Below are 72089 nucleotides of genomic sequence, written 5' to 3'. Positions count from 1 at the left end.
CTGTCCCTTTGGGGTGCTGAGCAGCCAGAAATTCAAACAGCTTGTTGTAAGGGGCTTAACAATGCAGAACAGCTGATTTCAGATTCAACCATTGAAAACATACATCCATGTTGTTGGATGTTGGAATAATGCTAAATCACTTTAATCTAAACCACATTTGAATGCAACTCCCACAGTTTAAAGGGCACTGAATTAATCTTGTGAGTAACAAAGTTGCCTTGTAAAATGCATTCATGCAATGTTGTAAGAAACTTAGAAGAAACACGACTGTGAAGAGGGCAGCTCTTTGAACTTGTAAACTTTCACTGTTTAGAAATATATGGCTGTTTGAACATGAGACTAAACGCAGCAGAATCTGAACAAACTGTTCCTCTGCTTTCTCATGTTTTAATGTGCTCATCAGTGGATATTTATGTATGAAGCCTGCAGTAAGCGCAGTCGTCATTTCTCAGCTGTCTCCAATTGGCAGATCGATGAAAAATTTGGTGTGCTCCCACTCAATTGAAAAAAGTAACTAACAGGCTGCGAGGTCGTTTTCTCTCAACGTTAATCCATCATTATCACCTGAAGTGCATTACTTTGAAGACTGAAGAAGGTCTATATTTCAATTTAAATGATGCCTAACAGGTATAAGCTTGACATTTTCAGTTCCCACTAAGTTTTAAACAGCTGACAACATTTTATTTTGTTGAGAATATATCTTTTCCTCCTTAAGGATTTCTATACAAAGACCTTGCAGTAGGCATGCCTTTATGCTAGCCAGAGACAAGTCTAGTTAGTTATTCTGAAATGCTTTCATTTTGTAGGGCTTTGAATTATAGTTGTGTAAGAAAGTTTTTTCTTTTTTTTTCCTCTTCATTTATTTTTTTTCTTTTGCTGTTATTTCCTTTTCCTGCTTGCAGCCAAAATCTTTGCAATCTTGAAAAATAAACATCACCTAAGATACCTGCATTGTTTGGGAAGGAAATGTGGGGATCTGATTTTTCAGCAGCCCAATGAATCTGTTGTTTAGCAGTGGTAGAGGAAGGCATTAGCCCTTTTTGGATGAAATGGCAGAAGTGATTTCTAAGGACATTCTTTTGGAATATAGTCCAGGTTATTCAAATCTGCTGTGGACGAATTCCTACTCTTTGTGATCATAAAGACTACCCATTGACTGAAGGACAGGGACACCCTATGCCCAGGAGGAGTTTGGAGAGAGATTGGACTTTCAGCCCTTCCTTGCCTTTCCCCCATCCGTATGCAGAAATGCATGCCATGCACAATACAGTCGCCAAAGGCTGAGAATGTCAGGATCACTCAGGCTGTGAGAAGCTGCAGATGTTTCAAATCAAAATGTTACCTTAATACGAGTAATGAGGTGTTTGAGAGAATATTTTGGTCTGTGCCATTTGAAAGGGAAAAATTATCTTTTCTGTACTTTGGGCATTCTGTTCATTTGAACGCTTGAGTACCTTCAGCTCAAACCCTTTCCCATAAGTTATCCAGAAAAGAAAGGTGGTGATTTTTCTCTACAGCAATGATGGTGTAATTTACTACCTTAAAAATGTCCAAACATGTGGTAAAGTATTCTGAATGAATGCTGAGTAGTCTGTTTCCAGTGCTAGTAGATTGGGGTGCAGGCACTTTTCGGGATATGTATGCCACAGTGCCAGGCAGCAGGTGCAGAACTGCCTGTGGTAGGAGAAATCTAGGGGAAAAGTACACCCAGATGTACTTTATTTCACTGTGGGCATGGAAAAAGCATGCCTTGCAGCCACCAAATGGATTCCGGTCTGACTTTGTCACGTAGGGAAAATGGTAGCTCCTATTCAGAGAAAGGAAAGAACTGCAGCTGTTGGGACCTGCTGCCTAAAAGGTCATGGGAGAATACAGAAAACATTTTTACACAGCATCCTACTCTTTCTGGAAGAGTCCTTGGAGCCTGGGACACAACATTGACTGTAATTCACTCTGCTTAACTTGGAGGACTGGTTTTTTTTTGCTAGGTTAAACCACTCCACCTCTTCACACTACCATTCCTTCAAGAGGCTACCTCATACCTCATGCCAGGCAGTCTTGCATAGTTAATTATTAAGTATACATTAATTCAAAAGAGTGCTTTTAAATCATTTCCTTTTGTTTATTTTATGGGGAAAAAAAAAAAAAAAAAAAAAAAAAAAAAAAAGAACACCAACCCAACCCATATCTGCCCACCTCCACCCCAGTTAGAATGGTTGTTTTATTGTGATATTTTGCATAAGACTGTTGCTTTATGGGAAATTACATGGCTCATTAGCTTCTGGAATAACTGGTATCTACTGGTGTAACCAAACCACAGGCTATAAATAAAAGGAATTTTAAGGTAGAAAATCTTCTTTGAGCGTATCTCCAGAAGCATCCTATTTCTGAATGCATCATGCCAGCTCAGCAAAATCCAGTTTATGAGTTTTGCTTGAAATGTTTACCCATCTGAATCACTTATTCCTATGGGTATTAAAATATCAAATGTTTTTAAGCAATCTGTATTAATATAATATGAACACACTGACCTCCTAAATGTTATTCTCAACTGAGACTAATGAAGACACAACATAAATAGAAGGGCTGAAAGGAGATGCTCAACTGGGCAAGAACAGCAGTTTTTTTAATCCGGAACTTTGTGCAACTTTTTTCGATGTTACAAATGTGTATTTTTCTGTCTTTCATGAGTCATAAAACATCACTAATTCCATTCTATTTTATCTGCCTACCTAGTTTTATATTGCATTCCTCACTGTAATAGCTGAGCCTTATTATCTTAAGGAATTGTATTCATTCACTTATATAATCATTAAGAAATAGGTGTACTATAAAAATAAAATTCAGTAAGGTGAATTGAATTGTTAGCTATATATTGAAAGGTCTGAGCCTAATGGGGTATTGCAAATTCATTTTCACTGCCTCGGTTAGTGGTGCTTATCAGCTGAAGAGCCAATGGTAAGTACTGATACCAATAAGTAAATAAGACATTTTAAATGTAAGTGTATGTGTGTATGTATATGTGGAGCAAGACAGATAAGTAGACATAAATGTTTAAATACATAAATACGTATAAATTTAGGTGATGTCTTTTGAAGAAAAATATTTGAGAGGAGATTGTGGGCTCCTCAGAGGGTGCTATGGAATGCCTAGTGAAAGGGGTCAAGCTTAGGTTTGAAAACCAGTATTTTATCTACAAGGAAAATGATGGATTAGTTGTATGTGTGTGTATGCATGAAGACACGTGCATGTACATCTTTAGATCAAAATATATCTTAATTTCCTTGCACTGAAAGTGGAAGATACTGCTAGACAGATAACACTGGCCAGACTTGCATGAATGCCCCATGTGTCTGCTGAGTGAAAATCTGCCCAGTCTCTGAGAGTGCAAACCAGGTGCTCTAATTTCTGCCTCCCTCAGCCTCCTCGCTGCTGCTCAGAGTTTCTCTTTTGTGGTGTTAGAGCTGAGACCCTCTGAGGGAGCATCCATAAATATATCATTTCTATTCTTCCCACATGTGTTAAAATTCACACTCTGAACCCTCGTGCATTGTCCATATCTGTCCATCACTCATAGCCAAACGAAACAAACGACTATGAATAATGGTAATGTAAAAAGCAGCAGGCAAATGTAATCTGCAGAAATGCTGGGTGGGGAGCAGCATCTCTGACTGTACTTGGCTTGTATTTATATGGGCTGCTATTAATAATAAACATAGTCTGTGCTCCTTTGCCATATGATAACCATCATGGTCAGCATAGAGCTTCAAGATTTGGATCTGTCAGTGAAACCACTGAAACAATGCATACATGGCCAGATCCGAACCATCTGAACTGTTAGAAACACAACTGTTCTGTAAAGTCCACTGCAGAGCCAGGTGCTGCTACCCCAAGAGCAGCATTTACCAGCCCTCCAGAGGAAAAAAGGTCATACTGGGCCAGGGTGGTTTTCAGTACTCAGCTTTCCTTTGGTAATGTTGTTAGACATGCAGAATATTTAAACAGGGTTTATAGCAACTGGTGAATCAACTGCTGCGAAATGATGTGTACAAGGGACCTAAGGAAAGACTAAAAATATAATCCCTAATCTAAAGCATCTGGCATGTTTTCTGGACAGTAGTTTGGTATTACCCAGATGTACTCTCACAGAGCTGTCTATGCAAATCAAAAACATCCATCATACTGAAAGGAGTTTAATTATAAAAATTTTGCTTTTCTAGTGAAACTGGACTATAGTTTTAGTTGTTGTTTTTTTTTTCTGATTTCACACCACTTAGCTTCTCCTTTTAAATTACATTCTGTAGCCCAGAATGTATGTGCCCATCACTGTAAAGCTGTTGGAACCATGACAAAACAAAGCCGATTCCTAAAAATGGAGAAAATCTTGGAAACATTTATGTTTCTACTGGAATGTACTAATCAATGCAATATATTTAATTTGTGAAATTATGAAAACAGAGAGTATTAAAGAGCAGGGTATGGTGGTGAGCGTGCTCAGATTCTGAGGACACTTGAGCACTACCACAATCCTGGCTGGCAAGGCAGTGTGAATGAACTGTTTCAGCAAACTTTGCTACCTCTGGCAAAGCCACTTACTAATCTTCTCGAGGCAAGCGCATAGATTTCACAGCCCATGTACAAAACTCCACCAACCCAGAAGCAGCCAATATCAACACGATCTTTACACACGATGATTTCTTGCTTATGCTAAACCATTCCACTGGTTGGGGTCTCAGACAGATTTAGTTGTGCTGCTAAGATGTGCACTATCAAACTCCAGCCCTGCAGTTTATACATATACTAGAAAATATGTATTTTTATTAGATCAGCCAGGAAAAGCATGCAGGTTTTCAAATTCAGATTTGTTTTATAGTTTTGTTGTTGTTGAGGCTTTTTTGAAATTCTTTGTTAGTGTGACTTCTTAGGAATGTACCTCATTTCGGGTGGCCCTTATTGTTGGTCTGCCAGGCGCTTGCTATTTGGGGATATACTTTCCTCTAGAGAAAACAGAAAGCAGCTGTAATTAGTAGATCTGGCTTTATACGCTGTCTGCACTATCATTAAAGAGCTACTAGTAGAGATGAGTGGTTGTTGCTTGCTTAGCACCATTTGTAGAAGCAGCTGCTATTTCATTTCTCTGACCTTGAGGAGCTGAGCCGAATTTTTTGCTAGTAAGAGTTTAATTACTTCATTTTTTTTTTAATTCCTATATTTTATGGTGATGAATTGCCTTAACTATTGCTAGTGCCTGTAGAAAAGTATAATGCTACATAAGCTAGCAGATGGTTCTGAAGTTTTCTGGGGTAAGTCTGAGTCTGTTGAAGGATCCTGATGTGCAATTTAAGAAACATCAGACTGAAGTGTTAAGCAGTCAAGTCAAGTTTCTCTGCAAGTTGACTTGCATTTCTCTCAATGGCCTTTCAGTTCAATATCTGATGTTTCTTACAACACAAAGGTAACCTGGTGTATCTAAGGTGATCCAGGAAACCAAAGAGTCTCATAGATGTGTACAGCTTTCACTTTTGTGTACCCTGGGGAATGTATTTACTGGGTGATGGTGTAGAAAGTGCTCAATAGAGAGACTGCTACTCTGTAGTGTGGGCTGTCTTCATTTTTGGTCTGGCCTAAAGATCCAAGATTACTTCATTTCCAACACTTTCTGTGGCAGTAACCATCCTCCCTATGAGATTTCGTATTTGCTGAAATCGTCTTCTTTTATCTTTCCCCTGTTGTTATTTAATATTAAAGTAAGCTTATTTTAATAGTGTGCCCTACTTATCATTTTGTGAAAATGTGACTAAAGTGGGATGGATGCTGATTTCCAGTCTTGAAAGCCACCAGAGCATTCCTTTCACATGGCATAGCAATTTGTGGCAAAATCTTCTTTTTGTAAAGAAAATACAGCTTCTACTGAAGCAGGGTGGAACTGTGTAGCTAACTGGACAGCTCTGCAGGTAAATGAGTTCTTAACATTCACTCCACTTTCTCCATTCTTCTATGAATAGTTAAGTGCAGCTCCAAGTAGCTTTAAAATAATGTGAAGTGTCACTTTACTGTGAAACCCTCTTTTGACTGAGAGCCTATTTCCTTCAGGACAGTAAGGAGAAGACTTCAGTCTGCGTTCTCCACTGAGTCCTTATTTGTAACACAGCTATTTTAATTAACTTTTAATTTAATTTTCTTCCTTTGTTTATTATGGCATGACAGTTCTAAGCAAAGCTGTAACTTAATATAGTATGGGCTGGTTATTGCTGCTAAACTTCTCCTGCTCGATAATAACTGGACAGATGGTTAGTCACCATTTTATGAGCAGTTAAACCATTTAGCACATCGCCACTAGTTTTGCATTAGTGCCGACCCTGGGATTCATTACATGGTTCAGCTGTACAGAAGCCTAATGCATTATGCCCCAGCAGGGTTCACCTCTGGCTGAATTCTGCTCAATTTCTACTCTTATGGCTGCAAAAAACCAACAATCTTGCAAGAGTTACACCGCACTGCTTGTCTGTGGACCATCTTTCTGTGCTTGCTATGAATTCAATGGTAGTGAAAAGAGGACGAGAAAACGTTCATTCTTGCGATCAATCGCCCCCACACACTCACCAGCAAAGCTTCCAGCAGTTAGTGCTAATGCTAACCTCGGTGATGGTGTTTGTCATGTAAATACGCAGCCATTAGAAATATGAGAACCGTCTGGTTCCTTTCTCCTCGGAGAGCAAACAGCTATCTGCCAAGGTGGGCTGAAGTCAGATGGAGTATTTCAAGATAAAAGGTTTGTTTTCTTACTGTAGTTTCTCTGAGACACCCAAAATAACTCTGTATTTTTTTCTGGTGATGTTACTACTAAGTATAGCTGCATGAGTGTTCTTCTCTTTTCTATCAGACTGCCCTTTGTGCCTCACTGCCTCTTTCACTGTTTCTATTTCATTCCAGCCCAATTCAGTGTTTGCCTCTGAGGAAGGCACAGAAGCAGCCGATTAACCATATGGATAGTAAAGATTAATCTTAACCAGTGACCTGAATTTTTAGATGATATTTATTTCTTTAAGAATGGCTGGGATTTTGCAATTGAGAACTGTCTCTCAATAAGGGTAGGGGGGAGGATTGGGAAAGAGGCATAATTGTGAAAGACTCCTATTTTTCCAGAGACTGCTACCCCAGATAAAGAAGTCTTCTAACTAATTAGACAACTTTTCAGGACAGTTCTTTAAAGAAGATGATTATATTGGTAATAATGTAGGCAAACTTGTTCTGGTGAATCATTTTGATTGAATTTTCTGTGATTCTCTTAATTCATTGGAACAGGCTGCGCAGGAAAGTGGTGGAATTACCATCCATGGAAGCATTTAAGAGACATGGAGGTGTGGCACTTGGGGACATGGTTTAGCATGCATGGGGGTGATGGGTTGACAGCTGGACTTGATCTTAGAGATCTTTTCCAACCTCTTTTGTGTTATTTGTCCTTCCCCCAGCAGGCTGATTTCTGAGAGGTGCTTATCTGAGCATGCAGCAAGGATGCAAGATGCTGGTGATGTCCCCTGGCACCCTTCTCTTAGGGAAAATTGCAAACTACTAGTTGTAGTTGGAAAGATTAACATGGAGTAATGGCAAAGGAGACATATAGGGAAAGAAAGCACGCCTGTGTCTGAAGAGCTGGGTTCATGAGAAAAAACTTCACAAGGGAAGGATCTCCAGAAAGAGATCCTTCCCCAGTGGCAGTCAGCCCTTAAACTGGGTCTAAGAGAGGTGCAGCCAGGCTCCATTCCTTCCAGGGTACCTTCACCTGTGCTGCCAGGCCTGACCCAGTTCTTTCCCCAGGTGATCAATCAATGGTTCAGGCCATGACTCAACAGTTCCCATACACCACTCGAGGCTCAAACTTCCAAGAAATTTGCAAAAAGAGAATTTTCTGGCAAACTGAGAAACAACAGTTTGCACGATGGAAATACATTTATTGATGTTTCATTTCTTGCTGCTCAAACATACTTTGAGGCTTCATTTAGCCTGTTGGTTGTTTATATTGGCTACCGACTGTTTACATTAGGTCAGTGCACAGGATGAGCTGTTTATACCAGACCAGCAACAAATTCCGCAGCATGGAGCTGGAAAGAAAGAAAAATTCAGCTCTGGAAGTAAACAAGTAACAAACCCTGCTATGTGTGGAGTATTCCCTCTTGCCTAAGAAATGACCTGCACCATAACTTTTTAATGGTATGTTCAAAAATACACAGCATGAGGAATTAGTCAAGCACAACGTGAATGGTAAATATGGGGAACAGTAGAACAGTCCAGGCTAATGTTTGTCTCCATCTACAGGGAACTGCAGGTGTAGATGGTTCCATCTGCCCAGTGAAATGAAAAGGCTCTTATGTTTGAGTTCTCTTTTAAATGATCCTAGGAAATCAGAAATCTCTCACTATTTCTGAAAAATGCAATCTTGATGCTTATATGTTCAGATCTGTGTATTTTTCACATATGTTATCCGTGTTGTTTGTGTTTGACTTCTAAACTTCTATCTTGAAATTGATTTTTACTTTCTTTCAATTCTGGGCCACTGCTACCTGTGCTTCCCCAGCTGTGGCCCTAAAGAGGAGGGCAATGAGAGAGTACATAAGGTTGAGCAATATCCATCTGAAATAGGACTATTCCACCTACTGCTGGTCAGCCACAACCCCTTATGAGCTGGTGAAGAGAAGAGGCATCCTTGAGGTGATTTTTTTTTCAAATCAACACAGAGATGAATAAAATGCATCTGAGGCAGATGCCAACTCTGGCAGTGAAGGCTCCTCATCTATAGACTATTAATTACAGAGGAAGCCTGAATTAGTAACTTGCGTTAGATATCTGACTCCTGAATGACTGAAGCAGGAGTGGAGGAATCCCATTCCACACATCAGTGTTCAGTGAGTGTCTGTGTGCAGCATCCTGGCTGGAGCTGCAAAGAAAGCTGTTGGCAAATGAGTTTGATGAGACTGCACAACGAATTTGCAAGTCTCTCCTACTAATGAAACCCTGCATTTGGTGCCCAAACCTGTCATCACAGATGGGTTATTTGGAAACTATGGCAACGCTCCCATGCCTGACTGATCTAATTCCCCTGTTCCCCCTGTGTCTTGTTTGCCACTGCCAGATGTGCATTTCTATGCCTGTGTCATGCAGGATCAACCCAGTTATATTGTTAATGACAGATTTTATTAATGGAGCAACTGATTCAGCATAGCTTGCTATATTCATCAGGAGGTTGAAGACTACCGGGGCTGCTCTTGTTCTCAAGCTGAGAAGTGATTCAACAATCTTCCTCTAGAGGTTGATTTACAATGAATTCTGAACAAGAAATTATTGCCATGCTAGTTACTCTCTTTTTCCCTGCAGTAATATCATTGGGGCGAATTTAATATACTATCAAAGTTTTGGCTGCGTTTTAGGTTTCACATGAAACATTCTCGAACACCCCATAGTTACATCACTGGGTCACCAGCCACCTCATTTGCCAGATCTACCCAAGGTTAGCATTTCTTTCTTGCCCCTCTAATGGCCATTGCTAATGGCCTGAAAAATCACCATCTTTTGCATTTAAAATCTTCCAGTGAAATGATAAAAGAAAATTATTCATGAAATAGGCAATGTTGGACAGATTCCTGACAGTTACACAAGAAGGAACTGAAACTCTCAGAGAAACAGAAGCTCTTAAATTTTGGCAGCATTCAGTAAACTGTCTCACATTAATAAATAACTGACATAATTTTAAACTTCTTTCTCCTTTACAGATGCCTCTCACTTGGCAGCTGGCCTCTGCAGCCAAGACAGGAGTAAAAACTGCTGATGATTTCAGCTGGCCTTAGGGTCAGGAGGCTGCAGTGGGATGGCAAGATGCAGCACTGGGGGGAGCAGAGAGCAACAGCCTTTCAGAGAAGACCCCGGTGAAAAGTGAGTGAAAAGGTTCAGTCTGATCTTTAAAAGCTGAGAGAAGCTTTATTCTCAGGCATGGATGCACTCTGTGGGGATCTGCTTCCAGAACTGCTTTGCTGACTCTCATTGCTCATATTTCATTCTAAGAAAAACAAGCTGTGTGGTATGTGGCAGCTGCGTGGGTCAGATTTGGGGAGGTGAGGTGTGCATCCAGGCAAATCAATACTTGCCAGAGGGGATAAGCGGCTGTACCTTTCTTTTCCCTTTCCCCTATTTCAGCTCCCTTCATCCCATGTGCTGCAGTCTCACACATTGTGAGATGTTGTACAGCTGCTGGTGCTGCTAGTTCTTGGCGCCCACTGAATTCAGGCGAAGGAAGCATGTCCCTTGCAGCTTATAGACTTATAGCCAGTGTGCAGGGGCATAGATGCATTTAAAATGAGAAGAATAAAAATCCCACTCCTGTATTTAAGCCTCAGGTTGCAGCCTCAGCACCGTCATCATTTTTTTTTTTTTTTCTTTCTTTCTTTTTCCTTTAATGTTTGAATTTTGGTATAGTGCACAACACAGGTTGCATGATTGCTTTGCATGAAAATTCAGAGCACATCCCTGCAATGTGGCACCTACTGATACCCCCCCTAGGGAATTTCATCTGCTTCCTATAGGATTGAGCCTGCAGCTCATATCCTGGCTTTTTCATTCAGTGCATGTAGATTACTCTGAAAATAATGCCTCATCTTTATATCCATGGAAACTGCAACAGATACAAAGAGCACAGTAACTCTACTTGATAAATTCTCAGCTACAAAACACTGTTTTTCAATGTAGTCACTACTGTTAATGGATTTGTGTGGATGAGCTGATTGAGATGCTCTTCATTTTGTGGTGTGACAGCTCTGCATGGTCATCCAGAACATGGTTTGTCCATGAATATCAACGGGTGCCATTCAACCTCTACTGTCAGACCACCAACATCTGCCTCTGATGTTGTGGGCCAATGTAGTAAAATAGGAGGCATCACTTTTGGAGCAGCTCTCCTAAATTTGGAGTAACTCAGTACTTGAACCGTAGTAACTGAAACAGAAATTTGCCCTTAGCAAATGTGCTACTGTTTCATTGGGCTCTTTACTTGCTTGTTTAATGTAACAAATGCACTAGTTTTCTAACAACAACTTTAAACACCATTCATCAATAAATCCATTGCGCTGCTCAGCTTGTTTTACATGCCACTGATTAACTACCATTAAATTAGCAGTTAGTGTAATCAGATATAAACATTCCTTTGTGGCTAAGCTGTTAAACTTTTTTCCTTTTTACAATTGCATGTAACACATGTCGGCACGAGACAGGCTCTGTAATTTCACATTACTGCAGCTAAATTATGTTTGTGGGCTCCAGAAACGCTTCTGGTGCTACCAGGCTCATAAACACCTACCTGGCAGGGAAAAGCTACAACTTCTGCCCCAGAGCATTGGGAATTTAACAGAATTCAGCATAGTACAGTGGCTGAATTTATTGCACGAGTATATGCATGGGCTATGGATAAATGATTGATATGAGGAGCTCAGAAATGGTCTGTTGCCCTTCTTTGCTAATTTTCATCCTGTAAGTAAGTACAGGGATGTAAGTAAGCCAGCATCCACCTTGTTATCAGGGGACATGACAGAAAAGCAGACGTCTGGATTTTAAAAGGAGAGCAGTGTAACTCTGATTTTCAGCTCAAGGAAACAAGAGCTATTTCAGGTTGTAGTAATCAAAGTGAATTCTGATTTTACAAACAGAAAAGTTTATAGATGCTTATTTGTGCCATAGAATAACTATATTTTATGTATAGGTCTCAATTTTTAGGCATTTTAGAAAATCTTTTATAGACAAACAAAACACACAGCTGCAGTGATACTCAGAAGTCATTTTCCTATGCGCCTGTGCAGTACAGAACACGTAGAAATACTGTGAACTGAGGATTGAGATACTAAGGTGCGTGTTTTAAAATTCAGTCTGCTTCTTTAAAACATAACAAACAATGCATGTCATTTAAGGTTTGGCTTTTGTTTGCTTTTATTTATTTATTTATTTATTTATTTTTGTTTTAGTTGTACTGCTTGGAAGTAGGGCACGGATTGCTACACTTTGATAATGTGCTGTCACTTGCTTTCATGGAAACTGTAGTTTCTCCAGCTTTGTTCAAACAGCTTTCCTGGGCTGTCAGCCTTGAAGTGGGAAAGTGAGAATTCAGCTTAGCCGCATACATTGTCTTGATATTATGCTCGGTTTGATGATTTAAGAAACACATGATACAAATGACTTAGATTTCCAAAACCTAATAGTGGGCCACTCTCCAAACTTATTCTCTCTCTCCCTATGAAAAAAAGCAATTTATATGCCTGCTCTTAATGCTTTCTTCAGGGGGTGTAAACTTGTAGAAACTGGATTAGTATGTTGACTCCCTCAATTAACTTTAATCTAATATCCTGCCTATTTAAATTAGTGTAAACATTGGTGTATAGGGCTAAGGGAAAGAGTTGAACTGAAAAAGATTTATTTAAGGATTAGTGTAGTAGCTAAATTAGAATTAAATCCCGGAAGTAAACATCCCAGCAATGCGAGTTGTGGGAAACAAGAGACCACAGCAAAGATCAGCGGTTTGAAACAATACTGTGCCACCATGGTATGAGAAAGGCAGAAGGGGAGTAACAAGTAAATCAAGCATTGCTGTACAAATAAGACTAGCTTATTACTTGCCACACAGGTTGTGGGGGAAACTCCTGATTAAGCACTATGGAAATAAACTTGTATCCTTCCTGTCTTCCTTGTTGATTTGCTTGGCTGAATTATGTTGTGAATCAAAGCACACAGAGCAATTGAAATATGAAAAAAGGATACATCTGTAGAAGAGTCTCTGAAGGTACAGAAATCCTTGCTTGCTGGCATCAGATTTGTTACAACATCTAGTAGTAATTTGCAAGAACCTTTGGACGATAAAAAAAGAAAAACTGTGCAACTTCATCCTATAGCATTAGGATTCGTATTTTTTTCTGGTGATCATTTTAGTGTGAGAAAGACTTCTCTAGTTTAGTAGAGATTTTTGTCTTTGTTTTGTCCAGAAACACCACTGTGCTCCGCACAGAACGTGGCTGGGCCCCTGATTTCAGTTTACCCTGCAACGCAGCATGCAGCAGACCAAGACTTGCTCTGCTGTGCTGCTGGTACAGAGAGTTCATTGAGGGGCTCAGCTCAGTGTGAGGCTGCCCTGTTTGACATTTACCAAAGGCTTTAGAACAGCTGTGGTTTCCATCCTCTGCTCTGAGAGCTGGCCAGGTGTTCCTTCACCTGTATATTTGTCTTTTGTGAAATGAAATGGTTAAGATTTGAATACAGTTCTAAATGATGTGCCTAATGCTGAAAAGATGACTGTATCCTCTGACTCTGGAAAGCCGCCTCCAGAATTCAAATAAAAATACTAAGCCTGGCTCTAGGCGTGTGCTTAGTGATAACTCAGACAGAAACATGCCATCTACTGAATTATTACTCTGAGACCTGAATTTTTGTTGGCAACTTGTCATTGCCAACTTAATCAAATCCTACTGAATAAGTGATAAAACTCTCACAAAAATCCAGCCTAGGGTAGTACGGCCAAAGGCCGCTTTGCTTGACTAATTTATAGCTTAGTGAAGGACCTGCTCACTCAATAAATGCAGTTTTAATTGTTTTTCTTATAACCCAAGACAGTTAGCAAATATTGGATGTCTTATTTGCTATCAGTGCTTATTGACTGACAAAGAAGTGGCCAGTGCTCGCTGCAGTGCTCCCTGAGGTGAATCACAGGTTGCTGCCAGGAGCCAAGCAGCCATGAGGACCTGATGTAAGGGGAGGCCGGTGCTGGGAGCACGTGTGGGTTATCCACTCCAGCAGAACACACAGATTGCTTCTCAGCCACATATATAACCCAAGTTTTAATTGTTTTGGCAGTTTCTTTGCACTTCAAACCCCCAGAAGGCTGAAAAGATCCAGCCAGCTTATTCTGAAGGAGAATGTCTGCGTTTCAGTAATGCAAACCTCTCACGTGAGCTATCGTCTTGCAAAGGCAGGCAGCTTAGCATTTCATCTTTCTGGCTAAAGCAGCTTTTAACAAGCTCTTTCTTGGCAAAAGGTTTTGGAATTAACGATGGCTGAAACACACCATGTGTCTCAGCAGCATACTTTGCATGAACTGGCACCCTGCTTGGCAGGAGATGCAAAGAAATGTTGGCCGAGGGGTGATGTGGATGAACACTCACCCGCCTCTGCAAAGGGGCTGGTGGGGGGAGGACTGTGGCATCCCTGCTTATGCTGCCTTTGCTCCATGGGCAGGCCATGATTTGTTTGAAGAAACTGAGCTCAGTGTCTACCCTCAGGGCTGAGACCCTCCCACACCACACAGCTGGCACAATCCCTCCGGCATGTCCTCTGTTCTCCCAGCACATGACCTGAATCAAGATCAGGCTTGTGTCCATCCCCAGTCATACTGGGCCATCTGTTTTAAGTCTTTGTTGCTCTTTTTCATGGTGTGCAGTATCTTGCTTTTGGAATAGTGCCCCTGGGCCAGTCGCTGATGCCTTCCTCAAACCTAAGAGATTTGAATTTTTCTGGCAACAATTGAGGACTTAGATCTTTTATTACAGCCCTTTCATCAAATGCTAGAGAAAAGAGGTCTTGTTATAAGCGTGAACAGGGACTGATATGTATAGGAACAGCAAAATCTGCCCAAAGATCAACTCAGTGAAGTACCACATTGCATAAATAATATCTCCGCTTAATTCTACTGAATTTGAGTTGTACAGAGCTACAAGAGGCTTCTTAGTTCTAAGTAGAGCAGAAAGAATATGTACTATTGCAAAGCTAAATCCCACATACTCATCTCTGAAAATCGTATCTGGAGGGCCCTCAGTTGAGAAATGCGAGACCCATTTGGAGACCTTACTACACTCTACAACTACCTGAAAGGTTATGGCGAGGTAGAGGTCAGCCTCTTCTCCTAGGTAACAGCAATAGGATGAGAGGTAATGTCATCAAGTTGTACCAGGGGAGGTTCAGGTTGGATACTAGAAAACATTTCTCAGAAGGAGTGGTGAGACACTGGAACAGGCTGCCCAGGGTGGTGGTGAAGTCACTATCCCTGGAGGTTTTAAAGAAAAGGGTAGATATATCACTGAGTGACATTGCTTACAACAGTTCCAGGCACAGATTGGTGGTTGGACTAGATGATCCTAGTAGTCTTTCCAACCTTAATAATTCTATGATTCTATGCTGCCTCTATGGGTGTTTACCATATCAGTAGCTTACCAGTAGCTTGGCAAGAGGAAGCTTTTGCTTTACTGCAACAGAATACTTAAGATAACCTGGCATCTCTGGTATTTGTTCCTTAGTCTGTTTCCCTGTGTGGTCACAGCATCACTTGTGCTGGATGAAGGGAAATGGTTTAGGAGTGATGGGATGAGGCGACTGGAGGAGTTAGCAGTGCTGCCACTGTTGCTTAGCTTACTTATGGCAAGACTGTGAACTCAGTGAGACTTTTTGTACTGACATCAACAGATTTTTGGAGCAGATTAGAGGAAGGATCAATATGGAAAAAGCTGATTTACTTGTGGTGTCTTGCGGCACATTGCATTAATCCTGTATGTATATATATAAAGATGCATCCGAGTAGTGGTTTCCTTCCCTTGTTTAAATAAATTCAATTGCCTAGCTTCTGAATTCCCCCTCAAAGGAATCCACAATAGCTGGCCCTATTTGTTGAAAAGTCAGCAGGAATGTTTCAGCCAGCGTGGGATATTAGTGTAGGAAGCCACTGCTGGATTGGTTCTCCTTGTTATTGTTACTGGCTATAGAGTTTCACAGCCTGGGATATTAGTAAATATTTATGTTTAATTACTTTCACTTAAGAAAAACAACCACAGCCAAGAAAACTACAGAGCAATTTAATGGGTTTTAACTTACAACACTAAACCGCCTTCTTAAACATAATGAATTATATGAAGTCATCCGGTTTCAGACTCTCTCAAAGAGGTAATTTAATTCAAATAAGGTTGCATATTACTAGCATCAGAGTCTGAAAACATTTGTAATGCCAGCAACTGTTCCATTGCCCTGGGTTATTCTACAGCCTGAAAGACAATAACAAGCTAAGCTTAGAAAAGTGTGCTGTGGTTTGGTATAACTGATAGATGAAATTGCTAGGTTCATCGCCTCAGGCAAGAGGCTCTGGATGAGTGTGTTGGAGTTACTTTTACATAACACAGACTGGGTTAAAACAAAAACAGGAAAGTAAATAAGGCATTAGCTGCTCAGCAGCATTGCTTTTGAACCTTTTCTGGACAAAAACAGCTTACAAAATAACTTTGCGGGTTTCTTCCCTCTGGTTTCTAGCTACGCTACTGCCTGCCTTCCTTACACATGGTGATTAGGTTCCAGAATATGTCTTTTGATCCTTTGCTGCTGTATAAAATAAAGACACTTCTGTTCTTCAGCAGCACTGTAGAGTTCATATTCAGGGAGAAAAAAAATGGGGAAAATGGGTTAGCTGTACCACTCTTCTTTCTGACAGGTAATCTAATAGAAAGAACTAAAATAAAATACTTCTACTCTTCTCTCTGGAGATCTCCAAGTGCTGTGCTATGTGTAGGATTAGAAACATCCAGCACAATAATTTTTTTTTCCCAGGAGACAAGCTTATTCATTTGAGTTTGGCAGTTAAGAGCCAGAAGGTTTTGCCACATAGGCTGTAAAACTTTGTGAGGCTTTCAGTATCTTTTAATTTGTCCCCTAAAGTAATTGCATACTCTAAAGCTCCTTACTGGGCTTAAGGGCTTTATTTGCCTGGGACAATTGCACACCTTGTGAAAAAAAAACGTAATCCAAATCCCAAGCTTGGTTCTGCCAGCCTTCCAGATGTTGACTGCCAAACTTGCTAAGGCTGCTAAATGTTGAGCTAGGGATGTGGTCTGTGTTTATGTCTATTGACATAGTAGGTAGAAGATGTATTCTTTATGTTTCTGGGGAGTATGATCACTCACTTTTTGCAACTTCGCTCATCTTATTATGAGCATACATATTGAATGCAAAGTGAGGAAACATTACTATTCTAAAAATTGCTGCAAATGGCATAAGCTGTCCACACATAAACACAATGCAATCACACTTTAAGTGTACCCTACGACTAGTTGTAATAATAATACTTTGACAGCTTTTTAATAGGACTGTAAGTATAGACAGCATTCAATTGAACTAGGTTTGACTTCAGAGCTTATAAAGTCTCAGTGAAACAATGGTATGAGAGCATTTGACACTGTTTCCCAGTCATTTTGTACTTTGGATGCATTTTTCTACTGATTAAAGTCTTACCTGAGAATCCATTCATGCCACTTTAGCTTTGAAAGAATTCCATGCATTTCAAGTACACTGATTAAAGAGGCACATCCAACACGTGGGCCACATGTGGCCTGGCCCAGCTCACACTGTGGCTGTCCCCACCCCACGCCATCATGGCAGTGGCCCTGCCTCACCAAGCAGCAGTCACTCAGCCATGAACCTCATCTGGGCTGAAAGCAGGGGGCAGGGTTCAGTGCAGTGCTAACTTGAATTATGGCACATAAGTTCCCAGATTTTTATACGTTGGTTAAACACAGTCCTGTGAACAGCAAAAAATATGCAGCTGCGCTTTTCATTGTGATAAAGGAATCTGAGAACACGTTTCAAAATTGCCAAAAAAAATCTTTTTTTTTTTGGTTTATTTGAGACCTCATTTTCATTTGACATAAGTACTTTAGCTGTGAGTTTTCGAATGGAATGTATGGAGCTGCAATCCAAAATTTGATTATGTCTCTTTACTCAACTCCTATAAGCCCTCTCTTACCGCAGAGAAATACCCCTCACTTCACAGTCATGCCTTGTTAATACCACTGCTTTTGGGCAGTACATACATTTGTGAACAATTATTATCAAGGATGAAGTACAGGAAGAGTTAAATTTCATCAAAAATCTCTGACAAACACCTTGAGAACTCACTGGGAATTGCAACTGCTGCCTTTGGACCAATCTGGTGAGCTACTGTCACAAAAAGTCATATCTCATGAGCTTTATGGTTTTGTTGCTCTCTTTATTGTACATTTTAACTTAAAAAAACAGGAAAATAAGTTTTGTTACTTAACAACAATAAATACAATTAGTTAATAATACAATAATTAATAAATACATTAACTATATTTTCTATTCTATGGGGGCTGCTCTGAAAATATTGCCTCCTGTTTTATTCTGTTGGCTCACCGTGTCAGAGGCAGACATTGGTGGTACAACAGTATAAGTTGAACCCTCCCACCAGTATTCCCTCACATGCTACTCCTATTGACAGATGGCAGCAGAGGAGCAATCTGATATTATGACATTTGATATGGAACTGTGTATGAAGCAGAAGTGTGTCACTGAATTCCTCTATGTAAAAGAAATGGCACCCACTGACATTCATCGATGGTTGCTGAACATTTATGGAGACCAAACAGTGGATGTGAGCACTGGGAGGCAGTGGGTGGTGCACTTCAGCAGCGGTGACAGCAACAGTGGGTCACCTCTGCTGGTGCAGGTTGTTATGAGTGTGGCATAGAGGCTGTTGTTCGTTACTGGGGAAAATGCACAGCTAGCAGCAGTGACTGTATTGAGAAATAGTGTTTTGTAGCTGAAAGTTTGCTCTGTTAGTGTTATTGTGTTTTTTGCATCAGTTGAAGTTTCCATGGAAACTCAAACACCCATGGATTAAAGAGTCATCAGTGCTTCTAAGGGCAACAATATCAGCTTTTGGATCATTTAAAATATTCGGAGGTAGCTTTGCAGGACAACAAGGGGTTTCTCTCAATTACAAGCAAGTGGGATAGAGACTATCTCCTTTCAGGAGACACAGTATCTGGAGGAATGGAAGCATAAGTCTGCATACTCTGCAAACTCTGAGTACATTAATGAGGTCTAATTGCAAGCTTCCATTCACATCCAAGTCTCACTTAAAACTAATTAATTACATGGTTTAAAATTTTACTTTCATAATGCAAAAATTACCGTAGGATAACATTTTTCAACATGCTTGATTAAGGTTTGATTTCTTCTTTAAAAGAAGCTATGTGTAAAATTGCTTAGATGATCTCATGGAAAACTGATGGAATTAAAGGGGAATGTAGAGCAATGGAAAGAAATAGTCTTCATTAGAAGAGATTACATTTAAACCTTTGAAGATGAGTGATGAGTTTATTTTGTTTCACTTCAAATTTGAGTCAGTTGTTGAATGGAGCTTAGAGATTATTTCTTGCCAGGATCTATCAAAAAAACCTTGAGATCACTGAGGCATTTAAGTGAGTTGAGTGGCAAATTGTCACTGTTTGCTATATTGCATTTTTTTCAAGTCTGAAAACCAGTATTCACTTCTTTGGGTACTTAAACATCTTCTAGGAGAACTAATTTCATTTAAGCTCATGGTTAGTAATCAGTCTGGAAATGAAACCATTAATTTTAATGCAGTAAGTGCATGTGTACATTAAATTTTATTGCTTAGTCTGAATTTAAAGGGCAAAAGCAGAGCAATTTCAGGCCAGTGCCAAGTTGCAGGTGCCTGTACTTTACTGCTCACTGAGAACAGCTCAGTGTCACTGAAGTAAATTTCAGTGCTGCATGGCACTGAAGCAAAATGGAAGGGTTTCAGGAAGATTAGGATCAAGCTTTTGAACTGCACAGATTTTGAGCAGGATCCTCTCATATAAACATATAGCACCTATAAAGTACACAACAGGTTTTGCCATTGTAATTGATAATGTCACCAATTTAATCGTTCCTGAAACTTGATGGTTAAGCTTGATAATGTAAAAATCTGCTGAGCCGTATACAAATGCATTAAAGAAAGCATAATGATGAATGAATCAAAGCCAAAAAGATTTCTGTTTTTTTAAAGGCTTCCAAACATTTTACATGCTGTATGATCATACGCAGAGTAAAAGCATCACATTTCAAGTTAAAATCAGACATTAAGCTATAACTTTGAATAGACGGGCTGGAATCAAACAAAATATTTTCACATTACTTGAGTTTAGTCTCTCTTTGTGTTTTTATGTTCGTGTTCAAAAGAAAGGAAATCCTTGATACCAAGACAAGTAATCTGTGTTCTGAGCCAATAAATCCTCAGGGAATTTGAAGCAGGTAGATTGTAAGAGGCCCGTTCAGGAGTCTGAAAAGCAATGGGTGACACTGGGAGGATCTTAATGAGGTGCTCAGCTTTTTGGACGAGGTCATTTCCTATGTGTTGGCACAGTGACAAACGTGGAAGATGGAATGGTTCTTATAAGTCACAACTCAGTAATATGTGAGCTTTAACTGGAAACAGCTGAAAAGATACCTGTGGGGTGCATGTGGTGCCCTGATATATCTTAAACACTGCAAGCAAATCTCAGCATCATTAGAACAGCAGATACAAATAAGAACCTGCTAGCTAGTGAACAGCAGCTCCTTTGCAAGCCTTATCTTTCAGTTACATGGTTAATAAAGAAGTCCTGTGGCTTTGTTACCATCTGCACTGGAGAAAAACAAACAAACAAAACCACTGTGCCAATTCAAGCCATTTGTATTTCATTTTAACAAGAAAAAAAATGCACAGGTGAAAACTTCGGAGAATGGAAAGACTCAAGATGTTTCTTAGTCTTCTAGGAAACCACAGCTTTGGCAACATCTGCAGCTGTGGGCCAAGCCTAAGACACTATCTAAAATCTCCTAAGCTGCCTTGTGTTTCTCCTGATCAGTGTTTGCAGTCACAGCTAGATCATTCAATACAACTTCTTTGAACAGCCGTTCAAATGAGACCAAGTATTTACATTTCAAATGGATTGTTATTAAGGTTTCAAGCTATCAATAGGACCAACACAGGAAAATGTCACAGTTAGAGCTGAAAGTCTTCAAGAGAATGTGTGAGAAGAATGGTTAATATCAGGGGACCAGTAATACGTTCCTGGCTGGCTTTTAATTCTGCTTAGCAAACATGAATGATTTTGAGTGTTGAATGAAGAAGCAAGTTACAGAACCTGCGCCATGCACTTAGGCTACAGCTGGCTGGAATATTATATGCCTGAAGGCAACATTTCTAAGTTCAAAGGTAACCATTTGGGTTTTTGTAAAGAAAATTAGTTGTACAGTGCATTTGATTTGGTATACTGCTACACAGTCCAGTTTTTAATTGAAATGTATTAAAAATAACCTTAATTCCACCGACAGTATGCAGTTTCCTAGCGAGCTGAATGCTTACTAGTAAACATCAGTCCTCTGGGCCAGGTCTAGAAGACAGAGGTCAGAACTTCTGTGAGTTAATATTTTTCAAGGCACTCTAAAGACTTCCTATTACCTACCCAATGTAAATTGTTTACAGCCTGCTCTGAAGAGGAACTCCCCTGCAGTACTGTGGCCATGCCTGTAAACTGATAAAAAGCTTTTCCCTGGAAACCTCCCCTGCTGAACCTCTCCATAATATTTTATTGTCTTCGATCCTATGTATATGCACTGGGATCCTTTCTGGTAAAAACGCAGGCAATAAATAATGTTGCACAAGGAGAGGTCTATGTGCTGAACCATATTAGGAGTGATTGTAGTGTTTTGTAGTTCTTGCTGTAGGATTACAAGGGTAAAGGGAGCCTTCTACTGCTGCTCCAAATGCCAGTACACAATGACCTGCAAAGCTGTCACACAGAATTTGCATGTGATTTCAGACACCTCAGTATGACCTGGTTAGATTTTATTTCTTATAATCATGGGGCCTTAAATATATATATTTTTAAGTGAGTTTTAAAAAGTGAGGAAAACTTAGGCTGCACAATGAGGTATTGAGAACCATGTGTTCCATGGTACAGAAAGATACGTTACGATTCTTATCTTTGGGAGACTGTGAAAAAATAGTTCTTTGTCCTCAGACTCATTAAAAAGTTATTTAATAAAGAACTTGAAACCATTATCAATATTTACAAAAGAAATGCTTGAGAGCTGAGTTATGTGTTTTGAAATTCACAGAAGGCTCAGTGCATTGAAGCAACAATATACGTGATAGGAAGTATAGCTGACATTTTCTAAATATAAAAACCAGATGATGGAAGGTTTAATTTCTATGAATTTGAGCAGTAGCTGAGAGTCTGCTAATCTCCCAGGAATATTTTCAGCCTATCGGGGTGCTCAAAGAATAAAATGGTCAGCATTTCTGGAAAAGATAGTCTTAGATTCAAATGGGGCTCCAGACTTTGACGTAGATTTGAGGACTAAAACCTCATTTTTAGAAGTTCTTTTTCCCATATAACAGTGTGTTCTTGAAAATTATCAGGATGAGTGGAGAGTATAAAGGAATATTTTATGAATGATGGAGTGTTTTATTAAACAATTATCTTTTCTACTTTGTAAACAATGCTGCTGACTTTACTGGCTGTCAGCTATTAAGATTTAGAGAAAGATTGCCATAAAAAGCATCCTGCAAACTATAATCACATCTGACTGTGGATGCACCCATACCCACAAAATGTTGGGAGAGGAGCACCTCCACAGAGGGCCATAGCCATTCACAACCTCACTAAACACCTGTGCCCCAAATTCAGCTGCTTAGCAGTGTCTGGAACCTGAAAAGTCCTCCAAAATCCTTTTCAACCCTTAACTGAGAGATGCCTGAATCTTGCTGGCATGTCAGCCTCTGCCACCAAAGTGTCGCTGTTTCTTTTATTGGTATCAGTACTCTGCTTGGGCCAGTGTCTGACTACAAATTCTCTTATACAGCAGCTGGTAAACGAACAAACAAACAAGAAATACTTCAGTAGGAATAATTTCCATATAATAAGGACAGGGACCAATCTTAGTGGGTGTGAAGGAAGGGATCCCGTGTGTGAATACAATTGCTTTCCTGACAGAGTACTGCAGCAAGAGGAGAGGGACAGGGGATGAACTCTGGTTTAGAGATTTAGGTATGGGAATCCCCTGCATCACAAGTTTCAATCGTAGCCTTCAGGATGCACAATGAGATAGCAGTACAGAACCTCGGCCTCTGCTCAAATGTCCATTTGTCAAATGTCAAATGGCTGTCAAATGTCCCCATGTCTTGCCTATCTACAGTTTTGGGTATTCTCACAGAAAGTACCACGTAATTCCCTCTGTACTCAACACTGGTGAGGCCACATCTTGAATACTGTGTTCAGTTCAGGCCCCTCACTGGAAAAAAAGATGTTGAGGCTCTGGAGCATGTTCACAGAAGGGCAACTAAGCTGGTAAGGGAGTGAAGTGGCCTTATGAGGAGTGGCTGAAGCAGCTGGGATCATTTAGTCTAGAGAAGAGGAGGTTCAGGGGAGACCTCATCACTCTCTACAACTACCTCAGGGGAGGTTGTGGTGAGGTGGGAGTTGGCATTTCCTCCCACATAACTAGCAATAGGACAAGAGATAATGACCTCAAGTTGCACAAGGGAAAATTCAGGTTGGATGCTAGGAAAAAATTCTTCTCTGAAAGAGTTTTTAAGTGCTGGAACTGCTGCCCAGGGAGGTGGTAGAGTCACTGTCCCTGGAAGAAGAAGAAATGTTTAGATGTTGTAAGAAATGTTTAGTATTTAGGGGAAATATTGGCGGTAAGTGGATGGTGAGACTGATGATCTTGGTGTTTTTTTCCAACCTTGGTGATTCTATCATTCTGTGAGTCTATAATGACATTCCCATCTCTGACAAAAACTACTGCAGTTATCATAGAATGGCTTGAGTTGGAAGGGACCTCAAAGATAATTTTGTTCCAACCCCCTGCCACTGGCAGGGCTGCCAACCCTGCCAGCATCCTTGAAAGCTGGTTGATACCAAAAGCAAAGGAAGAAATTGTAGATGCAGGTCTTCTTTTTTGCCATGTCTTTGAAAACTGGTAACTAACAAAAGACATCTTCTCTGCACAAAATACTCAGCTTCTCTTCCTGTCTACTGCTCCATGCTAGTGAAACAACTAAGAGTCAGACAACCTCCTCCTGTACCTCTCTAGTCTGGCCCTTGCATTTTTTGTCCTGATTTGAATCCAAAATAGTTTAGGCCATCCAAAATAACTATCACTTCTGCAAAAGATTTTATGTCCTGGATAAATGCCAGTATCTTCTAAAACCACAGATACAAAAGCTCACAGATCCTAAAGCTCAAAGTTTATGGAAACAGAAGGATTAAAATCAAAACGCTGGTGGTGGTTAATTACACCCGGATTAACAAAATGACAGCTTTTGCTAATTGTCCTTGGGACTGGGAGGAAATGAATCAGCTCTGCCCTGCTGGAAGTGGCTCAGGGCAATGGTTGCTGTGGGCCTCAGAGTCTGGAGTATGAGGCTGGGTCTGAGGATCTGCTGATTTATCTGCTGGCAGGTGAAAAGAGCAGCAGCAATGGCCAATGGAAAAGCTGGGGGAGGAAGGGTTTCAAAACCCATGGTAAGGGTTGGTGCTGGAGAGTCTCTGTGATGTCAGTAGGGCCATCCAGGAAAGGTCAGCAGTAAACCAGAGCCTGAGCAGTTCCTCTCCCTGCACCAGGGCAGTAAGGCAGGCAGAGGGCAGCCACTTCCAGGGAAACACTGGGGCTTTACCTCCTGCAGAGGTCAGGTCCTGATGTGTTGGTCTTCATGAGTTCTGCAGCATACCCTGGGCCATGGGCTGTCCCAGACTCTGGCCCATTTGGATTATTCGAAAAAGTTCCCAAAGTTTTCTTTGAATAGTGCTTTTGGAGAAAATCAAAGGTGATAATGGTAAAATCCACAAATTCTAAACCAGCAATACCAAGCTGTTCAGTGACCTTCGTGGTTGCATTATTGCACAGTGTGCTCATACATATTGCACTGTGGACTGAACGTCGTTTCCCATAATAATTCAATGCAGTGAACCATGAACAAAGAGAGAGGATCTTTTCCTCCTCAGCCTTTGGCAGAATTGCTGGTCACAGGTGCTGAAGGGCTAATGAAGCTGTTCCTTCACTTCTGAGAAGGTTCTCATTTGATGTCAGTTCATAAAGCTCCACAAATGAAGCCTGCTCATACTTGGAGCCCATTCCCCTGCACTTAAGTATTAAGTTACAGTTTATTAGGCAGAATGGCTGTGCGTTGTTTTTAATTTTATATGGCTTTTCATTTTAGATTTATCCAGAGAAGCTGTGGATGCCCCATCCATGGGAGGTGCTCAAGGTCGGGTTCATGGGGCCCTGGGCAGCCTGAGCTGTTGGGGGCAGCCCTTCTCATGGCATGGGGATGGAATTGAATGGACTTTGAGGTCCCTTTCCAACCCAAATCATTCTGTGAGTAAGAAATAATAAAAAAAGAAAAGAAGAGAAAAGAAGGGAAAAGGAAAGGGAAAAGGAAAAGGAAAGGGAAAGGGAAAGGGAAAGCGAAAGCGAAAGGGAAAAAGTAAGAATGCCAGGAGTGTTCACAAGCTGTGTAGGGCTTGGACTCTTGGTTTGAACTGCAAGAGTGAGGCAAAGCATGGGATTCACTGGCAGGAACATGGTCTGAGAGGAAGCAGCCCTGGGTTGCTCCTTGGGCACTGCAGGACTGAAGCTCTTCCCACTTGCACAAGGGCTTTCTCCTTCCTCTAGGTGTGAGGCCTTCCAATTTACACTGTGAGCAGGGCCACAGTGAGCTGTATTTACACCCACCAATTGCAACAGGGTCCTGACTGTGAGTGAGGGGCATTTCCAATGTCATGTAAATCATCAGATGAAAGAGGGGATTTAAAAACAATTTATTTTGTGGCTGGCTCTCCAAAATACTTCACAAGTCATATCAACAGGATTTTTAAAAATCTTTCTTTATGAATTGCTTTCTTTTCCAGAGTAGTATCCTTGGAAATGACCCGCTGGTTAAAAACAAAGCAATAATAAATCCCTGCGAAAAACAGTGGTCTGAGTTTCCATGAATGTCATTACCTTCAAAAGCCATCACAGTCTGTGCTGTGTCAGGTTGGCACTGCGGAGAAGACAGAGTGGTTGGAAAGGAGGGCTGGCAACAGTGAAGTTACACAGAGATACCATCAGATGCTGTCCACGCAGCCGGGTGAGCACGTTTGTCTGTGTACCAGGCTGGAACAAATAGCCTACAGTGTGGATTCAGGGATTCCCCACTTTGCAAACATCACACCACTGAGGAGTAGCAAGGCACAGCCACACCGCAAAAGCAAAGTCAGTGGGAAGAAAAACCTCGTAGCAAAGAGCCCACTCTAAAGAATCACTGAATCATAGAAAATCTTGGGTTGGAAAGGACCTCAAAGATCATCCAGTCCCACTCCTAACCATGGTCAGGTCTGTGCCCTCTCCCTCCCCACCCCCGCTCCAGCTCAGGATGCCCAGGGCCTCATTCAACCTGGCTTTATCTACCTCTAGGGAAGGGGCACCACAGCTTCTCTAGGCAGTAGTGACAGAGCCTCAGGTCAGTGGTTATAGCTCAGACACATTTACACTGTATAGCATTGGGGGAGGGGACTATTTGCACACAGCTACTCGCACCCTGGCTGTGCCGGGAGGTGCCAGACTGCTCCTGGGAGCTTACATAGACCACATGTACTGGAGGGTTGCTGCCATGTTGCTCTCATCAGAGCAAACATGTAATGCTTAAAGTATCTGTGAGAGGTGACCGAGAACTTTTGGCATGTCCTCAGGGGAGAATAAGCCATGAGGATCTCACACTGGCTTTTCTAAACATTTGCTGGAGAAGCTCTCAGATATATTATTCACAAGCTGGTAGAGGGAGTTCAGCCTCTTGGCACTGCAGGCTGTGGGAGCTGGGCAGCCCATGGGAGGAGCGAGGAAGCAGCTGAGCTGTGCAAATCTTTGCCTGTGCCCTGCTTATCGACCTTCACCCTTGTACAGCTGTGGGATGGTGCCAGCATGCCAGGGGGAGCGGGAGGGCTGCTGCAGGTTCTGAGGGCACCTTTCACACTGTGCTTTTACTTCTGCGCAGGGTCCTGCTGTGTTATTAAATTCTTTTGGAGCTGTTCTGACCTAAGCTAACTGCTTTTCTATTGACATCAACTTCTGACACTTCAGTCTTCACCCCAACATTATTAATACAGGATTAAACAATGTTGGTCTGCGTCTTGATCTCTAGAGCACCTCATTATTAATCTCTTTCCCTACCGGAATTGGCCATTTCTTCCATCTCTATTTATAACCGGATTTTAATTCTGTGGTTACCAAGTTTCTTTAACAGTTTCTTGTATGGGTGTTTATCAAAAGGTTTTTGAATGTTCAAATAAATTATATCCTCTGGCTGTTCTTTCCCCACTATTTTATTAATGCTTAGAAGTGTAAAGGTCCAACCAGCAGGATTTAGTCCTAAAGTAGCTGTGTTACTTCTTGCCTTTGCTTGAGACTTGGTATTTCCCTGCAGTCTGTAAAACGTTTAGAGCAGCAGCTCTCTGAATCTTGTGGCTTGAAGCAGCACCAAATATGTTGTCGATGCTTAATTAAAAATAAGACTGAACATAATATATCTGTGACATTTTCAACTACTTCCTTGCAGTGAAGTTAAGCCAATAATGTACCACTTCCATGAGCTCGCTCTGTCTGTGTAAATATTTACAGGGTCTTTATCGCTGCGGTACCAGATTTCCCTGTGCAGGAGCAGAGTAATCCTTGCAACACCTCTGTGATATGGGCAGGCTTTCATCCCGACTGACTGATGGAGAATCGGGGCATGCTGACATCTGGCACGTAAAAATCAATGCTGTGTTTTGAGAACACAGGATGGGAGATAAAGCACCTTCCCCCACTTACAGATGCTGCATTCACAAAAAAAAAAAAAGCAAGAATCATCACAATTCATAAATGCAATCACAAACAGGCACAGTGCCTCCAGCGTCTCTTCCCAAGCTCTTTAAAGCCAGAACTTATTTTTCCTTTTGGAAAAAATGCAAAGCGCCGCAGGTAGAGCCCAAGCTTTTCCTTTTTGCAGACTGTCTGCACTTGCAAGTTTTTGCTGGCTCTGCTAGTGACCATTTATTTTGGACTCACACCACACACTTCAGGTTTCATTCTGCATTTTTGCTGTAGCCAGAACTAATACAATTGGCCGCATCTCAGCTTGCTTCAAATAGACAAAGGAGTGGGTTTCCTGAGAGAAAAGGAAGAAACAACATTAAAGAAAGGAGAGAAAGTGCTTGTTTAGGAAGTACTATAAAAATTTTGCCATGTAAGAACACTCTCTAAAGACTGCAAAACCTACACGTTCAAGGGATTGAAGTCTGGCAGGGCAGAGGATGATGGAGAACTTGGCTGTGGAGAAGCCCGCACCCAAAGGCACAGCCCTGGGTGTTCAAGGGATCTCGGGCCTCCCGGCTCAGGCTTTCCAAAAAAAAAAAAAGCTCCACTTCCATACAAACAGCCAGAACAGGTGGCCAGGAATTCAAAAGATTATGAAGTCCTTTCAAAAAGCATTAACTCTTAAGTGCCAGAGAGAAGCAGTGCAAGCACACAAATCTTCTGGAAGAACCAGTGACCCTGCAGAAGCTCTGACAGATCCCAGCTCCCACAGATGTGTTTCCAGCTGTGTTTTTTAACTGAGGACCTGAAGCTGCCCACGATTGGAATTCATGGTATCGTTAAGGTTGGTAAAGACCTCTATGATCATCAGCAACAGGGCCTGGGGGAATGGCATGTAGCTGCTTCAGGAGAAGAGCAGCTGGGGGTTAGGGAAAGGTTCTGCACCACAGGGTGGTGGGCATGGAACAGCCTGCCCAGGGCAGCGGGCATGGCCCTGAGCTGCCGGAGTTCAAAGAGTGCTTGGACAGTGCCAACAGACATAGGGTTTGAATTCTGGGTGCTCCTGTGTGCAGACAGGGGTTGGGCTCTCTGATTCCTGTGAATCTATATTCTGTGATTCTGTGATTCTACAACCTGGTCCAGTCATCATCCCACCCCCACCATGCCCACTAACCCCATCCCTCGGTGCCACATCTCCAAAGATCCTGAACACCTCCAGGGATGGTGACTCCACCACCTCCCTGGGCAGCTTGTGCCAGTGCATCACTGCTATTTTTGAGAAGAAATGTTTCCTAATATCTAACCTGAAATATGGGATTTGGGGTTTTGGGGCCTAGAGCCAAAATCTCAGGATCAGTGGATCAGTGGGGAGTCACTTGAAAGCTGGTGTGAGAACAAGGACAGCAGTGCTCTGCTTGGCAGTAGCATTGCTTCTATCGCCGGGCCGGGTTGGGGGCCCAAGTAAAGTTCACGTGGAAAGATGAGCTTCAGCCCTCGCTCCCTCTGCAGCGCTTCACGTTTCCCAGCGCCGCTGCCAACCTGAAAGCCCCGCGGGTGCGCCCAGTGCCGCGGAGTCAGGGATGCTCTCAGCGCTGCGTCCTAAGTGAGGACACGGAGGAGCGGCGGGGCAGTGGGAAGCCACGGGCCGGCTCCGTCGGGAAGCAGCGCGGCCCCGCGGGCTGTTTGCTGTCGGCCGCAGCTAGCTGTTGACTTTGCCCGGTAGCTGTGTTTACAGAAACGTGTTGGTTTTGCTGGCAGCGCGCTGTAGCGAGGCCGCAGCCCCTCTCGCCGTGCCGCCCGCCCGCCTCGCCGCCCTAATCAGCGGCAGGCCCCGGGCGCGGGGTAATTAAAACCATGGAGGGGCTCTCTGGCATTTGAAATCTGTCTCTCGACATCAAAGGGCTCCGCACAAGTCGTCCTCCAGAGGTCTGCTCCCATATCTAAATGAGCGATGTATTTCATGGTATCTGTCGGGAGGGATATAATGAAGAAAAGCGGCTAGGAGATGGGACGCGATGCGAAAAGCAGGTGGGCCGCTTTCATCTGCGGCGAAGCATCTGTTTTGCGGTCGGGGCTGTCCGCTGCCGTGCACCGCACATATGAGGCGGGCGCGGAGCTTCCGCGGACGCGCAGCCCCCAGGCCGGGCTGCACCGTGCCCCTAAACACTATTGTTCCACGACTTCATCCCGTCCACGGCTTTGCAGAGCTGGGGAGCGCTGGCTGGTACCGAACCGGCTGTAAATCCCCATCCGACCACGGAAACCCGCAAATATGGACAGGAACCATTGGGGAATGGGGAGCGCGCGGCTCCGGGGCTACAGAGCGATCCGCCGGGCGGAGCTCCCCCACGCAGCGGAGGGGAGGCTTTATTGGAGGCGGTGATTACGCGCCCCGCTCTGTTTATGGGGTGATTACGGCCCTGCGGGGCCGGAGGCTGAGCCGCCCCGAGCTCCCGGGAGAGCCGTGGCTTATTTCTTTCATTTTTATTTATGTGCGTGCCATGTGTATTGCCCCGATGGCCGTCCCTCTCCCTCCTTGGAAGCGATTTCCCGCTGCCATTGTGGTGAACTTTGCCTCGCCGGCCTCTTAGCGGCTTTCCTCCCGCTGATGGGCTCTCCTTTGTGGCAGCGGCTCGGGCTGATTGTGCTTGTTAATTAGTTGCTAACAGCGTCGTAATGTGGCCTTGATGGATAACCGTGTCATTAGCGCTCCCCCCGGCGATTCGCACCTCCGGCAGCGCGAGGACTGCGATTAACAGCTCCATCCCGAGCGTGTGATACATTCCCCGCGGTACCGCTCCCCCACGGCCACGCGCGTCCTTCGGGGCCGTGGCACATCCTGGGCAGCTCCCTCGTTCCCCCGACGGCGGCGCCCCAGCCCCGGCCCCGCCGTAGAGAGAGCACGGGGCCGCGGTTCCCGTCGGGGGGGGGGGGGGGATGGGGGGGGAAGGACACCGCCCGGCAGCTGCGCTGCGCTCCGCCCCGCTCCGCCCCGCGCCCTCCCCGCCGGGGGGCTCGGCCGAGCCTGGGAGATGTAGTCCCGCTCCCGGGCCAGGCGGCGGCCGGCGGGGCTGCTCCGGGGGACTACGTTTCCCAGGCCCCCCTGCTGCTCGGCCGGAGGGCCGGGTGTCAATCAGGGCGCGTCAGCGGAGGGAGCGACCCGGGGATCCCCCCCGCCCCCCCGCCCTCCTCCACTCCCGCTAATAATAAGTGCCGGAGAGCCGAGGAGCGGGGAGGCAAGTGTCATGCGGGTGCGCCGTAAGGGGCCGAGGTCCGGCTGAGCGCCCGGCCCCGCTCCGCCGCCGGCGCAGCCTCGGGGAAAAAGCGGGGAGAGCCGAAACGAGCCCTGCGGCCGGTTCCCGGGGAAGGGGCGAGCACGGGAGCGAGGGGGCGATGAGGCGCAGGAAGACGGCGGTAGCGGCCGCCTGCTGCCTCGCCCTGCTGCTGGGCACCCTGCTCAACGTGCTCTTCGTGCCCGGCTCAGAGCTCCCTCCACCGCCGCCCCGCGACGGGGTCCCCCCATCCCCGCCCGGCGCCCCCCTGGAGCCGCCGGAGGAGGAGGGCGGCGGCGGGCGAGCTGAGTTGGCGCGGCAGCTCCGCGAGCGCTACGAGGAGGTTCTGCGCTACCGGCAGCCGCGGGCGGCGGGGGTGCGCCGGGCGGTGCGGCCGCGGGAGCGGCGCCTGATGGACCTGGCGCCGGCGCGCACCTCGGCCGAGCAGCAGCAGCAGCCGCGGGGCCGGGCGGCGGCGGAGCGGGGCCGGGCCTCGGCCGAGCTGGGGCTGGAGCCGCCGCCGCTGGGCTGCCGCGAGCTGCGCGCCGCCGGCGGCGTGCAGTACCTGGGCTCGGGCTACACCAAGGCCGTCTACAAAGCGGTGCTTAACCGGTCTCTGGCCGTGGCGCTGAAGGCGGTGGATTTCGGAGGGCACGACGTCGCCCGCTGCGTGCGGCAGTTCGCGGCTCTGGCCGACTGCTACCGCCTGGCCGCCTACAAGATCGTCAAGGAGATGGTGCTGCTGCAGCGGCTGCGCCACGCCAACGTCCTGCAGGTAGGCGCCGGCGGCGGGGCTGTCCTCGACGTGAGCCGGGAGCGGGGTAGCAACGGGGCGCTACGGCCGGGAGGGCAGTGCCTGCGGTCCCGACGGCGGCGCGGGGCCGGCGAAGGGGCCAGGGGAGACCCTCCGGAAAGCATCGTGCGGGTGTAGACAGCTCCGAAGGCTGCGCCATAGGGCGTCGACGGGGCTCCGAATGGGTTCGTTCCGATGGCAGTGCCACTATTTCGAATAACGCGAAAGTTCCGGTAGTGTAAAAACGGAAAGCGGAGGAGACGGTGTCACGATAGGCGGCTTTTGAACTGAATCGAGGAGTTTTGTATTTCTTCTCCGTCAACAGCAGGAGTGGCAGCGTCAGGCCCCCGCGGTCGCAGCTCTGGAGTTGAAAGTTCCGCTTAACGAGCGGGCAGCTGCGATTCATCTGCAGGAAAATAAGAATTGAGCCTCCCTCCTTCCTTTCAATTTCCATTATCTTTCCTCGTGCGCGAACCGCAGAGAGCTGCCATTCCCGTAGCGATGTGCCTCGCTCCTTTGGTTTCCGATGGAACACCCCTGGTGCGGTAATTACCCGGGTGCAGCAGAGCCAACAGCGGGGTATGAGCACGTCCCGTTCCCCGGTGCCAGGGGAGGCAAGGAAGGCTTGGGTCCGGAAGCCTCTCGGCCGCTCCGCGGGCGTCGGGGGAAGAAGCGCGGCCCCGCGGCAGGACGAACCCTCGTGAGGGTGATTCAGTGCCGCCCCGTTTAAAAATAGCGCGCTGCTAAATTAGAACCATCTTTTCGGTTTCGTGACGGTTTTGTCATCGCCTTTTGCTTTGGCTGTACCCCGGCTCTGTCAGCCGGAGGAAGCGCACCGGGAGTCCCTTGGAATCCCTGAAGTACAGGGACGGCTGGGAAGTGCCGCTCTGCTCGGTGAGGCAACACCAAGGGAGGAGGCTGCAGCCTGATCCGACGGCCGCATCAGGGCACGGCGGGGCCGGGAATGGGGCTGCGATGGCAGCCGGGAGCCGTAAACGGGGGAAAGTGGGAACGGGCGACCAACGGCAAATCGACGATGTCTCTAAAGTCTGAAAAGGGGATGGGATCCTTCGGCCTCTATGCTGGAACTCTCCTTGTTTTCAGTGGAAGCCGGCCCAGGGCGGTATTTGGGCTTAGAAATCACTGTCCGAGCATTGCGGCCGAGGGAGAGGAAAGGGGTTCGAAAGCCAAACCGTCCCTCCTCCCCTCTTCTCTGGCCCTTGACAGCCGCTTCCATTTTACCCTCGGCAGCCGCACTCCCGCTACTCGCGGCCGTCGAACGCATTGTACCGTTCTGGGGCTGCCTGTTCTCCTGGCAGGAGGCGGACCGGCGCTGCCCCTCACCTTGTCGCTGCCACCTGCTCGCGGCTGGAGCGGCTCAGAGTGGTAAAGTGGCACTGGTGGGGCTGGAAATGAAGTTCGGTGTAGGTTTCGTCCTAAGGAAGGAGGTTTTCCTGTAAATCTCGGGCAGCTGACAGCTTGAAGTGTACTTTGTAAGATAACAGACTTGTTCTTTACTGTCTCAGCAGTTCCCATTCGGGCCTGTCTCTTGTCAAAATCAGCTTTTATTTATTTATTTATTTATTTAGCCTTCCTTTAAAAATACTGCTTTACTGTACGATATAGGATAGAGGGGAAAGAGCTCTCTCGGAACGCACCCTGCCCTCAGCCCCGCGTTCTGACACATCTGCCGTGCCCTCCGCCGGGGCAGGAGCCAGATGGGTCGGCTCCGGCAGATGCGGCCAATCAGCGCTATTACAGGAACGTGGAAAAGTGGAGAGAGGAGAGCGGGTCCATCCTACTGAAGGGTTGCTTTGCTGCCGCGCTCCCATCCCCTGGGCCGGGCAGGTGCAGGCAGTGCTGCGAGTGAGTCTGCAAGGTCGCTAGGAGAAGAGGGGCGGTGCGTTCGGGAGGCTTTTAGAACGAAGGGCAGAGGGGAAAGAGAAGCAAGCAGGTCGCTGATTTATTGGAACGAAGGATTTCGCGGCCCGCTAATTGCTTTGCAGCCGCTCCCCGTCTGACGCGGTGCCCGAGCTCTCCCTTTCCTTCCGAGCTGCGGTTTCTTTGCTCGCAGAGCTGCGATGCCGCTGTGCGAACGCCGTGTGATCGGAGAGGAAGGTGATTGAGTGCTCTTTAATCCCTCCCCGCCCTTGTTTAAGGAAGGAAAGAGAATCAAACCATTTGCATTTAATTTCGGACAATGGCAGGATTGTAAAGGCACAAAGGTGATGTTTGATTTGCTGTAATGATGTGATTATGGCCCCGAAGTATCACAAGGTAGGATGCTGCCCTTCGTGGCGTGAGCGTGCCCTCCTCTTTGGGGCATCTCTTTCTGCTGAAGCAGAGCAGGGAGGTTTGGCACTGCAGACGTCGGAGAAGTGCGAGCTCCCGTCCGTGCCAGCCATCTATCAGCGCTCAGAGGAGCGCTCCTTCGTGACAGAAGGAGCCGCCGCTTTTTTAAAAACAATCACAAACCCTCAACGGAAGGTGATGCTGGCTTTGTCTGCAGCCGGTGGTAGGGGAAGGAGCGCCCGGTACCCGCAGCTCGGGGAGAATTCAGCGCTCGGCTGGCTTAGCGTGTGCCGATGGGGAACTGGGGCTGCACTGCAGCGGGAATCGATTCGGTTCACAAGCGTGTGTTTGCTACTGACTGATTTTAGTGCTACTGTGATGGTATTTGTCGCTCTTAAAATACATATTTATATATATACATCGTTACTTAAAGTTGTACTAAATATAACACTTAACTGACAAGCTCCGCGGTGCAGGATTTGCTAGCTGACCTTATTTAACATACCCAATTTTAAATCGGATTTCCTTCTCTTTGCAAGTGATAATTACCGACCTTTTTACCATAATGGTTTCCCTATAGGTATGCGCAGTCAGGGGGATAGGGCACAAGGCTTACTTTTAGCATGAGAATCCAAGTGGTAAAGCTCTGAATGGGTGTTGCGTGTTCTAGGTGGAAGCAGACAGTCTTTCCAAGTGCGAAGAAGTCCAGTATACAATTAATTTCAATGCAAGCATATTTGCAAAGGAGGGACTCTGGTAGGAGGAGTCCTCCCCCGTTCTTGCATGAATTCAGCGCTGTGTTCCCAGAAGCAGGGGGAAGGGAAGCGCAGACCGTGAAGCCATGGTGGAAGCAGCCACTGGGGGAACCTCCCTTCTGTCAGCAGATGGGCAGTGGGTGAATGCCCTTTGTGGTGGCCATGGTGCAGGATGCCGACTGACAAACCTCGCTGCCACCAGGCAGGGTGCCCGGCGGTGAGCCTTCGTTTGCAGCTGACTGGGGCTTAACCATGAAAGCTTTGCACGCTGCTGATCTGAAAGGCTGATCAGTGGCTGCTGATGCCAGGTGATGGGTGACTGCATGAGTTTCTGAGTTTGGGATGGGACAACAGTTGTTGGGAGTGTACCTTGCAAAGTGAAATGCCAAATGGGCTGGGATTTTTTCTTTCTTTAAGTAGTCACGTTGAATTGCTCATGGGCAGGGTGGCTGACGATGTGATGTGGGGACAGACTGGCTCTGTCTGCTGAACTGTGGGAGCAGAGGAGCTCCAGACCTTGTGTAGCATGGAGAGGTTCTCATGCTGCTGGCCACTTCCTTTCTTTGGTGAAGGGCAGCAGCTGTGTAGTCTGCTTGGTTGCTCCACGTTACCTTTCACAGAGACGAGGCCTCCAAGTTACCTGGGTGTCGTCTTGATCCTGAGGTCGTTGATGTTAGTGAGTGTGGGATGTTGGCAACGGATGCTGATGTGGTAGAGAGGAAAGCAGGCAGTGCCACCTACTGATGGCTGAGTGGAGACAGCCTGCTGCTGCAGCATGTGTCCCTGCAGCCCTGAGGAGCTCGGGTGGAGTGGAGAAGGGCAGGGAGAGCAGACAGATGTGGTTTGGCGAGGAAAGAAGAATTACACAAAGTGCTTCTTTATTGCGAGACTGCTTCCCAAAAGGCCCAGATGTTATCCTACACTTTTAAGAGTGAAGAAAGGATCTGTTAACAAGAACGCCAGAGCTGCTGGAAGCACAGGGCTGATACAATTGCAAACCAGCTCTGTCACCATAAGGCAAGCCCTACATCTTGATGCTCCAGTTGCCAAAACCTGACTTTTCCCATTTAATTACATGGGATGTTCAGCTTGCAAATCTGTTGGCAGGGAGAGATTTCCATAAGGCAAGAGCACGTGCCTCCAAATTAGCAAAAAGTACTGCATCCTCCTTACTCTTGAAGACTACTTTCATAAAACTAATCCCGATCAGTTGTTGAATGATTTCTATGATTGGGTTTCTGGTTTATGTGCCATGTAAACCATTCCAGAAGACTCTGGTTTGAATTTCTGTCTCCTTTAATGGGAGCTGTTGACTTGCAACCTCCTCCAGATTCCTTTGGGGAGCCTGGCCCTGCTCCTTCCTGTGGTGGGGCAGGAACATGGGTGGGCACTGTTTTGTTCCCCTTTGCTGCTTGCCTGTTCCAGGGGAGCAGAAAGGAGTGAGCAAGGCCATGCTTTCCTCTGACCAACAGGGCTTGGAAACCAGTTCTGACCAGGGTGATGATATGTGAACTGTAAGGCAAATCTATGGGCTTGAAGTTTTTTCAATCCTTACCCTAAATACAGGATAGCGGGATAAGCTTAGTATTATATTAACCTTACTTTTCTACTGTAGGTGGCAAATATGAGGTGTAGGAGGTATGAATAATTTGCTTAAGGTAACGTATGGAGTCTTTCAGTGCTAAGACTTGGGACCTTTTTCAGGAACATAGGGAGCCTGTGCTTGCTGCATGGTCCTGGAGAGTGTTGGTGGACCCACACCTGAAAGTGCTGCAACCAGAGTTTGTGATGCCATCTTCTTTTATGGGCTTTTACATCAACACAGTCATCTAATACTCAGATAGGTGCCCAGTGGCCTCTAACTCCCATTGTTTGTTCTCTGTGATGGGCATACAAAATTTGAAAGAACTAGTTCTCCTGGGCACTATGATAATACTAAAGTTGTCTCTGGACTAATTCTAAAGGAGCTGTTAATTTTCATCACACTCATCTGAACCTGGGATTCCAGTAGTATACACTGAATATGAACACTCTATATCATTTTATGACACATTTGGAACAACGTATTCTGAAGCGAGTTTTTCTTTTTTTTTTTTCCCTTGGAATATGTGGCTGCTACCCCAAGCTTGTCCTAACGCTGATAAAGTACATAGTGATGTGACTCAGGTGCTGAAAAGGGAGAATTACGCAGATGGATCCAATAGATATCCCAGCAGGTCAAGCTTTTCCGATAATGCAGTGCACAAAGATTGTTTGATAGTTTTGTAATGCAAAATATTGTCGTAATAAGGGTTAAACTTCTGGGGCAGTGGAGCTGAATGCAGCCACTGTGGATGGAGGTCAGGGCAGACTCTGGTCTGGCTATTTACAAGATAATGAACTGCGCCTCCAGTGATATCAGCGCCTTCCCATTGAGGTCCTGGCTGGATGAGTGATCTATTTGTCCTCACAGAAGGCTTTACAAGAGTAGACTACTTGTGTGACTAAATATTTGCAGGGCTAGGCCTTGAGCTTGTGCAGTGCAATGCAAATTCAGAGTGCTGTAAATGTTTTTAGAAGAAGAATTTTCCACTTCAGAGTGTAAGGAAAGCAGGGTGAGTAAATGGCAGATAACGTTACTAAATCTTAAGATTATAGCCAATGTAATATATGTCAGATGAGTAGGCGTATGAAGATATGTGTACACACATACTGATAAAATACATAGAGAGGTATCTGTGGATATGCTGGTGGATGTATATGGTCAGCTGTAATATCTGTGTATTTCTAAATAATGCATTCCAGTTTTTCTATGAATATAATTCCATGTTTAGTAACAGAACCAGGTATGAGGTCCCATACCTTCCAGCTCTTCTGAGTTGAGTGCTATTAATAATACCACATTTATAAATAAAAGCCTGGGCAGAGCTGCGAATGTTGAATTACTGTGTGAATTCCCCCTGCTTGCTGTCGGTTCCAGTGCTCGGCAGCAGCAGCAGCAGGAAATTCTGCCTCAGTTTTCAGCGTGCAGCGTTGAGCCTGGTCCTGGGTGGTGCTGAGCCCTTGCAGTCTGAATGTGTTCTTCAGAGAAACTCAGAGCTCAACAAGGCTTGATTTTCCATTTTGATGAGGAAAATTAATTTACTTCTCACATACCATCTCTTTATGTTCTGTAGCAGCAGTGCTGACCTCACATTGATCTTTATATTGAACTCATCCTTTTCCCAGGAGGAGACTACAGATTGGCAGATGCTTTTGAGCTGAGCGAGGTGGCAAATACATGTTTAAATAAACATGTAGGTATAAATAATATAAGGATGAAAATAGTGTGTATTCATAATGGAGAAACACAGAAATTCATGTATTTAGTCACCTCACGGATGGAATGTGACATGCACAAAAATATGTATATACTTATGTGTACATACAATCAGCAATAAAAAAACATTTAGAACTTGAGAGATCGGTAGGTCTTAGAGTGATGTCACTCTCAGGTGGTGACAGGTGGATCCAAGCATTGGTTGCATCAAAATTATGGTGGCTTTGATAGCGGTGAGGAAGTACAAGCTTCTGAAATGTGCCTTTTTGACATGCAGCAGTCCAAACAAACAGCTTAATGAGATGCTACCAGTGTCACTGGCATTTTTTATTTTCCCTTGGCACCAAATCACTGTAAAATCTGATACTGATGCAGCCAGTTCTGACGAGGTAAATCTATGTCCATGTGCTTTGGAAAATAAAGGACATGGCAAGCATTTGCTGCTGTTGCTCTTCATGAATTTTTTTTTTTTTTTTAGATTGTCCTTCTCTCTTGTAAGTTTGGGCAAACCCTTCTTGAAAGAGAGAATGAAGTCTAATGTAATATCATTGTGTGACTGCAGGAAGGGGTTGTCCTGAAGACTCCAAGTTGGGAAGATTTCTTGTTCAGTATGGGATAGTGGGATTGATTTCCACCTTCTGTGGCTGTGGAAAAAAATATAAAAATCATGAGCATGAAGGGCTGAAAACCAGGAAGGCGTAGGGAAAGCTTCACAGCATGCTGTGGTTTTTAGTAAAACTGTATAAATAGTACAGATCTTGGAGTATGGTGGGATAGCTACTGACTAGGAGGACCAGGTCTCTGCAGGCCAGTGGCTGCTGGATTCTGTCCTGGTAGGCACCTTGGGTCCACGAGATGTAGCTCTGCCTCAGCGTTTATTTTTCTGGGGGGAAAACCCGAGGAACAAACAAAAACCCAGGAAGGATGCCTAGCTAATGTGGGAGGGCCTGTTTGCATATCCTTGCCATGCTGATGACAGCTTAATAAGCTCCTTTATTTTGTGTTTTTATTCAGCAAGCTTGTCATCTCTCGTGAAGGCTCTGACCTCTGCTTTCACTGTCCCCTTGGTTTGTCCTGGAGGGTACTTCTGTCCTGTAGCTTGTAGGGCTCTGAATAGAGTGGGCCATGGTTCCTTGGAGCAGTGCTGCTGCTGGGGGATGCCCCACCGTGGGGTTGGAGAGTGCAGAGCAGAACAGGGCTTAGTCTTTATGAGTGAGGAAACCCAAACAGAACAGGGAGAATTCAGTAAACAGGGCTGCCCTAAATGAGTTACGACACATGATGTGAGAACAGCTAAACATTTTGTAGCTGGCTTCCATTTTTTTCTAAACAGAAAGCAAGGCATCCCAGTGCCGTGACTGTTTGCTATTAGATCCTGCACAAAAATATATTGGGGTGGCATTTAACTGCAGTGACTGGGTATATCAAAAAGATGTGGGTTGTATTTCTTTCCACTCATTTAATTGGAACCATGCTGCAAAAGAGTATGAAAGCCATCATTCCCTAATATTTCCAAAGAGCAGCTCTGTGACGCTGAAGCTGATGTCCGGCCTGACAGGATTTTGCATAGAGGAGGCATTTTGGATCATCTCCTGCTTCCAGCCAAATTTACTTTCCCTGGGTTATTATTTTTTTCTTTTCATTATGTGCATCCAACTGCCTGTTTCATACCTTGCTGTCTGGGAATACAAACCTGTTTGTCTCATTGCAGGCCTTAAAATGTGTAGGCCAAATAAAAAAAAAAAAAAGGGGGTAAGAAATAAAATGTTTTGTGTAATAACTTCATGCGTATTAACAAGCCAGTTATTAAATGAAAGGGCCGAAGATTACTGTCTCTGAGTATTTTGCTTCCATTATATATTCTGTACTTGGTAAGCATCTGCGTTCTGGGTGTTGGTTATCAGGATTGGGGGGGTGAATGTAACTGTTTTAGATGCTTAATTGGCTGTTGGGACATACCTAGTTTGTAATCATCATAATTGCGCATACAAGTATGACCATATAATTACATGTGCATTTTTGCATTTAGTTTCATGACTTCACTTAGAAAAGCATAAATGCAGCCCAATAAGTCCTTTATATCTCAAAATTCTGTGCTTTTATAACTCTATATAATTATGTAATAGTGCTGCATCTGGAGAGGTTTCACTTAAGCAATAAAGAGCTCAGGTTAGATTATATATTTTTTAAGCTAGACCTACACAAACTTGCTTGGCGCTGTGTTTCGCTGGTGCGGTTGATGAATTCAGCAGTACTCGTGTAAGAAAATATTCTTCTGAGAATAAGGAACCCAGTGTGTATCAAGCTCATTTCAGCTTCTGCAGTGACTGAAGTGAGTAGATGGGCAATAGAATAGTAAAATGTACCCTGAATACTCAGATGCTCAGACAGCAAAGGCTTTTGCCAAGGTTCTAATTGATTGCCCAAATAGAATTACTGCTTAAAAGTTCCAGTTCTCTGAGAACAAATTGAAACTTAACTATGGCAACTTATGGATCGAGATAAAATAGATATAAGTAGGCACTGTAATTGATTTCATCTGCATATAAGTAGTAATACTGATCTATCAGTATTTTATGTGTGCGGATATACGTGTATCCCATTTTATAATCAAATTCATGTCTAATTGTTATCTTCCTTCTTTCAGTTCTTGGAATAGTTTCTACAAACACGAGACTGTCGAACAAAGTCTGATGTCTTGTTTGAGTTCTTTGTTGCTGTGACTCAACACTTAACTGTGACAGTGTTGTTTCCCAGTTTCTATTCCTTTTTGTTTCCCTGAGGGCATTTTTCCCCAGTGAGTAACAGTGAGCACTACAGACAAGTGCTGAGTTCTCAGTGAAGGAGCAGAAGTTTGATTCTGACACTCGCATATGTTTTTCTCTCTGTCGTCTCACACGAGGGGAGTGAAATACCCAGTAAAAATTGCAGACTTCAACTCACGATCCGTCCATGCTGAAAATTTTGGCTTTCTCTGAACATCGGTAGACAGTGCACTAAATATTTTCATTGAGTTTCATTCCTATTTTTGTTTAGAAGATTTAAGCAGATGTGTGTTTATGTGGCCATCCATGATTGCTCACTGAACATGCATTCCTAATTTCTGTAAACATCTGCACAAAAATGGTGTCAAGACACCCAAGTCCCATCCGAATGACTCTGGCTTAAGAAATTACTGCTGCCGTGGCTGCAAGGAGGAAGGTCTGCTTTTCCCATTTCATTTGTTCCAATCAACACCCATCCCAAGCTCTCAGTTGTGCATCAGTGCCAAGATCTTTTTGGCGCGCCTTAGAATAAAATCTTCTAGCTCTTTTTTTGTTTAGATTAAACTCCGTGTTTAAGCTGTTGTTTTGAAATGCAGTGCCATCTTTACACCAAAAAGAAAAACTGTTTATTTCACTTGCGTTTTTGGAACGCTTTTTTTCATTGAAATGCTGACAGCTCCTGTCGGAGCTAGCAGCCTTGTTCGGAACAAGCCATGTATTTGCTGACTTCGCCCCGCTCTTTGCTTTTCTGCTTGTGAGGGTCACAAGCTGGAGGAGCATGCTCCATACCCAGAGCTGCTCATGGCAGCAGCTGCCTGTGGCCACTCTCATTCCTCTGGCTCTTGGTTTTGCTGGTGGCCTTGCAGTGGATGAGTCTGTCTTCTGTGGATCTGTACCATGTCCCCCAGCATAAGAGAGAGCTTCATCAGACTCACTGAGCTCTGTAGAGCTAAAAAGGGGTTTGGAAAAACATCAGGTTACTCTGGGAAAGCAGAGATGAATAGAACCAGAGCACTTTCTGAAGCTCTCTCTCTCATTCTCTCTCTCTTTCTCTTTCTCTCTTTTTTTCTTTTTTTCTTTTATTCTTTTTTTCTTTTTTTCTTTCCCCTTCCCTCTCCCTCTAACCCTTCTATTGTTAAGTTTGTTTGACTGGGGGCAGAGATTACATTTAATTTTATTTCATGTTCATGCTGTTCTGGCTGGGAAGTTGCAATCAGATCCTTATCAGGCTCCTTTAACTGCCTCTCTGCCAGGGCTTGGCATGTGGCATATAAAGCCTGTCCCTGTAGCTGTGTCAGACATCCCACTCCATATAAAGCAAGCTGGCTCTTTCCCACAGCCCTTAAATATTCTTCTTGGGCAGTTATTTGTGCAAGTGGAAATTAATCACTCAGATGTCCTTGGAAAGCGAATGCAAGAAGGAGCTGGAGCATGGCCGAAATTGCCATTTAAATTCTTTTAAATTGAAGAATCTACTGGCAGATAATATTTTGAAATATTTGTCCTTCTTTAATGGTACTGCATATGAAAGTCCATCAAGTAGAGCAAGAAGCAATTTCTGGCTGGCAAACGATAAGTTCTGGTATTTCAATTGCGTTTCAAGTTGTATTTCACTGAAATGCACAGTCATTGCACAAATAATAGCTCTATGGAAATGTCATTAAAAGATTTTTTTATGTCTTTTAAGCAGTCATATTTAGGGACATTTTAAGAAAATCAAGTCGTCTTTAGCCAGATTTTGCATAGACTAAGCTAATTTTTTTAATTATTTTTTTTTTTTTAATTTTTTTTCTGATAGTGTTCTGTTTCTATGTTTATGGATATTTTAGTTTTTTTTCTTAAACATTTGTTGATGTGAAATCATGCATGGCCGCTTTACTTGCCTGGAGTGGTGTGACACCCACAGGGGCTGTGCTGGCTGCTTCAGGAGCTTCCTTTGGGGATTTCAAGGGAATGTTCCTCAAATGAGGGGATCCAAAAGCTGCTGGGGAGGGCTTCAAGGCAGCTAAATGCTTTGTAAGAAACATCTACTGTGCATCACTTCCTCTGTGAAACATAAAAGGGTGCAAAGATATGTTACACTGATACTGCTCTGTGATTTTTTTCAGCTCTATGGCTATTGTTACCAAGATAGCAATGACATCCCAGACACACTGACAGCCATCACTGAACTAGGCTCACCTTTAGAGATGATTCAGCTTTTACAGACTTCCTGGGAAGATAGATTTCGAGTAAGTAACAACTGTTTAAAAGGGACGTGCAAGAGAGCGATGAACACAAAAACAACATGATGTGTGAAACTGAAGTTATGTACAGAGTGGTATAATTTGCATTTATTCAGCACTTGCTTTGCTTGTGGTTGCATCTTGGTTTAGATGCAGAATTTAATGGTCCTTTTCTGCAGTCTATAATATGCTGTGCTGTTTTGTCTGTCAATGTTATCTAATTGTAGCTGGCTTGTATGCTTTTACATTGTATCTGCAAAAGTTTCTTACTTGTTAAAGCTCGAAGCTCAGAGTTCTTGGCATTGAGCATTCCGCTCCACAACTGGAATTTAAACAATAGAAGGATGTTACTTTTCTATCCTGATCATTATCCTAGGTTGATTTCATAATTGTTTTCTTCCACTTCCTGTTCTGCTTGTCTTTTACGAGGGGGGGGAGTGAAAGCAGTGTACACAAATCTGAAAGGCGGCTTGTCCACTGCACTGGCAATTTACCAGGAGCACGAAGGTCGCACTTAATTTGTCCAAAATGAAGCCAGACTGCAGCAATGCTTTGATCAAGACAACGCTGTCTCAGTCAGTGTACACTGGGCTGTCTAGTCGACTGAGGTTAACTCCCCAAGACATTTCAAGGCAGCAATAGTTTTCATCTAAAACACTTTGGGCTGTATGGCTCCATCTGTATGGGAGAATTAAAGTGCCCCTGACTAAGCTTGGTGACTGCGGTATGCTACAGCCTACATCTATACTGTTACAGTTGGTGCTCTCAAGGCTGGGTGGCTGTGTGCAAGATGTCTATCAGGTAGGGTCCTATGGCAATGCTGCCTTCTGAGTTGTGTTTGGGAACAGTGAGGGAGCTCAACTTCAGCTCCTTTCTCCTGGGAGAAATATGTCTATAGTCTATAATAAACAGAGGTGCTTGTCACAGCTCCATAACAGTAGAAACAAGTCTTTGTCTCATCTCATCCAACAACAGACTGTGATGGCATCTGAGTACCCAGTCAATTGCCAAGAGATATGTTAGATGATGGGTAACAAACTGGGAAATTTCCTGTTGTATGGATATTTCTGAGCGAGCATTTAGAAAGGGAGGTAAAGGAGAGTTGTCTTAGACAAGCTACCAAGCGTGAAATTATCTAGGACTCAACTAGCACAGAGAAGAAAGAGGAAATAAAATCATATATCAATATGTAAGACATTCAAGAAACCTGTAGGTGTGGCAACTGAGGGTCACAGGTTAGTGGGTGTAGGGGTGGTGAGTTGATGGTTGGACTAAATGTTCTTATTGGTCTTCTCCAGCCTAAGTTATTCTATGATATTTTGCTGACCCAGTCCTGAAAAGGTCTAAATAAATGGCTTGGCTGTTCTTACAAATAATTTCTTGGTGTTGGTCTGTGAAGCAAGCTTCCTCCCCAGGGCAACACTGCTCCAGTCAGCAGAGTGTGATGCAGAGCAAAGCCTTCACTGTTGTACTTCAGGCTTTTGTTGTGCATCACAACCCAGACTCATAGTAGGTATGTGGGGTATCAGTCCATAGGGGCTCAGAAAGGTTGCCAGTGCAGGAGCAGCATCTTTAGGGTTCGAGAAAAGGCAGTATCAGATGATATCAGATGACAACCTGTATTTTTATCCAAACTAAATTCTGGGTTTGTTGACAATTGAAGATAAGTGTATTATAGGTTGGTTTTGGCTAATACTATGTATTTCAGGATAGTGCGTGAAGGAATTTGTTACACTTTCAGAGGGAGGAAAGGAAGGTCAGCTCTGGCATCCCGTCACTGTGCCTGTATTCATTCACAGGACAGCCATCACTGTGTAAACTTTGGTATCACTTAAGTGGGATAAACGTTCTAGCCCAGTCAAGCAAGGAGGTGATTATAGAAGTGGGGGATAGTCCTAATGTCGCACAGACATGTGGTCTGTGAAGTATAGCTCCAGACATGCTCAGCCTCTGCTTTTTCATGAAGTACGTGTTTAGGTGCTCCCCTGGGCAAATTGTTTATGCCCTGAGATCGAATTTTGATTTGACTACTTCAATATATGTGACATTAACAGTGTATGTTAACAGAAACCAAAATTATATATAAACAATAAAAAACCTTGCTAAACTGGATAAGACCTGTTATTAGTTTAATATATAGGATAAAAATTCCAATATTTAACTGTGTTTATATTAATGCTATTTTTGCGTTAATTCAAAACAGTGCTTTAGGAAGGGGACTGAGTTCAGCTTTCATTGAGTTTGCTGTCTAATAAGTTTCTGGAGTTTCCAGCAACTGAAAAGTACAGTGTCTGTGCAGAGCTTCCACCCCACCTTAAAGTGGCACATGGAGGTACACTGTGTACGCAGACTCCTTCTCAACTGGAGAAGAGAAACACAAGGGGAACCCTTATATATATGATTGTAACAGCAGTCAAAAGGCATGATCAATACAGAAGCAGTGCAGATGCTGTCTGCAGTCTGAGCTTTGACTGTAGGAGGACAGCACTTGGGCCAAAATTCCTAACCTGGAGTTTGTACAGAGCAGAAACATAGACTGCATGGTCAAGGCTTGTATGTAATGTGTTATTAAAAGTTAAGGCTTTTCATTTCTATGAAAGTAAGAATAGCAGCAATGAGCCATGCTTCAAGAATAGTGTGGGAAAGCACTGGTAAAGAAGCTTATTTTTGTTTCAAGTCTCCAAGGGCTTTACAATCAACTATGTTAATCCTATGAAAAATACCTTTGTTGCAATATTTGGTGTTGAGGATAAGTTATAATGCCCATATTAAGTCATATATTTATGAATCTATCTTCAGCCAAAGTGGTTTCATTTTTATGGTCTGTGTTGAGAAAATAATGCTAGGTACCCATGTTTTTGTATTTCAGATATGTCTCAGCTTAGTTCGGCTTTTGCATTATTTGGCTCACTCTCCTCTTGGCTCTGTGACACTGCTGGATTTTCGCCCTCGACAGTTTGTGATTGTGGATGGGGAGCTGAAAGTGACGGATCTAGATGATGCCAGTATTGAGGAAAGCTCTTGCACCAGTAACAGTGACTGCTTTATGGAGTTTCCAGCACGAAACTTCACTCTGCCTTGTTCTGTTGAGGGACGGTGCCAAAACATGAATGAAAAGAGGAATCTCTACAATGCCTACAGGTACATGATCAGTCCTCTGTAAGGTAAAAGAGAATTAAAAGTGAACAAAAAGCCTGCAGCATCATTTAGAGCTATTCATGCCTATGAGTACATCTTGTCTCAGTTCTGTTATCCAAAAGCTATGAATAATTGTTTCATTTAGGAAAATACCATAACATAGCATTTGTAGCTGGGAATATTTTCCACGCTTTGAGTGTGATTCACCACTTAGTCTAATTTCACATTGGTTTAATTCCACTGAATTCTTCACACAAATAACGATTTTTATAATCGTACAGCAGCAGCGCTCACAGACATGAGGTCCCATTAACTCCGTAATGAGGCAGTTCTCCCAGCACTTCTTTGGTGTAATGGTCACCACATGTTTCTTACCACCAGCTGAGGTGGTGGTGCCGTGACGTGGGGATGTGGAGGTGGCAGGTTCATGGCGAAACAGTCAGCTGTGGAGGGAAGCCACCGGCTGAAGCATCCATCTTCCTGTCCAGATATGAGGGTGGAGGAGCTCAAAGCAATACCATAATGATGTGCTCATTTCTTAGACTTCCCTTTCAAATATCATGCCATTCACTCCTTGCCAGACCACAGTGAGGAGAGCTTCTCCAGGGAGTGTTGTCTGCTTTGGTCCTGGGGTGCTCACCAGCATGTGTGTTGCATTAACTGACCACACTGAAATGGGCTGTGCCACATGACAGCCATCTGCAGTTGTGCAGCATAGATTTTAGCGTGTCCTGCAAAATTTTCTGTTTCTGTTTGCTTGGCTTAAAGATCTTGTTAGGTAGCTAGCTTTAACATAAGACCATTTTGCTGGTCTAGCTGAGAAACATTTAATAGGCATCCATTCACCTCAGGCTTAAATGAAGATGTGTCTGTGGTACATGGGGCTTGGGACAGGTTGCTGGTCTCACTGAAGGAAGCAGTCATTTTTATTACAATACTTCCTCTGAACTGCACACTGGTGTGTAACACGCACTGTATCCCTGTGATTTCAGCCCCCAGTTTTGCTTCATGTGATAGAGACAACTGTTCTTCATTTAACAGCAGACTGATGCTGCGGGAGGCTGCAACCATGCATGATGGACATGGCAACAAACTCTACGCACTTGTCTTAGAAGGCAAAATGTTCAGTTCATTAAGCGTACATTACTTAATTTCCTATTTTCACACTCTTGTTGTTGAATTAGAGATTAAAAGCAGTGTCTGTCAGTGCACAGCAAAGGGGTTTCTTGTGCTGTTGTTAGGTATTAGTCAAAAACAGTGGAATGACAAACAATGCATAAACCTCTTGAAATTTCGAAGTATAGTACGCCCCAACCTTGCAAACACAATTAGCCTATCTGCTTGGTTTCTTTATGAGGTAAATAATTAAAGGAGGAAAAGCATTTTGGAAAAAAAAAAGTCTACTATGCAAGATTTTAAGCTCACAGTAGGAAGATTTAGGTTGGATATCAGGGGGAAATTCTTTACAGAGAGAGTGGTGAGGTGATGGAACAGGCTGCCCAGAGAAGTTGTGGATGCCCCGTCCCTGGAGATGTTCAAGTCCAGATTGGATAGGGCCCAGGGCAGCCTGCTCTAGTATTAGATATAGACGTTGGTGGCCCTGCCCTTGAGATTCCTTCCAATCCAAGCCATTCTATGATTTGTCCTGGTCCTGTGTTAGTTTTCAGATTGTTATCTTCTACCATAAATCCATCTCTGTGGATTTTCTCCCGAATGTTTGAAGGACTTATTTTAGAAGCATTGAATAGTTTTAAATGTAAAGCTATTTAATACTTTGAACTATTGACCAATGGGTGAATTCTCCATCACTGGCAGTTAAGATCAGATAGTTCACCAGTGTCTGTACATTTCAGAATTTCACATGTGGGTGTTTGCTTTAGGACAAGTTAGGTATTCATATAGCCATGGAAGAACTATAAGCTCTGCGACTTGCATCTGTTATGCATATAGGAAAGTAAATGGCAGCTACTGAGTTTTTGCAAAGAGCTATTCGCAATCAGTTGGATTCTGCTTATGGTTATTTTCTGAGCAGAAAAAATGAAGTAAAATTTACCAGATAAATTACTCAATACAAATGTTATTCCGCTCTTTAGATTTTTGTGTCTGTTTTCATTGGATGTTTCATGGCCACGGCTAGAAAAACCTACCTGGAGATAATCCCGCTTGTGAAAATCATAAATATTATTTTTGTAAGGGATTAGAAGGGAGTTAAAATCTCAAGGAAATATTCGTTGTGTAAGTGGAATATGTCAATTCAATAATACCTGTGTCTGTGATCAATTTTTGCTATCAGTAACTCAATTTTTTAATTTGTGCTTATATAAGACATCTGCTAGTCTTGCTCCTGAGTATGACTCACTGTAGGTTTTTGTTTGACAATGTGGTCTCTGTATATGAAAAAACGTTTACTTTGCTTTGCAGGTTAGATGTAAAGCAGGGCAATTTCCCAATTGTGTTACTGTTCTGCTCATTACCTAATATTTATTCCCGATAGCTCTGTTTATGTTGTCAGATCCTGAACTGTCCATCTCTATCTTAGGTTGCTATGACACTGAGTTTACAGTGTTTAGTAATATTGGAAGAGAAATAGAAATTTAAAGGAACAATGTGAAATTCAGTATACTTCAAATGATGTTGAATAAAGGCATATCTTCTCTCTTTTGTGATTAAAAATGATGAAATGAAGAGGATACATCCAAACATGGCAATCCACATGAATGCATCTTGATTTTAGATAAGTGATGAGAACAGAAAAGATGTTCTAAATTGTGGGGTTGTTTAAACAATAGAAGAAGTTATTCTTCTCCCTGTTAATTTTAAAGTCTGGAAAAACTGTAGAAAATAAAGTAACAGCCAGTTCTATGAAATGAGCAGAAATCAGATTTATGCACTTCAAGCCTTGAAAAGCCCCTGAGACTTCTGAAGTTGATGGCATCCTCGCAGTTTGTCAACGACAGACAGCTTTGCTAAGAGTTGCATTCTGTGGGGCTTCACAGCACATTTCTGTATTAACGGAACATTTACACATAGTTACAAGGCAGCCTTGTATATAGCAGTGTGGTCTAGTTCTGCCAGGCAGCTATGTGAATAAGCACAGCTATATTTGACTGAAGAATACGATTTTATTTCCTGAATAGGTCAGTGGCTTACAAGCAATAGGAATTTCATTCCTTATGTTATTCCGTAGTTATCCTATGTTTGTAGTTTCTTTTATTTTTCAACATGGATTACTTTTCCTTTCCAGGTTTTTTTTCACATACCTTCTGCCACACAGCGCGCCGCCCTCACTGAGACCATTACTGGATAAGATAGTCAACGCCACAGGTAATCACACTGGATGTGGTAATGCCAGGCTTTTCTTTTTTTGGTGTGACTATCACATGAGGGGATGCTGCTTTCGTATTTGCTGCAAGGAAACTGGATTGTTTTTCTACTCAGGATAAATTTCACCCTGTACAGAAAGGGTAGAAAGGGCCCTGTATACCTGATAAATCCCACTGCGAGATATTAACTATGCTTGACAGAGGTCTGTGCTTCTTCCTGACATGTCTGCACAGTGGTGAATTGCATGAATGCAGTTTCTATGTTTATCCCAAGGAGCAATCTAGAGAAAAACATCATGGCAAGAGGTTGTGCTGCCTCCTGTAGAGTGTGGTCCTTGTTGCAGAGCTCCTTGTGGTGCCTGGAGAGTCCGTGCCTTTAGCAGGGGGATCTGTAACTACCAATAGGATGCTTACTTGCCTGTTGCCAGTGGTAACGCTGGTGCTTTTATACCTCAGTAGCCAGAGGCAAGTGTAATTACAATAGGCCTTTACTAATGGCCAAGGTAGTGCCTCTGGGACAGGAGCAGCTGTGTGCACCACAGTTCTCTTTTGAGAGCTTTTGGACCTAGGTCTAGGGTCTTTGTGTCTTGCGCTATATTGTGTTCCATTGGGAACTGAATGATGCCAGCCTACTAACAAGCAAATTCTTTAGAGTTCCCTGCATTGGCTGATGTTCATCCCATCTGGGGAGCTCAGTGTAGTGTTTTCTGCTCATGGGCCTGGGCTTCCCAAGTGGATGAGTCAGCATTTGACATGCCTTGCTCACATCCGATAAGAAATATGATTCATGGTCATTTTGTAGTAGCTGATGGACCCTGTGTCCACATCACAGCACTGTCATGGAGCAGCCTCTCTTTGAATGCTGCCTTTCTTTAGTTCTGTGAAGGTTGCTTCTCATCTGAATCATGCTTTTTCTATGCTTTTAAAGGAGAGCTTCATTGGGGGATAGATGAAACAGCTGCTCAACTAGAAAGAGTTTTGAATCTGTATAAGAGTGGAGAGTACCTGCAGAACACTACCCGGATATCAAAATCTGGTAAAGTATTCTTTCTCGAACCGTAAGATTAAAGATTCTGATTTGGCTGGTTCTTGAGGTTTGGAAGAGGAAGTGTCTACAAAACAGAGACCAAGCTGTTGAAGTCATGCATACAATAATCAGTTGTCTACTTTTTGCTTCCTGGCCACCTTCTGCAGCTGAATGTAGTGGTTGGACTTGTAAAGAGATGAGCAGGCTTCAGTGGTAAAAGGAAGCCCAGCATAGCCTGGCTCTCCTAGAGGGTCTGTGGAAAATGTGTTTAATCACATACACACACTTCGTTGCTGTTGGAGCATTAGAACTTGCCCAGACACCAAGACTGATATGGAAATCCCATAAAGATACCCTAACTCTCTGAGGATTTTCTGAGGTTCATAGGAGTTTCAGAGAATCATAGAATCGTTGGAGTTGGAAGTGACCTTTAAAAGGTTACATAGTCCAGCTCCTATGCATTGAACATGGACACCTACAGCTTCGTCAGGTTGCTCAGAGCCCCCCCGAGCCTGACCATGAGTGTCTCTAGGATCAGGGCATCTACCACCTCTGTAGCCAACCTGTGCTAGTGTTTCCCTACTGTAATTTTTTTTTTTCTATTTCCAATGTAATTCTCCTCTCTTTTAGTTTGAAACCATTTCCCATTGTCCAGTCAGAACAGACCCTGCTAAAGAGTCTGTCTCCTTTCTTACAGCCCCTTTTAGAGACTGAAAGGCTGCTATTAGGTCTCCCTGGAGCCTTCACCCCAGTTCTCAGACTGTCTTTGTAGGGGAAGAGTTCAATTCCTTGGATCAATGTTGTGACCCCTCCTCTGGATGCTTTCTTACATGTCCACCTATCAATTCTATCTCTTTTCAATTTGGATAGGAGGATGTTGTGGAGGATCATGTCAAAGGCCTTACTGAAGTCCAGATAGATGATGTCAGTGACTCTTCCCTTGTCCACTGATGAAATTACACCACCATAGAAGGCCACTAGGTTGGTCAGACAAAAGTTTCTCACAACTTAACCAAGACGGCAAGACAAAACTTGTCTTCTAAACACTTCTAAAAAGAAGTGTTATTAGCAGTCAAAAAAAAAAAAAAAAAGAAAAAGGGAAAAAATGGCAACATCAAAATGAGGCTGCATATAGCATCTTTCTGTTTTCTGTGAGATCTCTGCATCACTGCAGACTTGTAAAATGCTATTGAAGCAACTGTGATGTGGAAGGATGCATATTCTTCCGGGTTGTGGAATTGTGCATGTCAAAGAAGATTATGTATGATGGAAATTCCTGTTAAGCCTAACAATTGAAAAAGCTGTTTTACAAATTATTTTTGTGTATGTACAATGTTCATGTCAAACTGTCAGCATAATTGACTGCAAGTTGATAGGAAAATTACAGTTTTGCTGCAAAAAAGCACAGTAAAAAAGAAAAGATGGGTTCTAAATGAAGATGAATGATGGCACAGAGGGTTTTAAAAGTTCAGTGAAGCATTTTCTCTGAGAGAGAGACACAGGAGCCAAATTCAATCCTGTCATAGTGCTGTTAACCTCAGAGGGCCATGACACCAGGGATGAATTTGACCCACTTATCAGAATAATTCAATATTTATTTTGTTGTAAAATTGGCAGGAAAATTGTTGCAGGTGTTCATTTAACTTTCTAATTTTCAGCTTTTCATCGCAGTCTGTGCTGAGTGATGCCTGTCAACACAGCAAAATTATTTTCAGCAGTACAATCGATAGTACAAACACGTCCTTTGTTGAAGAAGTGCCAGGAGGGCTGGAGTTTTTCTGTGATGCTGGTTGATTCCAGGTTTAACTGCCATATCAGGACAATATGAAGCTTTGAATTTTAGAGGTCTGTCATGTTTATAAAGCATCTCAGGGAAGAAAGCTTAGGACAGTAGTAGTAAATGTGACAGTGCAAGTTTCTACTAATATGGAGCAGTGCTCCATGTATATTTGGCTCCTGTAGTAATTACACATTTTTGTGTCAGTTTAATTCCATAGAGTTCTGGATAATATAACACAGAATCTGTCCTTTTTCATAGCTAGTAATACCCTTTGATGGAAGAAACCCATTTTACTTTTAGGATGCTGCTCATGGACTTGAGAGAGCTGCTTTGCAGCTTGAGCAAAGATGTTGAAAATTGGTAGACGTATGTGTATTGTATTTGACCAATCTAAAAGGGTACTAAATTAAAGATTAGGAGAGTAATACTGAATTCCCTGACATGAAAAAGATCTCAACCAATGGCAAGCCTGAGAAATCAGATATCGTGATGGAAATTACATTTAGATGAGATATGTTTTCAGACTTAGCTGCCATGTCTTTAAGATGTGCAGGCCTGTTTCTTGTTTGTTCTAAGGCTACTTTAACCAAACAGAAAAAGAGCTGTAATTTATTTCTATTTTAAGGCTCCTTTTGCTTGCCAGAAAAGCGTGAAGTCATATTATGAGGGTAAAATACCCCTCCCTACCTGCTTATTTCTATCACTTTTATCCAAAGCGCATTCTATCCTCCACTAATATTGGACTTGTAATACCATGCTAGAATTCATAGCAGTTCATTCAATTAATATTCTCAATCCATAGATTATTCAATAAATGAGAAATTCTTCTGTCGTGCAGTAATACTGGAAAGAACTAGTGTCTGAGTGGTCATCCTCTTGCTGCTGGAAGACATTCCCAACTGAGCTAGCTTCTTGACCAGCAAAACCAAGGCTGAGCAGCTGAACAGGTCAAATGTTTTCTTGGCAGTAGAAGGGGAGTATGAAAGGAACAGCCATGATTGTTTCCCCTGCTGTCAGCTGAGGTCATGCTTTAGCTTTGTTCGGGAGTTAGGAGGACCCTTCATTACTCTCTGAAATCAAAGCAAACTATTTAGGTGAGATTATAGGATTTTTTTAAACCTTTTTTTATCTTGCTCTGTAGCACAATGAAAGTTCAGGGAGTGTGTCTTCCAATCCAGTGTCAGCTTAAGATAAAACTAGATTGTGGTTTGGTTCTGGGGCCAGACTGAAGTTAATCAAAGCTTATCTTTGTACACCAGTGTGCCAGGCCTTGCAGACAGAAGTTCACATCAGTTTTGTTTTGGACAATGAACATCTCAGAGTGACTGGCTCTGAAGGTTTTCACTCTTCCAAGTAGATAAAATGACAAAAAATACTGTCTCAGTCTCTCTGGCAATGAAGAGTTTTGACAAAGGAAGGCCTTTTCCTGGTAGATGATCTTTACTGAAACCTTAGAGGAGAGTTCAAATCCAATAATTGCAAGATTTTGTTTTGTTCGAAAAAGAAAACATTGAAGATTTAAGTAATGGTGCTTCAGAATTTGTTTTAGGTCTAAATGTTTTGAATTATCCATTGTCTTGGATAGAGCATTGTAAATTCTTAGTAGGAAAGAGAAGATCATGATCTTGGGCAAATGATCTAAGGCTGTAACTAAAACGTAAACTTTTAGAAAGCAGTCTGTTATCTATCTGAACCTATGTTTTTGAAAGGAAGCCCTCCTCCTATGAACAACGTGAAGTGAGAAAGGTGATATTGATAATCGGCAGGGAAGTGACATGAGGAAAGCTCCTGTCAGCTCTAGTGTTCCCATAAAGAAAGTTTAACAAGATGACATGGTCATATTACAGAAGGTCGTGGATATTAAGCTTTCACTGTGCTTCAGTTGTAAAACATTTTATAGTGCAATAAATTATATTGTGCTCTGGACTTTGCTTTAGTATCTAAGAAACAGAGTGGAGGTGCAGGAGACATTCAATAGCTTCATATGTGTTCTGTAATCATAAATCACACTACTGTTAATGTTGTTACAGGAACATTGCAGTGTTTAAAACAACACTGAGCAAATATTTTATATTCTGTGGACTGTTGGTCTCTTTTGCTGGAATCCAGAAGAATGAATTAATCCAGAAACCATGCATTTCCTCTGGCATATGTCATCTAAAGCTATTATCAAGATTAAGAAATAAGAAATCTGCTGACGCTCATCAGTGACATCCTGCCTCAGTATCAAAATTTGTATTATTTCAATCGAGTGATGTTGATTTGTAGCAACTGAGCGCCTGGATGTCAAGCTAAGCCTCAGCCTTTCAGTTAGCTCAGAATTTACTCAGAAATGCATGAAATCAGCTAACACTAGTAAATCCGATAGCTTTGTTATTCATTAAAGCTAATAGATGACCCATTATTAGGCCTAAGGGTGTGCAAGCCCACAGAAAGGTGTAATAAACTTCTGTTGTTAGTTGAAAGTATGGTCACAACGCTAAAAAAAGGCTGGAAGGCTGGACATTAAGCAAAGACACTTTGTGTTTTCCTTTGTCTTAAGACAATTTGGCAGGGTTATGCTGTATGTAAACATTTACAGTACAACAGTGTTTTGAAAAAATATTCTGCAGGCTCACTATAGCAACCTGCTTAGGAAATTGTAAATCTATCCAAGAATTATTGGAGTCGAGTAGGGTGTGTGTGTTTGCACACATGTGCATGTGTGAGGGGAACTTTTGCAAGGTCGCTGTGATACAGTTGGAGGCCGTTTGCCTGTCTTACTGCAGGCCAAAATGCCCAGATAGGAAGGGTTCTGGTGAAGGCACTTGCAGGCCCAGCTGGGAATGAGCCACAGTCCTTGCAGCCTGGATTCTTGCTTTATCTCACACTTGTGCATTTTGCCTTTTGTTCCCAGGGATGTGAAAGATGCTTTGTGGTGGGCTGAGAGGTAAAGGTGTGCAGGCAGAGTCTACTCAGTGCTGCCTTTGCTATTTCATGGGCAGCCCAGTACTTATCTTTGAGCCCCAGTACCCTGTCCTGCTGTGTGATGTTAATGAGAATAAAATATCACTGAATCTATCGTTCTCCATGTTTATTTGTGCTGCGGGGACAGCAGGCTTGCCAGTTTAAATACAGCTCTGTTGTGAGCACAATAGCGTGTGGAAAGAGGTAGGATTTGCTTGCAGCCCTTTGTGCGTGAATCAGCCAAAGGACAAAAGTGCACACCCCAGAGAAGTGGTGCTGTCTCCTGGTCTTGCAGCAAATCCACGTTCTGGCAGCCATTCCTGTCCTTTCAAACAGTGGGGTTTGTCAGAAAAAATTAAAAGCAGAGATACAGAAGATATACCTAGCAAGTTGTTTTCTCTGATGCACCAAAAATGGCTTTCCTTAGCACACTATGCATAAGGCTTCTTGTTGGAAGAACCTTTAAATGTGAGATATTGAGACATAAGGAAATTTTAAACAGAAAATGAAATGTGCTAATAAGCATAAGTATGTTATTACTTATTTAAAATTGAATTCTGTGCTTCTTAATCTCCCTGGGAATCAGCAGGACTGTATAGCAAAATACCACTCAGTACTGCGTTTACTGAGATGATTGGCAAGATGAGGCTCTTTCTGCTTACTTGGTAAGCAAAGCAATTAAAAGGAAATCCAGATTTGGCTGAGAGAGTGCTTTTTTTTCTTTTTTTTCTTTTTTTTCTTTTTTTTTTTTCCTTTTCTTTCCATAGAAGAGGAACAGGGGAAGGAGGAAAAGGAGTAATGTGATTTCTTTTCAAGGATGAACATTACTGCATTGGTGTCATTGACCCGCTCTGTACTGGCAGGTGATAACTACAAAACTGGGCACGTTTCCAACGGGTAGCTGTAGCTGGTTGTAAAAGTGCAATCTGGCTGCTGTGGCTGAAATAAACGGTCATTAGGACTGATTAAAGTCAGATTTTGGGTGACTCAAACAACCTAAAGGGGGGAAACCACAGGCTGTTTCACATAGTTTACAGTATACTTGTGGAGTTTTTTATATGACTCAGTCTAGTATAGTGAAAATGAGTATGTTTATCGATTATAGTTGGCTATGGGACAGCACAGGTGATTTTTGGTGGCAAGATTTTAGAATGAGATTTTAAAGTGCTGGCTTTCTTTTAGAGCTCTTGCGCTGGTCAGCGAGGTTGCAGTTTGTTGAAATGCATACAAGGCATGTGCTTTGAAAATCACTTGTTGTAAGGACTGGCTATTGCTGTAAGAAAATCTTCAGAAGATTTTGAACACATTAAAACAGCATGTTTTGATCATCCGGAACAAACTTCTGAAAGTTTTTTAAAACAACTTCTAAAAAGATTTTAAAACTATTAAAAGCGTTGCAAAACAAAACTTTTGAGAGCTGCCCAGACTCAGCGTAGCAAGATATTCTGAAATTTCAAAATATTTACATGGCAGGAAAAATGTTTCCTGGTAAGATTTATTTGTGTAGCTGTGAGCAGCGAATCAGCTCCCGCGTGTTAAGCTGGAATAAGTCTGCTGTAAGTGACATCAAGATCAAGCTTACTGCATTATATTTATTTGCTACAGCCCTCACAACATTAGTAGATGAGAAGAAGGCTTCTTTTTCCGCTGCAGTAGTGGTAGGAGCGCCTTGAAAATCTCGTATCTATTCCTTGCCATTGCCTTGATAGACTTCATATACTCTATGTCAAACTATGTATATGTACGCAAAAGTGTAAATTTATGGCTGCATTTATAGTATTAGGCAAGTATTTATTGGTTTTAAACACCATCAGTCTGGAAATCGACCAGAACTTTGACCTTTTTATGATGTGATTTACTGCTGTGAGCCTTCAAATTCCACGGACTCCATTTAAGCAAGTTTCAGGTCTTGGCAGGACAAACATCTGAGCTAGAGCTGCCCCTAACCCGGTGGAGAATTTCTAAATTGAGCAAGTAACTGTGCTGGGGTGACCAGGATGATCATTTAAAGGTGTGGAAAAACCATTGCTGGGTTTGATAGACTTGCCTTGTGTCCATAACACAAGACAAATGCTGTGGCATTTTTGTGTTGATATGTATTGCAGGGCACATCACAAAGGCTCTACTGAATTTTGAAAATGAGAAATGAAGGGCTGAAATGGTTTGGATGTGGAAGGCATTGTGCTGTGATAGCCCAGGAAAGCTTTGTTCTGTTTGCAGTTTATTAAGCAGGTTTTATCTGAGAGGAACCAGCCCTTTAAACTGAAGCAAGGAGTACCGATGTTTGGGTTCCTTATGCATTTTAGTCTCTCCTGCTTATGAGCATTTCTCTGACTTGCATCTGGGTGTGAATGAGGAACTGGTTGCAGTGAGGTTTCTTTCCTGCTGGCTGAGGCTGATAGGGAGCAAGGAGCAGCAGGAGGCTCCAATCATGGCCGGGAGCATCCATCAGGAGGGCCCTTCCAGTGACTCCTTTTGAGAAGAGTGTAATTCTTCTCAACTCATGCAAATTCAGGCTCAGGATCAGCTCCCTAATTTGTGACTGTGTAAACAAGGGATTCCAAGAATGTTTGCCTTTGCTGTTCAAAGAGTGAAGGCAGCTACCTTGCCCTACTCAAGATGAAGTGATTTTTGGATAAAATTCCAGTTTCCTCAGACCAGTGCTTGGTTGGCATTGCAGTGAGTTTCAGATTTTTTCTATTCTTTATCTCTGAGGAAATCCTGTGCTGGTTTCCCAACATGGCAGGAGCACCTGGCTGGTTTGGAATGACCCCATGCCCTTGCCTGTCCCAGTTCCCTGGGGATCATGCTGTATCCCCCTTGGCCGCTCAGGTACCGCACCCTAAGTACCAGCTTGAAAGCTGCATCCCCTCCTGCCCCATGAGCCAGGACCCCACTTTGACCATCACTGCTGTTGCTGGCCCACCTCTGTCAATTCACATTTCCAAACTGCCCAAATGATTCACCAGGCTCCATGTTTTTACATCTCACTTGCATGCATCATTTTCCTTGCCTGGGCTGCCAGGCGCTGATCAATATTCAAGAGCTACTGTACAGAGATAAGGGGATATTACTCACTTAGATGCAATTATGTTCTCACAGAGAGAAAAAAAAAAGATTTTACCTATCCACTCAGTAGCAGTTTGATTTAAGCTACGACCTCTTCAGAAAGAGCGTATACATATATTTGGTGGTGAAATGAATGTTTCTAATGTGAAACTAATTTTTTCATTCTTAGTCTTTTACTCTTCTTCATGAGTGATAGTCTGCATTTCCTAAATTAACATAAGGGATTTTTGCCTTTGATGTAAGTGGGACATGATCAGCTCTGATGTTTCTTCCTGTTTGTGAGCTTGCAGTAATTTTAATGAGACAGGCTTAAAAAAGAGTGTGTATTTACTGCATTTGTTTCCTGCTGTTTCAGACTATGCGGTGTGAATGAGCGCTTGGGTGTGCAATTCTTTTCCTGATTGAAATACTGGCAGTTTAGACTAGAGGCAAGTGTGTCTGCTGGCTTGGCGATGTTTGTAAAATATGCTGTCTGTAATAGTGGTGGGCTGAATCTGCCATGTCAGGAAGAAAATGCCTGAACCAGAGTGACTTAAGAATAGGCTGTGTGTCAGGACAGGCAGCTCTGGTTTCCATAATAGATACAATTAGAAGAAATATAGAATGTATTTATTTTTTGAATAGGATGTGGGAGGGGAAGCGACAGGAGAGGAACCATCTGTTTGTGTGTCTGGAAGCTAAACAGAGATGTTTATAAATGATTAGTTTAATTTGCTGGCGCATTCATTAGCAAAACTCCCATAAGTGGCTGGGAAAGCAAGAGGAGCTGTGAACAGAGAACAAGGGGAGCTCATAAAGGCAAGGGAGACTGAACGGCAGCCAAGGGGACGAGCAGCACACTGGGCAGTGTGGAGCCCAGGGCAGCCGTTGGGCTTCCTTATGCTTTTTTTTCCTCCTCCTCCTTGAGGCCCAACGAGCAACTCCCCTTTTGTGCTCATCTGAGTGAGCAAAACAAAGAAGTTTCCTTAATTAAAAGGCTGTCTTTTCTTCTCCCTTTATAGGGGCTGGAGGAAAATGGTGTGCCACTGGGAGAGTGAGGGAGGGCTGGAGCTCCTGGTGGGCTTCCCCGGCAGCCATGCTCCCTGGGAAGTGGGACAGTCAGCCGGGTCATTTGAGTGGAGATGTTGGTTCAGTAGAACGTTCTTCCCCTAAAATCCCAGTAAATCCAAAGCCTTGCCTGCACAATGGGGAGGGGGAAAGTATTTTGTACATGGACTTGTTTATTTACAGGCGCTTTCTGGAAGAAAAAGGGTGAGGAGAAAGGAAGGAAGGAACAGGAAAGTAAGGTGCAGAGCTATAAACACCTTTGGGAGTGAAACAGGACTGGTACAGTCACCTTTTTTTTTTTTTTTTTTGTTTTCCATATATTCCTCTCCTAATCCGTTGAAATAAACCTTGCCTGCTAACAACAAGCAGTTTGCCAGACCTTTCAAAACAATTGTTTTGCTGTGGTTATTTGCAGAGTACCGGCGGGTGCCTGAAGCCTTTATTCCTGATGAGAACTACAGATGCTGGCCATCTTACCATCACAAGGGCTGCCTCCTCTCTGTGTTTGACGTTAATGAAGCCATCGAGATTTGCGACAGCTACTCCCAGTGCAAAGCTTTTGTCCTGACCAACCAGACGACTTGGACAGGTAGGTCGTGGGTGCTGCTGAAGGGGACAGCAACGTTTCGTTTTAGACAAAACATTTGCAGAGGTGGCAAGAGAAGTCTGACACCAGTTTCCATGGTTAGATGTGCAGGCTGTGGTCCAACATGTGGATTTTCATGCAACTTTCCAAGCCATGTGGTTGCTGCAGTTTGACATGAAACCAGACAGGTTCTTCCATGCATCTAGCTGGGACTTTCTGTCTGATGTGAGGAATGTTTTGCTGCTGGTGTGCTTCTGCCAGCAGGGCTTGGCTGAAGGACGGTGAGGAGAGAGGGTTTCAACCAGTTAGAAGTGGATGGCCAGATGCATTTCATCTGGGAAATTTTTTTTTCTAAGGGAAAAAAACATTTGCTACCACAGCTCATTTTCTTTACCAGAATATGCCTCTTGAAAAGATAAATACAGTTCCCCAGAGGTTTGCGGGCCTGGCAGTCTCAGTGTGGTTCCCCTGCAGGCAAGTGGTCTGTGCTGATTAACATCAGTGGAGCGTTGCTCCTGGCTGCTCAAGCAGGCTGACAGTGATTCTGAGGAACTCCACAGCATGCTGAGAAATAAAAACGTTGCAAGTGTCTGCTAAAACAGACATGATCATGCATTTAGTGTGGAGTGAACTATACTGGTTGGTCTTCTTTTGTCTCCATTCCATGAGATAAGGCCCCACCGAAGTTCAATGTGAGGTTTTCCTCCTGTAGTGACTGGTTCTGATGTGTGTGTCCTGTGGACATTCCCAACCTGAGACTGCTATGTGTTCTTCCCCCCTCACGCATGGCTATTTTCTTGCTTGGGATTGCCAATTTCAGCAAAGGACAGCTTGTCTCCTCTGCTCCTGTCTTTGAGAGGAACGGTGGCTGATGCAAGCTAACCCTTGGGAAAGCTGATTTAAGGCCTTGCTCTACCACAGACTTCAGCACGGCAATTATTTAGGCTCTGAGGCTAAACTTTCTGTCTGTACAACTGTGATCACAGCATGCCTTAACGTCAAAATTTACCCTGTGTGCAAGTGGATGCTTTGGTTTTGCTTAGCAGAGCAAAATAAATACGCACAAACCAGGCTTACATATGTGCCTGTTTCTTGGTGCAGACCTCCAGCTCTGAAAGTATCACAAACGAGGAGCATCTTCAGACATGCCAGGGTGTTTCTGGTAGTATAATGCTACAGCTGTCTGTATTTCTTGTGCTTATAAGAGATATAAGCAGAGACCTCCATGGAACGAGGAAAAGTTAGTTTATATTAAATTTGCCTGTGATTAAGCAAGTGACTGCTTGCTCATCATATGAGAATATCAGACTGTTGAAGTTAACTAACATGCTAAAAAAAATAATTCTAATGGGCTATGGGAGTTCCTAGGAAGTTTACAGGAAGCAGCCACTGTCTCAGATTATAGAATTAACAGTGAACAAAATGAAGCAGCCATATTTCAAGTATTACATGAAATAGCACTTTGCTGTGCTGTCCCTGATGTGTGAGCGCTTGAATCCCTGCAGTCTGCAGCTTGAAAATTTGGTCAGGAGTTGAAACATCCCGTTTGTCATGTGATACTTTTATAGAAAATAGTGTTATGGGAGCCCCCTAGAGAGGCACACTGGGAGTAAAGAGCACTCGGTGTTCTGAATTTTAGAGAGCAAAGACGGAAGTTCAGTATTGCTGGAGAATTTCTGCAGCCTCTGCTTCAAAGAGAGGCAGTTGCTGAGTCCATGGGAGGGCAGAAACTTATCTGGAGACACAGATGTGAAAGTACAAGACCTGTCCTGCAGCACCCACATTTAGTGGTGAATGAAACCTGACTGAATTCAGCTGAATTTGGTGCCTTACGTTGCCCAGGGGGTTATCACTTGTTGGATTGTTTATTTATTTATGGTATAAAGAATAAAAGTGTTGCCCCAGCATTTATAAAGCCCAGAGCTACAAAGTGATCAGCAAGAGCTGTTGTAGTGAAGGTTACGTTTGATGTATACTGTGCTGATCAGTGTTACAAAGATTCAAGCATGCAAAGCTGATACCTGTCCTGTGTAGTCAAATGACTTTCCTTCATTGAAGCAGGTTCATTTATATCAGTGGGAGAGACTTGAAGCCTTCCCTTTTAAAAAATTATGTTACATTTATATTAAACCTTCAGACCTCTCCCTCATTTACCTTGTCAACTGTATTCAGCTGTGTCTTGACCATAATTGTGTAAATGTATAGAAAGCAGGGAAGATTTAATACAACTTCAAATGAAAGCATTACAGCTTACAGTTAAAGTTAAGAAAGACTTCAGGTTGAATTGCCCGAAGAATGCATTGGTTGATAGTGAATACAAAATGTCATTACTGTAAAGCAGGCAACCTTTTGCTCATCATTTCTAATTACCTTTCTTCCCTTTCTCCTCCCTTTCTCCTCCCTTTCCTACTCTGTGCAGGTCGGCAGCTTGTCTTCTTCAAGGCGGCTTCAAATCATATCGTGCCTGATCCTGACAAGATAACATATGTGAAAGTGACAGACTGACAGCTGAAGTGGCTCAGTCTGACGTGTGAGTGACCAGAGCTGTTTGTCTATAAATATAGGCAGTTGTTATGTATAGGATAGCTGTGTCCGAAGAGATAATTGCACTATTACTCATTCTAATCTATAGAGTGCTAAACAAAACTTTTAAGAAGTAACCTGCATGACCAGGATGAATGTGCAATAAGACAACATTTTGAAAATGTGATTTTAAAACGAAGCAAAATACAAAATACGATACACTGTTGGGATGTAATTTTGGTTATAAATCAACTGGCAGCTCTAACTTTTCTAACCAAGGTTAGTGTGACTTTTCTGACCTGTGCGTGTGTGTACAGGGACAGAAGTTGATTATTTCTATGAGAAGTCTGTATCTTCTACGTTGATATTTATTTGAGCTCGTACAATCACAACAGAGTAACTGAAGCATGTGAATTTGTAAGCTAAATATCAAACATTTCTGAAGACAATCAGCATTCATGTTAAAGCTATCGAATATGCAATAGCAACATGTTTGTCAAAATGAAAGAATTGATTATGCTTAGAATTGCAAGACTGTAGCTAATTTTCATTTTCGCTTCCAATGTTATCACAAAGGTTCAATTTTTTTTAATTTAAAAGAGCCATTTTGTAGGTCTAGCAAATCACATAAGCATTTGAATGGTTCCCCTGAAAGGCAGGGGCTTACCCAAGTGCTGAATGCATTGCTGAATAGGGATAGGCCTAAGCATATGCTTACAATTAAGCCTGTGCTTAAGACTTTTGTTGAATCAAGTTTGAATTGTTCATGAAGTCACATCTTTGACAAACTGGCAAAGCAATCTGTCTGGTGGAACAGGACTATTTTATGGAATATCTTGCAGTTATTCATTATTTTTATCATCAAATCCATGGTTTTCTAAGGCACCGCTTGCTAATTCTTAGAGTGAATGAAGTAAATGACCTTAATAATGGTAATTGAATGCTAGCCTTAATTCTATATAAAATGCTTTTTATAGGCATGGTGTGTCTAGAGAATTTGCTTTCAGTGAAAGCAATGAAGTAAATGCTAAAGTGACCAATGTCATACTGTTTTGTAGTTTGTACAGCCAGGGGAAAAAAAATGTGCATTTGTTTCTTAAATGGTTTATTTTTGTAATAAATAAAATAATAAATACAATCTCTTTCTTACTTACTTTTCTTGTGTTGGAAATAAATACCAGAATCCAGTGAGACTTTAGTTATGGTGTACTGTAAGTCAAATTAAACCCAGGATGTTATTTCCAGGAAGGACTGATGTTGCTCCAGTGGCTTCCAGTGAGGGGTGCGTTTCAGGATTCAGGGGTGGCTTTTGTCTATGTGTTTGACTGTCACAAAACAGGTGACCATTAGAAGACAACACTTCATCAGCCTTTCTTTTTCTGAAGTTTGAGTCATGTCAGTACCATTTGTAGAAGGGGAGAGGGGGAGAATAGAACCTGAAGTAATTAGCTAGATGGTTGATTTTCTTGCTGGACATAGAGAGAAGGGTAGCAGGAGAGTAAGGAAGAGGGGCAGAAATTTTCACAGTCCAAGTGATTGCACAGAAGGGATGGTCAGATGGTGACACAGTTGGCAGCAGGTCTTGTCTCACCACGGTTCCTCGGAGGTCACAGATATCCTAACGTCTTCTGGCAGTCCTCTGAAATGACATGTTGTAATGGTGGTAACTCACAGATTATCAAACTACCCGCCGCAATAGCTCAGCTGATTGTGTCTCAGTGCACTTAGAAACCCATCAATCACACTGTGGTAATAAACAAACACTACAGATTCTTTTAAAATTGCTACATAAATCATGCCAACACACACTGCACAGTTCATTGAAGTGATACGAGTTGTTGGCACTGAGGTGCTGGTATGTATGTGGAAAATGTTTAGCCTCCCGTGATTGCCTCCTCGTTTAAGGTCTACACACCATTCCAAAAATACTCAGCATTTAAAAACAAAGTGAATGATTACATCCTTTAGCTGTGTTCCTAGATAAAAAATTGTCAACAGTTAAAAGAAAAAAAAGATATCTGGGGTAATTCTGTAATACTCTGGGCCGATACCTAAGGATAATTTCACTTCATCATTTTCTGCACGCCTGAAAAAAAACAAAAAAACACCTCTGAAGTCAGAAATTGTTTATCTCTGGAATTAAGCAAACTTGCCAAACCAATTTACATCAGTTTTTGCAAACAGAGATCAAGTAAGTAAGAAGCAGCCATGAGCCAAGAAGCTGGATTCTAGATTACAGCAGTAATCAACTTTATATAGGCAGTTTTATAACTCTTTGAGGGTAAGGCTTTCCAATGGAAATCATGATTAAAATCTTAATAAGAGAGGCGTGATACTACAACAAGTGAGTTTAAAAGCTGTAAGAAGCACTGGTAAAAGCTTGAATTCATGGAGAGAAAGTGTCTTTGGCAGCTGTGGGTCTGATTCAGCAGTGCCTGACTGGCGCTTGTGGCATGGAAATCCCTGAGAAACCGCAGCAGAGGAGGAGGCAGAGCTCAAAGGGAGCTGGCAGGTCCGTTCCACTCAGCCAGGAGCCGTACTGTGTCTTCTGTGGAAAAAAACATTTCTATTTTCTCCCTCCTCCTGCCCTTAACTTTTTGACTGCTTTTTACATTTCCTGGCATACTCAGGCCACAAGGTAGAAATATGAAAGAAGACACCCACACGGCTTTAAATGACTGATGTCTGTGTGTGTGCATGCACATGTGTGTATGTGTACACTTATTTATGTCTATGTCACACTGAACAGAGATTATTTACCTAGTGAAAAAGCAATTGGCTACATACAAAATGAAGTGCTAAACAGGATGTTGAATTCATCTGGAGAAGTGAGAGCTCCGTGAAGTCGCAGCTCTCTGCGAGTCTGTGCTGAGCGCTTGTTCCAACCTGGGGCTGCAGTGCCCTGCTCAGGCTGTGGCATAAAGTGCCTCCAAGGGCTGCCCATGCTCTTCCTGCCTGACCTACGGAGTGATGATTTTGTACCATTTGTACCACGGCTTACAGTAAGTGAATGCAACCTTCTGTTTATCCTAGATGAGCAAAGGAGTAGATGTGGTGGCTAACATGTCAGTTCTAGACAATTATCTGGAAAGAGGTAGTTACCACATGGGCTCTCTCTGCTGTGGGCATGGATTCCTACAGAGCTGTCCTGCTCTATTTCTCTCCCACACCTCTCTGCAACAGCAGATACTTGGTGATATATATGAGGTGTGCATTTCAGAGAGAATTAGAGAAGCAAAATATATACCTTTCTTACACTTTGACTGGTGGATGTGGAATGCTGACTGTTAATGTTTGTAAGGCCCCACGACTTCGTCCAGTCACGATTTCGAGTAAAGAAGACACACTTGATAATAAGGTAGATGAGGCAAATGATTCAGAGGACTGCTTCTGAGAGCTCCCAGGACATATAAGTGCCATATCCATCCTGCAGTACAGATGTGAATACTGGCATTTTAATTCTAACAGGTAGCTTGCTTGCAAGTAACTACAAGTATATTTTTTTCAAGCTGACATGGATGGTTTTGAAAGCTGCATTTTAAAAATGTAAAGGAAGCAAAAGTATCACGTCTCTTCCTTTCGTAGATGCACACAGTCAACATTTGACTTTGTTTAATAAGTGCTCCATTTCCCCATGCAAGCTGAAGGGAAATATAATTGAATAGGAGCCATCCTGATTATTAAAGTGTCTCTGATGTCAAGCCAGAGGTCGAATAATGCCTTTATTAGAAATCGTGGCTTGTAAACAATAAATCCCCACTCATCACAGTTTTTCAGTGAAAGACTGTAAGGCTAAGAAGGAAGACTAAACTATTCAGTGACTACGTGAAATAATAAAGCCAAAATATGATCTTACTTAGCTTGATTTTTGCAGTGTAGTCCAGTTAATCCTTGATTTATGTTCATACAAAACAGAATCAGACTGTTAGATGAGTAGCTGTGAAGTACAAACAAAACAAAACCCACCTCTTGGATCTAAATGCTTTGACCATAAAAGAGAAGGAAAATACACTGATTTTCCCCTATATTCATACACATAATACGTGTGTGTAAGCATGTGTGTAATAGGTTCACATGAAAGTCACCGTGACAACATGGAGCATTACTTTACCCTTACAGTGGAAGCTTTAGCAAGGCTAAGCAAATTAAAGACATACCATTCAATAAATAGTCTCAGAAAAAGAGTATTATTTCTACAAACTTACTGTTCGACAGTTAGAGGTTTCATGTCATCCTCATTTATCATCCTTCTGCCAAGCTCAAGTATGTCCTAACAAGTCCGAATTTTCAGTATTCAGAAGTACCCAGCATTTATGAAGACAGTGGTACAAATTGGTATTTACAAATTAAAGCTTTCTATAAATACACCAGAAGAAATGTGGAGCAGCCGATCGAATGGACGATGAGGGGCACAAAAGCAGTTTTAGAAATGGGCATACTTCACATTTCGTACAAGACCTTGACTCTATGCAAGTTCATGACCTATTATAAACATTACATGACTTATTACCAGGTCTCACCTCATTCTTGGACACGAGCTATTGATCATATGAATGCTATTATTTCCACATATTTTACCATCCTGGACTGTAGTCCCATGAGTGGCAAAACTAATGCCCATTTCAAGAACAAAACACCTCAATTAAAAGTCAAATCTTCATCTGCATGTGGTTCTGATTTCTGATTCAGGATGAAAGTTAGGTAACACTCAGGTTTTAAGCAGAGGGAATACTGCAGGGGCAAAAAATAATACCTGCTTTATTGTATAGGCAATGATTCTGCAAATAGACTGTACATTCTACCTAGAGAATTAATGTTTAATAACTTGGGTTGCAGGTCAAAGTGGCAGATGTGAAAAGAAATTACCATATTTCAGCCTTATATTGCAACATATGTTTCATGACCTATAATTACTCTGATATATGGTTCATTTCTGAAAGACCAAGCTCCTTGAATTATGTGGTTACGCAGGAACATACTTTTCTTTGTGTTTTTTTTTAGCAGCTTCTAGAGTGTGAATAAAAGAGAACTGTATGAGTGTAATAATACTCATATAATTCAGAAACTGCTGTAGCTGTGGTGCTACTGAGTCTACTGATTAAAATTAACAGTAATTCCCAAATGGATGCTGATGCTAGGCAAAAACATCACAGGATGGCAAATATACATAATTTTAAAAGTAATATGTAAGGGACATGCGAACCAGGTAATAAAAAGGTATGAGAAAAACAGAGATGCCATTTATGTAAGAAATATTTTTTGGGTGGTCAAAATTTACTGTGGTGGAGAAATGAGTGTGGAGTACCAAAATTCTCCACTAAGGAACGGATTAATTCTCCTCTCTGTGGTCACCAGCCCATGTGCTATCAGTTCTCAGTCTCTTCAGTACCCTGCAAGTTATTTCTGTCTGAGCTTCAGTTTTCCAGTTCTTGCTCACCAGCGTTGGACTGTCTGTGTGTGACAGAACAAAATTCCAGCATTTCAGTAACCGATCAGCCAACATTGGCTCTTGCTTTGTGTTGCAATTCACTCTCCAAAGTCGGACTGGACATGCCTTCAGCTTGCTTGGAATCAGTTCCTTAATTACTATTGTACCTACCTTTCTCCCATGATGAGATAAACCACCCTCCAATGCCATCTAGTGATGCCCACAGATTTTTTCAAAAATCTAGATCTTAAGCTTTCCATTTAACCATTGTGCATGTGCATTTTGATTCCTTCCAAATTGTTTGGTGATGTAGGAGAGCACAGTATCTGCTCCTGCTGTCACCTGGAAAGGAAAGTCATTTGGTGCCAAGTGACTTCATCTTCTATTTTGTGTACCTCCGATGTGAATTCTACCAAAGGACCTCCTGAAGCTGCCTGTTCAGTAACTTCTGAGGGCCGTGTGTCTTACTTTTAAAGCAGAGCTCCAAATGTGAAGTCCTACTATAGTAATTTTAAAACTACGCAGTATCTACTATAGCAAACCAAGTATGACTGGCATCAAATTTCTGTTGCTGTGCCCTCTCAGACATGTTGAGGCTCAAATCTGAGGAACTGAACACAGAGGGGATGAAGCAAGGAATGGCAAATTTGCTGTGTATAGTGTATTGGACACCATCTGTATTTTATTCAAATAGGGATATATATTTTGTGAAAATAAAAACCAGCCTCATGAGTCAGTGTGTGCAAGGCAGTCACTTGAATATCTATAATGGGAAACATGCTCTACGTTGGAAGTTGCAAAGGGAAATCAAATGTTTGAAGTGTCAAAGTTGGAAAAATATAAAATACGCCTGACACCGTAGCTATTGAAGCCAAAATGAATAAATCATCATCTCAGGAAAGAAAACCCCACCAAGCTCTTGGCTATAACCTTCATTTTCCTACACTCAAATAAAATTACATACAACCTGATAATTTAACCAGACTTGTCAATAAGAACTGATGGCTTCAACAGACACTATCACTTCATGCTTCAGTGTGTGCTTCAGAAGCATCCAGTATATTATCCAAGAAATAAATTTGATGTCAAGCTTTTCTCTTTAAGTTGATAGAAGAATCTTATGCAGTGGAACTGATGTAAAATATGTCGTATTGCAGAGCATTAGAGTAAAATGAAATTAATGCCAGCTCAGTAATTTATTCCCTATGTATGGCCTTTCCTGAGCAGTTATGCAAGAAGTATTTTAATATATTTCTAAGTAGGGCAAGCATGACTTCCAAGAAGGAATTTGAGAGAAGTTTTGAGGTTAAAACAGTAGGAGCCTGAGCTTGCACTCCCATCTCTGTTATAGTCTCACTGTTGATTCTGGTCAAATCTTAGACCATTTTTTCTTTATGTAAATCTCATTGTCAGAAATGTGTTTTATAAATATTGCTGTACCCAGTTGTGCCAGTCTGGGGAAAGTTACTGGGACACACTGTTCTCTGGCTTTGTCTGCATCAGAGTTTTATTTATAACAAATAAAGTAGCTTGATGGAAAGATGAGAATAGTGACTATAGCTGCAACTCGACATACCATAATTTGGGCAAATTGAGGACTTTTGTTTAATGTTTAAGATGGATACATACCTATTTATTTATTTGTCAGAAGGGAATAGTCCCTGGAAATTGCAAATCAAAATCTCATTTTTACTTGCTTAGAATAACCTAGCTGGCCTCTTACCTGCTAAAAATAGATTCACCGGTCTAAAGGCTATGCTGTGTGGAGCTTGAGCTGAAAGCACCATTGAGGGAAAGAATGATGAGGACTAGATTCAACATCCCCATTCATCATGACCCTAGATGGACGTTTTGAAAGGCTTTCTTTAGCTGTTTATGCTCTGACACCAACTCCAATACCTTCCCACGCTCTGAGCAGCACCTACCTTTCCAAAGGTCCTGCTGGCTTTCAAAGAATTTCCTGAAATTAAGTATCCTTTATTGCAATCAAGAATAGTCAAAAATAGAATCTACAAATGGAACATCTTGATATTGTGGTCATAGTTAAAATATGTCAGTCAGGCAACTGGCATTTACTTCAGAATGACCCTCGTAGGGCTGACCACAAAGCCAGTCACCATGTTGGCAGAGTCTGATACCCACCAGCTAACTGGCTCTGAGGGAAAGACCATGAGTAAGCACAGGCTTGACCCTTCTTCTGACACATGCCTACTCTCTCTCAAGCAGAAATTCAGGATTTTCACAAGGCTAAATTATTAAAACAGCTCTAGTCTTTCTCTATACGAGTGTCATATCACTTATCTTGATAGTTGTGATGGGGATCAGTATCTTCTACCTTGAAATAAGCTCCCCAGCCTTGGCTTGGTGCATATACGGCAGCAGGGAATTGTTATTCTGTGAGAGAGTGTTTTTCTATTGACATGGTATCTTAATTAAATCTACAAATGGAACATGTCTTTGGTGTTTTCAGTAATTTTTTTCTTCTGTGAATTACTTTCAATATTTGTTTGTTCTTCAGCCAGAAATGCAGTCCAAGGGAAGCTGGAAACAATGCTCAGCTTAGAATCTTGATATTAGCATGTACAGTCTACATAAAGACATTAAAAACACACATTAAGCAAAGCCTCAGACTCCACAGAGAAGGTAAGGCTTTTCACCGTCCTTGAAGATTAATGTAAACCTCTTGCAATAGATGGTATTGGTACATATACATTGGAATTTTTTATTACTCACCTATTGACCTGTTAGTTAGGAAAGTTTCTTACAATACCCACTGATGAAACCAAAAAAGTGTAAAATTGCATTAAGACATATGTTACTATTATATAGATCTGGATAGGCACTACATTCTTGATTTTCTGTATATAGTTTGTAAAAATAACTGAGGAAGATGCAGTGCTTCGTGATCTTGTAGTGCAGGTTCTCCGGTCTCAGTTGATAAGCTCTGTTCACCAATTAATCAAACATACTTACTGTGTAAGTGTATCTACTTACATGCCTGAAATAGTTACTGTTTTCCAGCCTCCAACTGCATTTACTGTGATAAACTTGAAAAGCCCAGTGGTCAAAGGTATTATACTCTGTTTCATACACCGAATATCTTTGCTCTAAACAAATGCAAGAGATCTGATACTTCTTTTTCAAACAGTACGAAGTGAATGTATGAATTTCATGAAAGATTATTGATCTCCAAGATAGGTACAGTTATCCAGCTTTCTGATAATTGCAGACGGCCCGTAAGATAATACACAAATGGCTGAGGAAGCAGACAAACTAAGATTCCCTTATTCTCAAAAACAACTGGCGTTCTATCTCCAAACCAGAAAAACATCTGAGCAAAAGCTGCAGAAGTGCAGAATAGAGAGTGGCAAGCCTAGATGTTTTCCCCAGACTGCTATGTTCACTCACGGGACTCAACTCAAGAAGCTTAACTGCTGTCACACGAGGTGCATAAGAGGCAAATGAGGCTTAAAACACTCACAGTACAGCTACTTTAACTCCCATGTCTTACTTCTTCCAGTTTCTTACTCTGTATTATGTTACACAGTCATTTACATATAAAGTTTGTACATGAACTGATGGTTTAAGTCTATTTTATTGTAAAAGATCAAATTCCTACTACCAACTCATTCTTTCTGAACTGGACTATAGAATGAGCCTTTTCTCACTGTCTAACCCTAGCCCAATTCAAACAAAGCCATTGACTTCAGCAAGCTGGCTTGTATGAATACGTTTTGTTAAGGTATGGCCTGTGTGTTCCAACCCGTCTCATTTTTTGTCACGTTCACACCAGGGACTCGTATCCTTTGAAGATTTTTGTGAAACCTTCACCTTTCTGTCCTTCCGAAGTCCAGCAGTAGCTGTAACTTTCAAGATGTAGCTACTTTTTTTCATCTGTACTGCCCCTTTGTCCAACAGCCCTTTATTTTAACATGAATGTTTTCTTCTAGTATGCAATATATAATCCCCAATTGCCTTTCTTGGAATACTGCTGGAAAGGCTTAAGCCAATGCTCTGCATTTCCCACTGCCAGTCAATACTTCTCTGCCCTCTGTCAAAATTATAAACTTGGAGAAAGGCAGTGGCCGTGTAATATATGTTGTCCATGAGCTCACCTACGAAATGACACAGT

The 72089-nt window shown here is 42.7% G+C and overlaps 1 protein-coding gene across 1 annotated transcript; it reads left to right on the top strand.

Annotated features, from left to right (window-relative positions):
* The first annotated feature begins 30927 nt into the window (after positions 1 to 30927).
* PKDCC (protein kinase domain containing, cytoplasmic) lies at positions 30928 to 63727 on the top strand. The gene is made up of 7 exons (XM_052700370.1): positions 30928 to 31737; positions 42974 to 43096; positions 45960 to 46231; positions 49473 to 49552; positions 50480 to 50587; positions 59836 to 60009; positions 62426 to 63727. The coding sequence occupies exons 1-7, from the start codon at positions 31084 to 31086 to the stop codon at positions 62509 to 62511; spliced, it is 1497 nt and encodes a 498-aa protein (XP_052556330.1). The 5' UTR covers positions 30928 to 31083; the 3' UTR covers positions 62512 to 63727.
* The last annotated feature ends 8362 nt before the right edge of the window (positions 63728 to 72089 follow it).

This window comes from Tympanuchus pallidicinctus, unplaced genomic scaffold, assembly GCF_026119805.1.
Source record: "Tympanuchus pallidicinctus isolate F22 unplaced genomic scaffold, pur_lepc_1.0 scaffold1, whole genome shotgun sequence".
In the NCBI taxonomy this organism is placed as follows: domain Eukaryota; kingdom Metazoa; phylum Chordata; class Aves; order Galliformes; family Phasianidae; genus Tympanuchus; species Tympanuchus pallidicinctus.
This window is presented reverse-complemented; position numbering and strand designations above follow the sequence as displayed.

Coding starts and splice junctions, on each gene's coding strand:
- PKDCC (XM_052700370.1), top strand. CDS start 31,084: ATGAGGCGCAGGAAGACGGCGGTAGCGGCCGCCTGCTGCCTCGCCCTG. Junction 50,588..59,835: donor TACCCGGATATCAAAATCTG/GTAAAGTATTCT, acceptor GGTTATTTGCAG/AGTACCGGCGGGTGCCTGAA. Junction 60,010..62,425: donor CAACCAGACGACTTGGACAG/GTAGGTCGTGGG, acceptor TACTCTGTGCAG/GTCGGCAGCTTGTCTTCTTC.